This window comes from Propithecus coquereli, unplaced genomic scaffold, assembly GCF_000956105.1.
Source record: "Propithecus coquereli isolate 6110/MARCELLA unplaced genomic scaffold, Pcoq_1.0 Scaffold283, whole genome shotgun sequence".
Classification (NCBI taxonomy): Eukaryota; Metazoa; Chordata; class Mammalia; order Primates; family Indriidae; genus Propithecus; species Propithecus coquereli.
The window spans coordinates 2,447,538-2,519,626 of record NW_012148430.1 but is presented as its reverse complement, the minus strand read 5'-3'; the positions used below and the strand labels follow the sequence as shown (position 1 = coordinate 2,519,626).

General features: G+C 44.0%; 2 protein-coding genes across 2 annotated transcripts in view; one reads left to right on the top strand and one right to left on the bottom strand.

Moving 5' to 3' along the window:
• The window catches only part of PIEZO2 (piezo-type mechanosensitive ion channel component 2), a 251,072-nt gene extending 247,010 nt beyond the window's left edge, over positions 1-4,062 (top strand). Inside the window, exons 49-50 of the mRNA XM_012648377.1 lie at positions 1,374-1,557; positions 2,514-4,062. Of these exons, the coding sequence (XP_012503831.1) occupies positions 1,374-1,557; positions 2,514-2,766 (437 nt within the window). The 3' untranslated portion in view covers positions 2,767-4,062. The remainder of the gene's footprint in view (positions 1-1,373; positions 1,558-2,513) is intronic.
• A 19,603-nt stretch (positions 4,063-23,665) lies between these two features.
• Positions 23,666-44,867, bottom strand: NAPG (N-ethylmaleimide-sensitive factor attachment protein, gamma). Its single transcript, XM_012648386.1, has 12 exons — positions 44,681-44,867; positions 41,029-41,096; positions 38,994-39,078; positions 38,245-38,262; positions 37,537-37,567; positions 33,649-33,758; positions 33,455-33,521; positions 33,127-33,197; positions 27,688-27,766; positions 25,683-25,762; positions 24,970-25,099; positions 23,666-24,078 (listed from the first exon to the last, which is right to left on the bottom strand). The coding sequence occupies exons 1-12, from the start codon at positions 44,734-44,736 to the stop codon at positions 23,935-23,937; spliced, it is 939 nt and encodes a 312-aa protein (XP_012503840.1). The 5' UTR covers positions 44,737-44,867; the 3' UTR covers positions 23,666-23,934.
• Positions 44,868-72,089: the final 27,222 nt, after the last annotated feature.

The window sequence follows — 72,089 nt, the reverse complement described above, 5'->3', positions numbered from 1 at the left end:
CCCCATGAAATAATTCTGTCCCTCCACAAGCTCTTCCTTGACATTATTCGGTCCTCTGCAAGCTCTTGCCTGCTGCCAAGTTTCACAAGTCCCTTCCTCCCCTCTTCAGGCTCAAAGAAAGGTGTGTCCTCTCTCCTTTCCGAGGTCAGCCTCTCCCTGTGTGCTGCGTCCCACCCGTCCTACAGCGGCACTGAGTTCCTCCCTCTCTCCCTCTCCCCACGCCGGCTTCTCTGCCTGTCAGTGATGCAAGGTCAAGCCTGTGACGTCCCTCTTCCCCAGACTGTGCAGCCTTGCTCCTCTGAGATCCTGCCCAGAACAGCAGCTCATATGATGAGCCACTCTGAGTTGTCTCTAACCTTCACACAAGGTGTATTTAGCATAAGCTGATGGTTATCACCAGTTGACATGTGAGGAAACCGAGGCTCAGGGAAAGAATTACTCAGCTGAGGCCCTACAGCCAGTGGATCCAAACCTGAGCCTGTCTGGGCCCAGGCCCCAGTTTTTCTCCTTATAACTGTCTCTGGGCTTCAGAACCAACATTCTTCCTGTTCCTGAGTGTTCTGAGTGGTTCACACACTTCCTTGATAAGGACTTTGGCTTAACCAGTATCCTGCAATGTAACTCCAAGCTTATTTTCTTTTTTTTGCCCTATTTATTGCTGTTCTTTGGCATTCACTCCATGCTCCAACAAAGGCAATCATTGACCCTACATTATGGTTTCAGAACTTTTCTGAGCTTCATGCCATCAACCCTTCCTGAGATGATCTCCTCTCCCCACCCCATCTCCAAACTACTGAAGTTCTCACTCAGCAAAACTCAGCTCAAAAGTCATCTTCCCCCTGGAGCATGCGTGGATCCCTCCAAGCAGAAGTGGTCTCTCCAGGATGACAGACATTGCTAGTGCTGGTCTACAGGGGTTGCCGCATGCCCATACAGGGCTCTTGTGTACATGCTCTTTCCCATGGAAATAAGGAACAACGTTACATGCGCTTTTGAAACCCCTTAGCACTTAATTGAGTGCCTTTCTCCTAGGAGACATTCAAGAAATGCTGGTCAGATGAGTGAATCGGTCAATTCAATCAACAGTCGGTGATTTGGGTCTTACATATCTACTGGGTTGTTTGGAATTATCTGCACAGCTGCTCAGGTGGTGGATCCTCCACAATCTACCTTTGGCTCCATGTCCACAGCAACTGACCTCTTTGACTGAGAAAGAGAAATCACTCACACACAGGGCCCACTCTTCCATACGTGCTTTTCATCCCAGAGCCATACCCTGTAGATAGCAGCCAGTCTTGCCATCTGAGGACTGTTGGTGTACATGAAATCCTAAAATTGTCATGGTAATTTATTTCATTTTTCTCCCCTTTTAGAAAATAATTTCATGGATATCACCATCATTTTGTCCAGAGACAATACAACTAAATCTAACAGTGAGTGGTGGGTTCTCAACCTGACTGGAAATAGAATATACAATCAGCATTCTCAGGCCTTGGAACTGGTAGTCTTCAATGACAAAGTCAGCCCTCCCAGTCTGGGGTTCCTGGCTGGCTATGGGTAAGGACTCATTCAACCATTAACAGTTATGAGAGCCTACTTCTGTATCATATAAAGTGGAGGATGGTAAACCTTTTATCTTCTTAGAATTTTCCAATTTTATAGCTGCAGTATTAAAATTCACACATTCGTGACAACCTCATTTCAAAAAAATAAGGAACCAGAGTTCCAAAGAGATCAAAATGCCAGCTATGACTCATACAATCCAGGCATATGGCTTCTTTACTCTATGTCTTCCTGTTATGGCCTGGTTTCATGCAATTCAGCGTTGACATTTAGAAACTGGCGTAGAGTTATTACTTTTCTGCTTAGATTGTCTTTTGGACTATAGATCCACTATTCATCAGTTTGACTATTTCCAAACCATCCCATAATGTTCTGATGCTTAAATCCTAGAACATACAGATCTCCTGTAAGACACAAGTATAAACTATTAAATTTCTCAGAGTTAGCCTCATAAGAAACTACTTTTCCCTCAGAATTTTATTATAAAAATGAATCTCTGAGAAAGACAATATTCATACAGGCAAAAGAGCCTTCTGCAAAACAGTGTATATAGTATAATTACATTTCTACCAGATATATTATATAGTTTATACAGACAATATGTTATATGTTATATTATAGTTTATGCATTTAATATATGCAGTAAACAATCTAAAGTTCATACATGCAACTGTTACCACTGGTTACTTCTAGAATGTGAGATTTAAAAGGACTTTCATTTTTCAATAAAATAGTTCTTATGTGAATTTTTTTTACAAAGAACACGACTTACCTTCCTAATCAGAAAAAAAAGTGGGTTTTTTTCACCAAAGGAAAAAATGTAAGCTTTCATGAGCTTCTATCTTCTATAGAGTTTGAGGGAAAATTATATTATTTTTTTCTTTTAGACTTGCTTTTTATTAACCATATTTAACTGCAATATATAATTTCTACTTACTGGATTTTTTCAGTATCATGGGATTATATGCTTCAGTTGTCCTTGTGATTGGGAAATTTGTCCGTGAATTCTTCAGTGGGATTTCTCATTCCATCATGTTTGAAGAGCTTCCAAATGTGGATCGGATTTTGAAGTTGTGCACAGATATTTTTTTAGTTCGAGAGACAGGGGAGCTGGAACTAGAAGAAGATCTCTATGCCAAGTTAATATTCCTGTACCGTTCTCCAGAAACAATGATCAAATGGACTAGAGAAAAAACAAATTGAAGCCTAAGGACACAGACTGCAAATAAAGTTAACATTTGAATTTTTTTAAAAAGCACAATATTCTCCTAAGAGCTAAGCATTTCTAGTTCGATGGAAATGGTTTCTCTTCTGACAGGTGGCCAAAAGGAGCTGACTTCCTTTTGCAGTAAAAGCTACCTTGCAAGTTAGGGCGCTGTTGAAGACCTTATTTGTAATTCCAATTCTCCGAAATCAGGGCTACTTGCTTTATGTTTTAGTCAACAGTGTCTTGCATTCCGATTGACTATGTGAAGGAATCATTCTTGGGTCCCCCCCTCAGAGAAATAGAAGAGAAGAAGTCGGAAGGAGAGATGCCACATGTTTTTCTCTGTGGGGACGGCGCCCCTCCTAGGGAGACGCCCTAGCGCAATACACAGTCTCCTGCACGGCTGGGGCGGCCGCCGTGGTGAGGGCGGATGAGCCTTCAGCGCACTTAAAATACGCAACAGCAACAGGAGGCTGGCAGCTCCTACACGTGTCTCCCCGGGGGACAAGAGAGAAAGGGAACCAAGGACTCACGAAGACGCCAGTGGAAGGATAAGCCTCATTCTAAGCAAAAAGATAACATTAGTGATACTCTTACTGCCTTATCTTAATTGAAGACTAATAAGAAATCTTTCCATTAAACACCAGTGACTTCTCAGGAAAAAAAAAAGCAGCAAAACAAATCATGTGGACGCCTGCTTTGTTGAGGTCGGTCGTGACTGGCTTCAATGAGAGCGACCTTTTCGCTTCAGAGGGCTGCCGTCGTGAAAACGGACATGAAACAGAAAGATTTAAAAAAGAGGCCAACCCAGTCGGATTTGGAATACTTTGACTTTGTAACTCTTTAATAACTGAGGTCAGGATCAGTCTTCCGCCTTCCCGGCCCTTCAGCGTGCTCGCTCCCATTCCCATGACGTAAGGCAATGGTTTTTCCAGTATGTGACATTTTCCTTCCTGTTTTTCAGGTATATCAAAGAGTTTACATATTCCAATTCACATTTTTACATTTGAGACGGGTTTTTTTAAGTTCATAATTATGGAAGAAATATGTATATTGAGCTTGGGGAAATAAAAATGGCCTTTTCTTAAATTATTATCATTGGTAATACAACCTCTTCATTAAATAACAATGTAGCATGAAAAATTTGTGATTGAAATGTAGTTTTCATTCCATATTAAAATACAGTTTCTGAGACAAATCATTGAATGGACTAGAATATGTAAAAAAAAAAATTGTCCCTGTGTAGTTTGGGTTCAGGGCTGAGTTAAAATAAAGTACATCTTGCAAAGTCATTGTAAGAATACTCCTTATTCTGCGTTCTTGCACAAAACAGGAAAAGTGATTGTTTTCAGTACAGTCTGCTTCTTACTGGTTTTGTTTTATTTTCTCATGTGAGTGCTCATATGAAACAACTGGTAACAAAGTAGTTTCCGAAGAGGAAACCATTAATAATGAATATGGAGCTTAAAAAGAAACAGCAGAGTTCAAATGATGTTCAGTGTCTTCTAGAAAATTAATTAGTACGTCTTTGTTCTTACACCGTGAAAGCCGGCATGCTTCCGCCCTGCCGACATAAGCTGCTTCCATCACAGTGGCCGCTCTTCAGTTGGTCCCGGGGTCCCACGGAAGGACTGAGAAGCGCGTCTTCCGGGTCACAAGCGCTGCGCGCCCACGCCGAGTTCTCACGCCGTCGCATCTGTTGCTGCCGGAAGCCTTGTGCCCCAGGGAAGGAAACCCGCTCCCGCATCTGCCGCGACTGTCCAGGAAACCTCTCATGCCAGGCAGACCTACCTAGCCGTTTGGTCGCCCCAGCTCTTCAGCTAATTTCAACAGCATCTGCGGCTGTTCCTTTTCTGTCTTTTCCTATGTCAAGTGGATTGCAAAACTCTTTGTCAATGATAGGTAAGATTAAAAGTGTAAAAGCAATGAGAAAAGTCTTAAATTAATCCGTTTGATCCGCTAGATCAAAGCACAGCTCGCTAAGCCATGGAATTTGTAATGACAGTGAAACTGCCACAGGCCTCCTCGGTCTTCACGGGAAAGTCAGTGAGTGATGCATGAAGTGTTCCTTTGCATGCTTTTGGGGAGTCGGAATAGAGTGCAAGGTGAGTCGAAGTTTTCTTTCTCAAGTAATAATGAACCCATCAGCAACGCATCGGCACACAGAAAGCTTCCGGCCTCGCTTCCTGGCGCGCAGTCGGCAGTCACAGCGCCAGCACGCTGCGCACGCGCGTCGTGCAGCTCCCGTGAGCTGACCCTGGTGAAACGTCGCAGCGGCACCTGTGGGAAAGGCTCTCACGTACCATAAATCAATAAAAACTGCGCTGGGCGCCGTTCGCTGTGTTGTCGTCCGGACGTGGTAGATGGGTGTCGCTGCGTGAGATGCGCGTGCGCGTGCACAGTCAGCACGCACTGCGTGAGGGGCGCGCTCGCGGCAGCAGACACAACAAGGTCTGGAATGCATTGACCCTCTCCTTAACCTAAGGCCAAGATTTAAACCAAGACAAATAAAGCTGAATTTTCTCTTCACATACGATTTCTTTAAAGGGCGAAGTTTCTCCATTCACAGAACTTTTGATGCGCACATAGCGCGCTCGCGCCCCTGTGGGCAGCAGGCCGGACACCGCCTGAGGGAGGCGCCCGCAGCACTTCTGGTGCGCTTTGGCCGCCGCTCGCCTAAGGACGTCAGGGACTCTGCAGCTTTCCTCTGTTCTCCCGGGCCTGGGTGTCCGAGCTCCCTTTATTCAAGAGTTTGCTCTGTCGCGCAGGCGGTTATAACTTAGGAGGGGAGATGACAGAAGCACCTGGAAACAAGCACAGTCCAGACAGAAGTGACAGACAGGTGGGTCCCTGTCTCCTGGGATCTCTGTGTGCTCAGACCCCAGGAAATGGGGTGAAATGGACCAGCTCCCAGCAAGGCCACCGGGAGCGTGCAGGAGAGGGGCAGGAGGGGCTCCTGGGCCCGGAGGTGGGGTTGGGGGTGGCGGAGAACAGCGAGGGCTTTGAGCAGAGCGCGTGGGCAGTGTGAAGAGACACCGCGCACGCCAGTACCAGAGCCCTGACTCGGGGCCGCCTCAGGGACGGCCACATCCTCCCGGCCAGGAGGCAGGATTTTAGCACAGGGGCTGGTTCTGAAACAGCGCCGAATACACATTGGCCACGCCAAAGTGACCGTGATAAAAATAATGCTCTTCACAGTGACAGAGATGGTGACGATGATGAAGATTTGCGACAGGAAAGGTTGGGAGAACCAAACATGGGATGCAGAAATAGGATTGAGAGGAAACAGGAGGAAGCGGGCCTGGATCTGGGAGCTTCCTGCCGGGGCAACAGACAGACTGGGGGCTGGGGTTTTGGAAAAGACTCAGGACTGAAGACGAAGATTTTAGAAGTCACCAGCCCTAGGGTTGGAAACGAAAGCCACAGAAGGAACCCAGGTTACCAGAGGCACAGAGAGAAACTGAGCCCGAGGCCACAATCCCAAGGGGGCAGGCGACTCCGGCCCCTGGCATCGAGGTCCAGATCTCTGATGACTGTCACGTCGATGCCCGTCCTTCTAGCCCCAGCCCGCGCACCCGGTAGTGAGTCGTGACCCTCTCAGACCGCACTTCTGACCCACTCCCAGGCGCAGCTAGGGGGCCGGATGGCGGTGCGAGGTGTCCCTGTGCTCGTGACTAGCCAACGCCTCCGTGTAGGTGGACGCCAGCTGGGATCGGGGCTGCCGTAGGAGAAAATACCTGAAAGAAGGTGCTGCTCGGTGCCCCTCCAGGGCCACCCCCGGCCTGGATAACCCCTTCCTGGGAGGGCCGAGCAGGAGAACCTGGCACTCAGCTGCCTGTGTTCCGCCCCTGCCGCAGCCAGGTGGAAGAGGGACAGAGCTTCCCGGATAACATGGAGGCTTCCAGAGCCCAGGGGACCCTGGACCTGGCCTTGTGTGGCATGTCCTGAGCCCTGGGGCTGGCAGCTTTGCCGTAAAATAACCGCGAGTAGGTCAGGGGGAGAGCGAGTGCCGGACGACGGCCTCCTGTCTCTGGGGAGAGCAGAAAGGGGCGTCCGGGCAGGGAAGCCGGCCGTGACTGGTGGCAGTGGCTGCGAGCCGGCCCCAGGAGCGGGGCGAGAGCCGGGACTGCTCCCCGGAAGCCCAGGGCAAAGGGGAAGGTGAAACCCAGGGCAGGATCATCCTGCACCTTGGGAACGCCCAGTGGACGGAGGACTCGCCGAGGACCCGCCGGACACGTGCTGTGTGGGGCGGCGTATGTTGGGTTGAAGAAATCATCTTCCTAAAATCAGTCTCACCTGGTTCTCTTCTTTAAAAGTAAAAAGTCACTTTTTAAAATGTGAGTGCTAGAAAATTTTAAATTACACGTGACTCCCATTTATTAATATATTTTTATCAGACGGTGCTGCTGAGACTGTTTTCTTTATCAGATTGAACGGGCTTCCAAGGAAGAAATTCATCTCGTTCTGCAAAAGGGAGACGTAGCCGTGCTCCCCCCGGAAGCGAGGGCAGTAGCAGCCACAGGACACGCGTGTCGCTGCCCACTCGCCGGGCAAAGCCTGTTCTCACCTGGGCCTGGTGGGACCTCATGTCTGGAAGCGAGCGGCACAACATGGGCTGAAGATGGATTAGCCTTGGAAACCCCAGGCAGAGGTTGGATTTTTTCCCAAGTGCAAGGAGAGGCTGTCAAGGGAGGGCATGAGGTGATTGCAAAGCCCGGTTTTGCTGCCGGGTAGAAGATGGATTGGAGCAGGGAGCTGGGAGGCCATCGCTTTCACACGGGCAAAGGTGGGGGCGGTAGACGGTTGGCAACTGGCCCTTTGGAGGAACAAAAAAAGAAGAAAAGGATAAAGAAAAGTCCCTGATCTGTAGTCTTTGTCACCTCCGTGGTATAAATACCCTCAGCACAGTTGGTTTCAGGCGGAGTTGTCCGCGTAGAAAGGCGGATTGTGGATGTCAGAGTGGGGAGAGGTGTTCACGGTCTTCTCTCAGGAGCCGGAACCCGTGTCTCCTGGACCAGACTGGGGAGGGGGGACACGCAGGCGGCGGAGGGTGTGCTCTGAAGACGCAGTGGGCAGGACTCACCAAGGGACCGGGTCGGGGGAATGAGGGAAGGGAGGGGTTGAGGACAAGTCTTCAGCATGTGATGTGGGCAACTGGATTGGGGCGGCCATTAGCTGGGGTGGCAGCGGAGGGTGACACGTCAGGCTTGAGCCGTGGAAGCCGGAGGGATAGAGCAGCAAGGTGTGCGAGGCTGGAGCTGGAAGGAAGGTCTGGCCCAGAGACTGAAATTCGGGAACCACCAGGGAAATGATCCGCAGGAAGACGCGTGCCCACGAAGAGGAAAGAAAGAGAAGGGAGGAATCCCCAGCCCCATGGATAGGTCTGGAAGAGAAGGGGCGGTGGGAGGGGTGAGGAGGTGAGCCCAGCCCGACTGGGTGCTGTGTCTGCGCCGCCGCAGCCCTCGGGACAGCGCAGCTCCGTCGGAGCCCAGGGCCAGGCGACACAGGCGGGTCGTAGGACATTTCACCCCAGGGCACAGAGCTGGGCCCAGCAGGAGACGTGAAGGTTTCAGAGCGGGCACAGCTGGGCCTCGGATTTTCACTCTTGCCACTGTCATCTGGGGTAGACGCCAGCTGTTTCTCCATCGTCGGTTCCTTTGAGGGACCAGATGTTTTTCCTTGGAAATTCGGAATCTGAGATGTGAAACTGCAAGAGCAGTTTTAGCCTCTCTGTAAACCTGGTCCCTGCTTCCCGAACCTGCCAAACCACCACCCCAACTTCAGCCCTGCCAATTCGCTTGAAAATGTCAGGGTTTGGTTCACCTTCCACATCCTTCCCCCGCCAACTACTTCAACTCGCTGGAACGCGCCGGCATCATCCTAAGTGAGTTACGCGTTTCCTCATTCGGGTCTCCTGACAGCTCATGGTTGTGAGGACAGAAAGGAGCCCCACTGACTGGGGACGAAACAGAGGCCCAGAGAGGGAAAGCTAGTGGCCCAAGGCCACCCAGCCAGTGGTGCTGGGATGTGACCCTCAGCAGGACAACTCCAGAGTCCTCACTCAGAGCCACTGTGTACACTGCCTGTTGAGGGTGCATCAATCTCATTCCTTTTGGGCTTTTAAACTCCTTGAAGTATGGCCCGTGTCCTGCCCTCTTCCGTTCTAACACATCCTGACCACCATCCTAAGTAGGAATTAATCACCAATGAGTAAGCTGAAGCACAGAGAGGTTTATAACTTTTCCGAGATCACGCAGCTATGACAAATTTAGAATTTAAATCCTTGTCTATTTAATTCTGAATCTTGTGCTTTTAACCACAGTGGCAGAAATAGATTTTCACCCTGTAAATCTAGAGAGGAGAACTAGATCTCAGGGCAGAAGAGACCCGACAGCCAGTGCCATCCTGCAGAACAGGTTGTAGAGAAAAGCACCATGGACTTAGAAGCAAAAGATTTGGGTCTGAAGTTCTACTCCACCAACTCAGAGATCTAAGGCAAACTGCTTGATTTTTTTGGATCCCCTCTTTTCCCTAACTATGAAATGCATGAAAATGTCCTCCCTACCACTCAGGATTGTTAGACATTAAAAACAAATGAAACCCTTTGCAAATCGTCAAGTGCTGTATCGTTGCTGTTGCTGACGTGGTTGCCAGTGATGGCAACATGGCTTCCCTCACCAGGGCTGTGGGGGTTACGAAGTGGGTGTTTCTCACTGCGGTAAAAATTGCTTCTGTCAGCTGCTCTCAGGCAGGCCAGAGCCCAGAGTTGTTATCCAGGGACACGGGAACTCAGAAACATATCACATAATTGCCTCTGAGTTCTGGGGCGACGACCTGCGGATAACTTTGTGCGTGGTGGCGGTGTCTTCCTGGGACTTCATCTGCAGGGTGCGAAGAGATGTTTTATGAGAGGTCATTACACTAGGGAATTGCTGAGTTCTGCAAACGCAACTGTGATCTCATCTGTGGAACGTCTCAGAACCTTTAGTGTGCTGTAGTGTGTTGCGCAGTTCCAGGAATATTACATAGAGTTTCTTAAACACTTTCAGCTGGGTTTTTTTCGAATTGTTTTTTTAAGGAGCATCTTGTGAGAATAATGGTCTGTGACTCACCCTGGGACATGCCGCGTGCTGGCAAGAAGTAGAGTTGAGGTGAAAAGAGCATTGGGTGGGCCCTCTAGCCTTCGGCAGCCTCCTGTCCCCCCAGCGGGGCTTCTAGTGCAAACCTCTCTCTCTCTCTCTCTCTCTCTCTCTCTCTCTCTCTCCCCGCCCCCCAATTGTCCACGTGTCACGGCACTCGGAAGAGCAAAGCCTGTCTGGGCGGGAAGTGCTTTCGTGTAGATGTTCTGGAGCCAACTCGCACAGTATTTTACTGGGCAATGTCCACGTGTCCCACCCCCGCGCCCTCACTGCCGAGCACTTTCTGCGAGCTCAATCCGTCCTTGCTGTCTTCCCTGGCAGGGCAGGGCAGTTTCTATCAGAAAATGTTACGTGTCTCTGGGATGCGAAGCTGGAAAACCATCCTCTACTCCAGTAATCCAGTCTGGAGGAGAAGAAAGAAGGAGCCCAGGACTTGCATTTCGAACGCATTGTGAACTCTCACGAGGGCAAGAATAAATACAGTGAAGTCAGAGGGAAAAAATCACAGGTTTTGGGGGCCCAGACCATGTGCACCCGGGCCAGGCGCGCGTTACAGTCAAGGCTCAGGCCGAGGGAGCCGAACGGAAGGCGATCAGTGAGACTGGGCTGCAGAGCTCCGGCGACAACTCAGCCTGGGGACCCGTGCTCGTGCCTGCACGGGAGGCAGCTGTCCCGCCCGCAGCAGCTGCTGCATCAGCAGGTTGATTCGGTGGACGCTCGGCCCTGGATCCCCGCGTGCGGGAGTCTGTGGCTTGGGGCTGATCGGTGCTTAGATGCGCTTCAAAAGAGTGTTCTAGACCAGCATCATCCAGCAGAACTCCCTGCAGTGACAGAACTTCTCTCTGTGTGCGCTGTCCAGTGTGGTAGCCGGTAGCCACGTGGGGCGATTGAGCGTTTGAAGGGTGACTGGCGTGACCAAAGAAGTGAATTTTTATTTTTATTTCATTTTAATTTATGAAATTGTCATAGCTGGCTGGGCTACAGGGCAGCACAGGTCGAGAGCCACGCTGGCCTTGTTCTGACGCTGCGCGAGTCTAGGCGGCAGGGCGGAGGGGAGAAGGGGAGAAGGGGAGGGGTATCGTATTCTCCAATCAGTATGGAGGTAGACATTGTCCCCGGTAAGGGGACAATTCCTCAAACCCGAGAGAGGCACCTGTGTAAGTGTGAGGACATTTTTGAATTAGCACAGTTCCCGGGGGACACACGAGCATTTCCTGGGCAGGGAGAGAAAGATCTGCACAGAGAACCGCCCTTGAGAGGCACTGCCCAGGACAGAGCCCAAACCGTGGCCCGTACTGGTTCGTACCCACCACGTCATTTCATGTCGCGCTCGGGGCTGGGCGAGTGACAACAGGTAAACATAAGGAGGCATCTGCAACCGGAGTGCCCGTGTGTGCGCGCGTGACTCAGAGCGCGGCTCCGCGTTGTTAAGTATAGATCCCACGCACTCATGCTACAGTTTGTCCTCAGTCTCTGTCAACAGTGGGTTTGGGATCCGTCCGTCCGTGCAGAGTGGGGTCCGCCCGGGGTCGCAGCTCCGGTGTCCCCGCCGGGGCCCAAAGCTCGCTTTGCAGCGCCACCTGGTGGCGGGAGGCGTTCTGACCCTGAAGCCCACGACGCTCCCGGATAAACCTGAATTCTTGATTGCGCCTAAGCGGGGGGATGGAGGGGAACGAAGGGTAAGTAAAGGGGTTCGTTACGTTCCGAAGACGTTTCCTGGTGGAGAGCAGCGTGCGGTGGGGCTCGTGAGCTCCGCCGCTCCCAGGAGGCGCCCCAGCCCCGCCGCCGCTCAGGAAAGCCGGCGTCGAGACTGCGGGGCCGACGGGACGCGGGGCCAGCGGCTCCCCGCCCGGTGCGCTCTGGGCTCGGCTCTCCCGTGCGCAGGCCCGCGGCTGCCTCGGGCGCCCCGTGGGTCACCGCACCCAGCTTTGGGGCAGGGCAGGCTGCGGGGACATTTCAAGAGCGCAACCCAGAGAGCCCGAGGCGTCGCCCGCGAGCCGCAGGGGCCCCGCACGTCAGGAAGCGGAGGACGAAGCAGCAAACCTGGGGCGCGGGCGGCGCGCGCCACGGCTCTGCGCGGCCCCGGGGACCTCGTCTCAGCAGCCTGTCCCGTGCCCGCGCTGGGTCTGTGGGTTCGCTGCCGCCGGGCGACACGCTGGGTTTCCTCAGACCCTCCTCGCCCGTTCCGTGTTCTGCCCCCACCCCCAGCGGCGTCCTCAGCCTGGTAATCCAAGGCGGTCGGTGCCGGTGTGAGAAATGCTGCCCGCGTCTGCGGCTCCAGCGAAGGGCGGGGCGCGGGGACGGTGAGGACCGGAGCGGCCCGGAGCTGAGGCCCGCGCGGCGAGGGCAGGCTCCTCGGGGAGGGCCCGAAGGCCAGCGGCGGCAACAGCGACGCCCCGGTGCACGTCGGGACAGGGAAGCTGCACGCTGGGGGGCGGGGCTCACCGGAAGCTCCGGCCATCCGGGCCACCCGCCGGGGGCGGCTCCACAGGCGGCGGCCAGAGCAGCGGCACAAGGCCCGCTCTCAGGAGGGCCGGAACCTGGGGGTGTCTTAGATTTATTGCTTACTTTATGTGGAATTTGCGTTTTGAAAGCTAAGTCCCCTGGCACGGCGGAGGCTGTGTCCTCCTCTGGGTTCCAGCCGTTGCCTGGCCCAGCGAGGCCGCGGGCAGGAGCACGCCCTGTGCCAAGGCGCGAGGCCGGGTCAAAGCGCCCACAAGGTCTGCTCGGCACTGCCTAGCAAATGGAGAACTCCACGCAGATCGAGAGAGACCGCAGAGGGGAGGACACGCTTTCTTCCTGCGGTTCATTTTGCGCTGGGCCCTGCAAACCATGCAGCCAGGCTGGCTGGACAGGCCCCCGGACTCCGGGGTCACGCTGGCTGGAGCGGGGTGTGAGTCACCGGCACCAGGGAGGGATCGCCAGCAACTGCCTGGAAACCCCTGGCAGCCCCGACGTTCCAGGTCGTTTGGGGAACGGCGTCTCTGCACACCCCGGAGCACGGCGCTCCGCAGCCCAGAGACGTCAGGGAACTTCCTCCACGTGCCCAGGTCACTGACTTCCACTGGGTCCCGTTCGCACTTGAGTTCGTGGTGAGCATCGGAGCAATCTGTGCCCACGGACTTCCGGTCTCTTCTACAGCTGTCCACAGGGGCACGGATGAGGCCGGGATTGAGGGGATGGGGAGCAGGGCCACAGTCCGGTGGACACTGAGCCCTGTCAGGCCAGGGCCCACAGCTGGCCACTGTCTGTGTCCACATGGCAACGTGTTGGCACAGACTCACCGGACGAACGAGGACTGTGGTGTGAGGAGCCTCTGTGTCTCGGTGGTGGCCGTGCCTCGATGAATCACGACACCTCTGCCCTCTCCTGCCTTCTACACTCCTCTCCAGGAACACGGATGTACCATCCTGAGAATATTCAAGATTAGTTAGGATAACAGCATTATGTTATTTAAGACAATGTTCGGCTGTGAAAAGAAAAGTCTTGGTGTGGGGACTCTTAACAAATGGCCTTTCATCAGTAAGCCCAAAACTTAATAATTTCATCCTGCCATTCAGGCCAACAATAGAAAAGCCAAGCACTTAGACCTGGTGCAGGAAAACAGGCCAGGTGCTCGGAGAATTCCGGCCTTCCTCGTGCACGATGCTGCAGGACAGGCGGCCGGGCGGGGTGAGGCATCTGCCGTCCCATCCTGGAGGGGGGCGGCCAGACACATGGACAAGAGCGCTGTGTTGTTCCAAATAGCTTTGTTCTCAGTTATTTAATCTGTGACCAAAAATATTCTGAAGACTGATGAGATCATGATGCCAGGACGGAAGACTATTCTTCATTTAGGAGCCTGGAGTAACAGGAGCAGTTGTGGTTTCGTGGTTCTTCTTAATCTACAGTTAAGGACGCCTGGCTCAGTTACCGCGGAACAGAGCACAGATCCCTGTTTTATTTCCCTTATGTGCTAGAGACTGATGTCTTGAATTCAGATAGAATTCTGAACAATGAAGTTTGTAAAATAGTGCCCACTACGCAAAAGCGTCTCAATAGTTAACAATATTATACTTGATAATAATATAGTTACGCTACAACAATGACTTACATTGAAAAATATTATTCTTCGTCTAGTTTACCGCAGATAAGACCCTTTTGTGGCCAAAGTCTCTTTTCTGTGGCTGAATTAAAAGCCCAGTTATTATGAGGAATCTAAGCAATGCAGTGACACCACGTCCACCCTCCACCACCCTGGGACGCTTGCACGCGAAGGTCTCGTTGCAAATCTCCTCAAAGTTTGCGAGTGTCTTGTACCAAGGTGTCTGGGTGGCCCTGTGATGTGATTCTCTCTCCACATCCTCCTCTCCGCCTAAGGAGACACAGATCTCCTCAGAATGATGAACCAAATCTGTGGCAATGAGCGTTATACACCGACTTTCTTCAGACTTGATGGGATAATCAGCTTCCAGCTATTGCACTGAAAGAAACCTGAAGGGAACGTTAGACTTCGAATTGAACCTGAGTGACCTGACACACAGCATCTTTGAACTTTCCTCAGATTATCGCAAATGTACCTGACTTCATAAAGTTTTCTACAGCCAGAAATTAGAAAGACCACTCAATACCAATGTTAGGTACATGCTGTACAGGAACAGGTAAAACGAACCAATAATTTGTCTCTGACTTATTCTTAATTATGATAAAACGGGAATTACGGGCATGGGGCGACAAGAGAAGGATCCCGTTGCGGTTATGTGTTGTTCTTGATCTTGGTAAGCTCGTCCGAACTTGAACCTTGGTTCGGGGTTTTTGCCCGTTGGGGCGGGGTTTGGTTTTGAGTTTTTTTTAAAAAACCAGATGTAGGAGCTCGAAGAATGGATATAGAGCGATTGCAACACCAATCTAAACAGGGAGAGGCCATGAGTCTTTGACCATTCCCAAGCCCCAGAAACTGAGAGAACGCGGATGTCTCGGCTGAGGAGTCGCTCTGGAAACGGGTCTGCCGGGTGGCTGACTGGAAGGCGAGGCATACAGGTTGGCAAAACCCAAAAGATTTATTGCTTACCTTCAGCAGCAAAAGACATCAACTTAACCCTACCATATGACAGACTAGGCCTAATTAACATATCCTGGCTTAATTAGCACATCCCTCTTAAACATATTTGCAAGACACCAGGACCACTGGGCCGCCTTTGCTGCCGGCGGCGTGTGCTTCTGCCGGCAGGTACACACGTGCCCGTGAATATGACCTCTGGCTTTTAGAGAGAAGTGGGTGAAAGAGTTGAGAACATTAAAAAAAGAAAAAGAAAAACATTTTGAGACTGAGGAAGCTGTTAAAGAAGTTGGAAAAAGCAACTCAGCTATGAAGCCACATCCAAAATCTAAGAACGTATCAAAACATTTCTTGCTAATTCCATAATATTTGAAACATCACAGTCCAATTGTGAGTTCACTTAGTACGCTTGACTTTAGCCCTAAGGTTAAATATTTACCTTCATGGTTCTGTGAGGGTATAACTCTGCCCAGTGAACTTATAAGGCATCCTTAATTAAAATCATATTTGATCCAATTCTATTTAACATTTGCTAAAACCATAGGAACAGAAAAAGTCTATTAGCAGCAAGATTGAACCTAAATCGCCTGAAAAAGTGAAACACTAGTTCGATTTTGAACAAAATTCTTTCAAAGGGGGACCCTATAAACAATCTGTGCAATTAGCCATCGTGATGTTCATTGTCCACACTATCGAGGTCTTCAGTACAGATAATGTGAGCTGAGAATGTTCCTGAACTGTGAAGCCCAAATTCTACACAGGGCTACAGAAGTGCTTTGAGCGAAGAGCAAGTTCTCTGTGTACAAGCTCTAATGTTTGAACAGGGTGGTTCAAACCAATTTTGTTTCTGATTTCATTTTCTCTCCCAGTCACCACCCTTTCAATGTATCACTCTGGTGAAATCACAGCCAAATCTCAGCTTCAGGCAATAAAACGGTTTTATGGTTTGGCTCTGCGATTTGGAAAACTTGGAGCCCGAGAATCATGGCGGAGAGCCACCCTGGGCTGTGAGAGCAGGTAGCTGACGCATTTCCCAGAGCACGTCGTTCAGTCCTAACTGTGTGTTGGCCTCACGTCTAGCAGGGCGCGCAGGCTCTAGGCCTGGAGGGCTGGGGGAACAAGGAATCCCGTAAGTTAAATTATTCTTCATGAACGTTGCTTTTAAAAGCGGTGGATAAATGTTGGTTACCGGAGATTGAGAGTGGAAGAGCTTTACTAGAGACCTGCCAATTCCAATAAAAACGGACAGATACCGTTTGTTGACTGCTGTTCCCGTGTTTAGTAACAGTTCCTGAACGTCTACCGTGTGCCGAGCACCGCTCTGGAAAGAGGGGACCCGAAGCCCTCCCGTGGAGCACACGCCCTGCGGGGAGGCAGACGAGGAACACACGCACACGCAGAGTGGCTTCCATTGGGAAGTGCCATGAAGGGAAATGAATCAAGAGGACTAGAGAGAGAACTGGCAGTGGTAGGCAGCTGGCGGCGGGGCAGCCGGGGCACGTGGCAGGACGCGCAGCCCTGGTGCAGGAAACGGCTGCACACAGGCCCTGCGGGCAGCCTGCCTTGGCCTGTGGCAGAGCGGGGGCGGGCAGGGGGAGGGGGAGGAGGGTGCAAAGGAGCAGACGCCCCGGACCGGACCCGTGGGCCCTGGGCGGGCGCTGGGCTCTGGTTCCGAGCGGGAGGGGAAGCCGCCGGAGGGTCGGGGGCAGAGCGTCTGGTGTGTCTACGGGTCGTCGGGGCCAGTGCGGCGCGGACTGCAGGAGGTGCGAGGAACAGCAAGGAGGTGAGTGCAGAGGCCAGGCCAAAGGTGCTGCTGGGACATGCGGGTGGCGGGAAGCGCTGGGAGTCACCTTCCTGAAGGCGCAGTTGAGAGAATCTGCTCACAGTGGATCGGATCCGGCCCAGGGAAGAAGAGAGGAACTGAGGAGTTTCCTCAGTCTTCGCCCCAAGCAAGTGGGTGCGCGGCGCGGCTACTGCGCGGGAGGGCGGGAGGAATGGCTGAATCAGGAGTCAGGAGTCTGAGCGGGTCAGGGTCACAGCGGGGCACGGGGGTCCGAATGCAGGGCGAAGGCCACGGTAGGTGACCAGGGCAGGGCAGGGAGCTTCGGCCGGTGGCGGCGCCGCCCCCGTGCACGAGCTCCCGCCCGGCCGGCAGGGGGTGGCGAAGGCGCCGCGTGAGCGCCGGGCGGTCGCAGGCCGGTGCGGGAAGCGCAGGCGCAGCGTTGCCTTCCCGGCGGGCGCCGCGCCGGACGGTCTCGCGGTGCGGCCTCTTTCACACGGACCGTCTGAGAAAGTAAAACGCTGCGGGAGGACGAAAGAAATGCGAAGACGTCACGGGTCCCCCTTCTTCAGCTGACTGACAGCCCGGGAGCGGGCGGCCGGGATGGGGAAGGAGGGCAGAGACCGGGACACCGACCGTCCATTCCCTCGGCCTGAGGGGGTTCCGCGCAACAGGGCCAGAGGGGGAAAGCACGCAAGGCTCGGAAACGTTCCCCTAGCCCCGGGTGCTTTACAAAAACCCAGGACAGGCAGTGTGGGCGTTAGGGTGAAACTTGCCGGCGACCGGAGGGCTGGAGGGGATGGGAGAAATCCAGGCTCCCTGCAGCTTTCTCATTCCCTGCGGACAAGAGAGAAAACACCGAGTTTGCAGCTCCTCATCCGCAGCGTGTTCAGGCTGAGCTGGACGGGGCGGATCCCACACTCCCTGGAGGGGCCCAGGCAGAAGCCTACGTGGGCCCAAGCGACTGTGGCCCAGAGGGTGGGGACACACCGTTTAAGCACGACTGCTGGGGGCCCCCAGGGGCTGTCAACCCACTGCGCCCCGCAGGCCCAGAGCCCGGGCTGGTGGTCCAGAGGAAGGCAGACGGGAGCCTCCGAGGAGTGAGAGCAGGGGACCCAGACAAAAGTCTGCGAAGGGACCGCAGGCGGGGACCTAGACATGCTGCAGTCCCGGAGCAGCCCGGGTATCCAACTGGGCAGTGCCTTCCGGCACGGGGACAGGCCAGCTCCTAGCAGACTATCCTCAGCTGCCACCACGCCATGATGAAAATGAAGTGAAGTCTTAGACAGAATGACTTGAACTCTCATGTGTGACGTAGGTTCTCAAGACGCTTAACCGAAACTATTAACTGACCTCACCCGTTTTCCTTCACGAAGTTCACGGCCTCGGCCAGCTTCCTATCTAATAGTTACTGTCTACTATTTGCCAGTCACTCCTCGTAAGCTCTTTGCACCTGTGGCCTCTGCTGCTCACGGCCGCCCTGCAATGGGGACGCTTGCCAGACCCCAGCTGGGAAGCAAAGGCGGGCAGGTCCCCAGCACCCGGCAGCACCCGGCCACTGCCTTCAGAGATCTCACACAGTAGGGCCACACCTGCTTTTTTAAAGAGCAATCAGAATATTTTACAACAAAATGCCTTAATCCAGGTTTATATTCTTAAACATGGGGAAAATGAAAAATTTCTTAAGTAGTTAGTAATGGCCAAATTCTGTTCAAAGCCGGGACGTTCTTCACATGCTAATGTCACTGGAACCCATCTTCATTCCGCGATGCCCTCCTGCAAAGCCCCCACAGCCAGCCAAGCACCACATCCTGGCGTTTCAGACGATATGGTTTGTTATTACTTGGATGGGGATTAAGACAAAATGTTAAGATTTCACAGAAAACTTAAATACGAGACATGAAAAAGCAAAGGGAGGAAGGAATCTTAATGACGAAATAGACCCTGCTTTTTAATCTGCCTGCATGTTCCGGGCCCTCGGTGCAGGAGCACCCCAGCCCTCACAGACCACCGCAGGACGAACATCGCGAGCATCTGAGCTCGAGAATCAGCCGGTCCCAACCAAACTGCTTGTGGCTAACAACGTGATTGTTCATATTCCTATTTAAAAATTAAAAGCTCGAGCTCCACGTTGGCCTGATGAAGTTGTTTTTCAGTTCAAGTAAATAATAGAAAACCAAGAGGCCGGTTCAAGCAGTATCTTCTGTGGAAATCTTAACACTGAAAACACGCAGAGGAAATTAATGCCTCTGGGTTTGTTCACTCACCTGAAAATGGGGATAACACAACAGCTGTCAGGGCTAAGCGTGACGGTATGAGTGAAATCGCCCTGCATGCGTGTGACAGGGGAACAGTGGCTGCTTTAGGATCGAATACATTGTTCTCTAATAAAATCCTATCATGAGGGTTAGGAAAAGTTAACCAAGAGTAACTTCCAATTGACCGCAAATGCTTTCAGACACAGTAGGCCGTGCCGTCCTCAGCAAAGCTGCTTTTCCTCTTCCTCTGGGCCACAGGCAGCCGACCAAAGGCTCCATCCCCTTCCCCATTGCGTGAATTCAAGTCGGGTGGCTCATTTTTGCGCCCTTGTCCTGCCCGCAGAGCAGAGCACAAGGGGCAGAGCCTCAGCTGACCTGCAGTGGACATGTGGCATGAACAGAAAGGAACCTTTTGTCATTTTAAACCACTGAGATTTGAGGGTTGTTACTGTAGCATGACATGGTACTTCCTGACTGAGCAACTTTTACACGCCATGCCTTGCCTGTAGCCAGACCACGTTATCTGTGGTGGCAACTGTTCCAGTAAGTTTACCGATATAATGCCCGCTGAATTATGAGTTTATCACCATGACTACTGAATCATGACCTAAAATCCACGAAATATGAAAAGATGCAGAAATCAACTGAACAGTAAAGATACTTCAATCCAAATCAAGTAGAGGAAGATATTACCTTCAACCTACTCATAGGTGCAGAATTCTATTAAATATTTATCCAAATCCCATTACGAAATGTTGAAATAGGTTACCAAAACAAAACCCCTGTTTAAGATGAAGATTTTAAAATGCCATGGTCCACTGTGAAACTAAACTCCAAGCTGAAAGGCAGGAGCTTGGTATCCTCCAACGACACAGCACAGAAATTGCAGTAAAAAATGGCCATTTGCTCACCTGAGTATGTGCAGAATTATCCTGCAAGTACGTCGCACCTGGGGTGCACATCCTGGTCTCTGAATTCTAACCGTATGGCGGTCCTGATAGCATCTTGGCCCTCCCAAGATATATAAGTTTGTTCCCCTTCATTCGCTAAATTAAATGACTTACCCCAGGGCAGGTATAAAAATATTTCATATTGATAAACTCAGTCAACTTTAGTGATGATAGTAATAATCATGGTGATAAAACTTTCTAGTTAAGTTCAGGAATAAGCTTTACAATCATTGTGACAATCTGTGCACATTTATACTTAAGTTTCTTGAAACATTTAACAAAATCTGACATCAACCTTTTGATTTTCATTCTAAATGTGTGTGATTAATTTGAAGAATTTAAGTTCACAAACAGTACTTGAAAATTTGAAAGCTCAATTTACTATATGTGTAAGTTGGATTTATTTAGTTTTACAGGAGCTAGTTAAGCATTTACAAAGATTTTAAAAGTTAAGTTTTAGGACTGCCCAAATCAGGCCCCTTGAAAGATTTAGGAGAATCAGATACTAAAAAAAAAAAAAATCTCTGTAAAGGTAATGTAAAGTATTTAAGCCTTAAACTCTGTGGGGATTAACCAAGTTTGTTAAGTGGAGCTAATCTAATTATCTAAGGGACTTTTACTCAGTGTTCTTGAATATTAATTAAAAGCCACATAAATTCTTTCTATGCACGAAGGTTTCCTGCCGTAAAAACAAATGATCAAATGGAAGGTTCGCTCTCCTTTCTTAAAACGGATGCTTGCCTCAGTCCTTTTTTCTTTCAAGATATTTTTAATGTCCTTAAAATGTAACTCACCGGTATCCCAAGAATGAAAGGACAAGCACCATATGTACTCACCATCAAATTGGTATTAACTGATCAACACGTAAGTGCACATATAAGAATAACATCTATTGGATGTCGGGCAGGGGGGAGGGGGAAGGAGGGAGGAGGGGACGGGTATTTGTATACACAAAGAGTGCAATGCGCACCACCCGAAGAATGGACATATTTAAAACTCGGACTTGGGGGGGGAGGGGGGACAAGGGCAACATACGTAACCTAAACATCTGTACCCCCATAATATGCTGAAATAAAGAAAAAAATGTAACTCACCAAATTAAAGTCATTATTGAGCCTTTTATTGGCACTACCCTGATGAAAACCATGGGGCAGGTTATAGAGGGAGATGGATTTTGTTTATCTTCCCTCTTGCTACAAATACAACAGTGACCAGAGTACACTGGGAACACTCCAAAGTCCTGGAAGAAATACAAAATTACAAGAGCCACTCCTGGATTCCTTCTTACTCTGACTTCTCCTAAATCCAGGTGTCAAATTATATTATTGATCTCCATCCTATGAAAGACGGGCATAGTATTACATAGTAAGTATTCAATAAATGTCCGATTAATTGTAAGCCAATCTTCTAGTAATTAAGGTACTAATTACGTACAATTGCTAAACAATGCCATTTCACATCAGTTTTCTTAGCTTCCTAATCATATGGTTTTACGTCACTTAACTCAATGCAAGAATTACTCTCTTGGAAGAGATACTAGTCTTCCATCTCACCAGCTAGCAGATTTTACAGCAGTATTATAATAACTGAATCACAGATATTTTAAAAAGCTCAAATACTTTAAAGTAAATCCCAAAGGTACCTGATTCCCAAAGAGCAGAAATTTACAACTGAACATAATACACAAAATACTGTTCTTGAGCAATATAGCTGAAATCATATAAATTTAAGAGAATGTATCCTTGGAAAAAAGGAAGTTAACAAGCCAAACAAAATAAATAATAATCATATTTATATAGGTTCAGGTTTTATTTTCATAATTATCTTCCTATAGAAGCAATAATCTGCATTTCTATAACACATTTAATAGTCATTAAAGAGCAGGAAAAAACAGGAATAGCACAGATTCCATAAACAAATACCATACTCTGCATATGTACAGATAAATTCAATATATTAAATATATTTTGTAGACTGACTTCGCTTACAATAGAAAAGAACATTGAAAATCAGATTCTGGGCATATTCATGCAGACTTTCACTTTGGTAAAAGTGATGACACTACAATTCTGGAAAACAATTTTTCTTGCTGTAAACACCAAGTTTTCCACTTCTGTCTATACTTTCAGGATAAAAGGCTTACATAAGTGGAAAAATAAAATGTATAAATGTGAAACAAATGTCCTTTACTAGACACCACAAAGAATAACCCTAACATCAAAGAAATACCCCGACGTCCTGCATATTCGATCTCAAATGCAGGCAGGGTGTGGGGGAGGTTGCACGTGTACACAGCCTTTTATGTTGCTTAAAGCTCAGCTGCATTACGGTTACAGAATACACTGTACTCCTTTGCTTTAAGTTTTCAATACGTAAGAAGAATAAAATTAAAATTTTTCCCCCAAGGCTGTAATGGGTAATATGGTCTACAAACAGTCAAAATATCTTTACGGTGCTGCCAAATCTGTATTAATTAGCTCAAGTGAACATTAATGTAAGACTCAAGAAATTTCTGATGGGATCTAAGGGAGACAAACAGCAATTATGGGATTTCTGAAACATTAATATGTCTTTAAATGCAAATTCCTAAATATAGTTTTATTTAGATTGTTCATAGTTAATCTCAATACAATTATTGAGAATGAGCTGCTACCTGCAGAACTATGCAAGTAACTTAAGGAATCAAAACACTAAATTTCCTAGTGTTTTGTATCAGACCTACAATGAAGACTGTACACTAACATCCACCCCTCCAGGCACCTGCCAGAGGAGGAGGGTGCTCTGTTTAAGCTCTCCCACAGAACTGTGAATGAATCACTTCTGATACTCTACCTTAGTGTTTCCAGGAAGTCTAGCAAAACTAGGCATGCCATACTCAAATAAGGTCTGACCCTAAAAGAGACAGAGACAGGGCACGAACAAACAGGAAACTCCTTTGGGTAGCATGTGCCTGCGGACGCACGCTGCTGTGTTTGTAGGCTCTTTCCAATGATCAGATTATGAAATGGGTCTGAGCCACACAGGAGAAAAAAGAATGTTTCAAAACTAATATTTTAGGAAATAACTATAAAGGATTAATATACTGGCAGTACAGTGTTTTAAATATATGTCTTTCAAAACCAATTCTTCCCTTTCGGCTAAGTTTTTTATAGTATACAGCATTTCCCATGTAAAGTTTATGGTGTAGTTGTAACTCAAAATAAATCAGAAAATATTCTAGAGGAAAAAAAATGTGTATATAGTAGACTGACAGTAACATCACCTCTTTCTTTGAATGCATAAAAAAGGTCTTCATTAGCTTCCATCTGCTCAAGAACCAAGTAGGTTTGGATGTATTTTTTAGATGGAAGAAATACCCATACTTCAGAGAAGCCTGAAGACATTTACAGAACCACTTTAATATGCTACCTTCAAAATTTTGCAAACCTACATATAAAAGCTTAAGTCCATCTTTTATGGGGCTAAATAATATTTTGAGGCTCAAAATAGCTTCCTGTCCCAATCTCATCTCTGAAAAGATTTAATAATTTAAATGTATCTAATATTGCGAGGGATAAATTTCCTTTTCAAAACAGAAATTTTTAAAGTAATTTTTTTTACCAGTAAACCTTTTAGCAGCAATTATTAAATTAAATGAAAAACAAAATGTTCTAACAATAAATTACAAGAGCCCAAGAGAGAAGACTACCTGCCTGTTGCCCCTTTTGTTTAGAATGTAATTCATCTAGAATTTGGCTTGCAAATTTTAACATCAACTGTGTTAAAAGGTGACAGTACATTTTCTGTTAATTCTTACTGGTGTCTTAGAAAAGCTCTTATCATGGAAAGAAACAAAATGCTTCACAGGTGGTAGATACAATGAGTGATTTGGGGGAAAAGATAACTAAAAATTACTCTTTATTAGTATTTACAATCACGACTGCGACAAAGCGTGGATGCCCTTAAACAAGTCCCAAGTCCATGAGATTCTCCCTTTTTTCCTTTTCTGCAAGGAAAATACTAGCACAGTCCTCCTGAGTACTCATCTTCCTCTTCATCAGCAGCTGCAGTGGTGACGCCATCAGGCTTGGCCTGCGGTGTCGCAGGTGATTTCTTCTTGATTCCCCCTCCTGGAACCACCAAACTCAGGCCCAGCTTAGCATACTGTCAATGACAGAACATGTTCTCAGAAGCTGGGTAGCGAGAACCCTGACATGTTTCAGTTAGCGCTAAAGAGACAGAGCCCAGCTCTCTACCCTCATGAACACCAATTCCTTTCAGGTGGGAAAACAAAACGACAATGCTCTGTTAGAGCCTCATGACCATGACGTGACAGGTACACAACTAGTAAAAATATCAATTAGGTCTTAAACTGACCCGATACTATGATAAGACTCTAAAGTCCTAAGACCAAAAAAACAGGTGTTCACAAATCTACTGAAAAAGAAATGAGAAAAAAATAGAAACTTACACACAAGGTTCACTTTATGTGTAAGGCGTCGTGCGAGGCTGTTTCTCACACGCTCACTAAGGTATGCTTCACAGCAGTCAAGGAAGATGGGTACCAGAGCTCTATTTCTAAACATAAGTCAACTGAGGCTTAGAGACACTTCATAACCTGCATCACACAGCTAGCTGTCACAGAAGCAGGATCCCACAGGTCTACTGAATTACGAAGAACACTAGACGATGGGCCCCTTTCAGAGAGTGAGCTTGCAAGAACTTCTTAATAAAATGAGCAACCTACAGAGGACAACAGATGGAAGGGGAAGCCGAGAAATGAGGCTGATTTAAAAATATGCATGCGATCCACAGAGTTAGATGGCTGTAAACCCACATGACATCACCAGTAATTATCTAAATTACACCAGTAATTATCTAGTAATTATCTAAATCTATGGTGAAATTCAACGCAAGTGGTCAGTTTCTATAAGAGCAGTAGTTTGAGAAGAAAAAGAGGTAGAAAATCTCACAAATCCATGAGAGAAAACAATCTCACTAGAAGCTCTTCCTTTCAAGAAGAAAGAGGGAAGCTACCCAAACAGGCCCACTTACGTCATTGTCCATGTACTTGAAGAGCGGCGAGTTGCAGACCTCGGACACTTGATCTTGGTCTTGCTGGTCGTAACCTTCGAGCAGCTGTTCGAGTGCAGCACAGTCTTCACTGCCATTGAACCCTGGTATGCTACAGGAAGCACAAAGCACACTTCTTCACTTTTTCCTTAAAAGAATACTTCCCAGCCAGGGATGATTCTGCCCTTGGCAGACATCTGACAATGTCTGCAGACGTTCTGGTTGTTACGAGGGAGGAAGCACTACTGGCGTCCAGCGGGCAGGACTAGGGATGCTGCTAAAAACCCTGCGGGGCACGGGACAGCCCACACCAGAGAGCTGTTAGCCAGCCCAGCCCAACGTCCAAGTGGGAGACTGAGAGTGCTCGCTTCAATCACCCCTAACAAGATCCTCCTGCAACGTACAATCTGAGAACCATTATTGTTCCCTTTTTTTGTGTTGTCTCTTTCTTAGAAGGCAAAGAAAGGTGAATGACTCACTCCCATGAAGGTTCCCGGAGAAAAACACAGGAAAGAAAACAACCTGTAAAAATCCTACTGTAAAAGCTAAAATCATAGTTGAGCACTCCTATCACTAATGAAGACTTATTAGAAAAACCAGTTCCATGGCCAGGAACATCTGCCTAAGCAGCAATCTTGGCTGAAGAAACAGCAACGTCAACACTGCAAGTGAATACGGCCCAGACGATGCCTTACCTGTAGCTCTCCCGGACACACCTTTCCGCAGCCACGTAGTCGTTTCTGTGTAGATGAACTAAGACTTGAGCAATTGTTTTCTAAAACAAAAAAGGTGATCATGGTCAAATTTATTTCTATTTAATAAAGTCAATTTCCTAGCAATATCAAAAACACCTGGAATTTAACTTTCAGAATGTTGGTTTGTATAATATATAGATAGTAACTTCCACAGGACACCTGAGAGAAAATATCCTAAAACAGTACTTCTCAAACTCTCATGTCCTGGCATTTGGTTGACGTGAAGACTCTGGAGAGGAGAACCTGAGGAGGACCTTGGGTTCAGCCACTTCTAACAAGTTCTCTAGTGCTGCTGCTACGCTGGTCTGAGGACCACACTTTGAACACAAGCCTTAGAACACAACCACCATGTTTAAGGGAATTTCTTTCAAATATCCATATAGATTTTTATCTTGAAAAGGGATTAAAAAAAGGGGCGGGGACATGTAACTCTACAATTATAATTTTGAATTCTTAAGAAGATACTAGGAAAAAGATGTATGAATGAAAACGTCAGAAAACATAACTGATAGTATTTATAAATCAACATAAAAGCAGTAATAAAATCCAGGACATGACTAATAAAAACTTATCAGCTAAATAGCTCTTCATAAAGTATTTTTCAATCTTTTGAATTTCTATTCTTCGGATAACTTTTACTGATCTATCTTCAAGTTCACTAAGTCTTTCCTTTGTCACCTGATCATGAGATTCAGCTCATCCAGTATTTTATTTCGGATAATGTGTGTTTCAGTCCTAAAATTCCCATTTAGTTCATTTTTATAGTTTCTATAAAAATAAATTTTTTTTCTATCAGAACACAATAGGTCTCCTTTTCTCTTCATTTCGATTGGTATACCTTTGCCTCATGGAGCACTTATGATAGCTACTCCAAAATCTTCATGTGATAATTTCAACCACTGGGTCACTTCCAAGCTGGCAACAGTTGTCTTTTCCCCTGAAAACTGGTCACAGTTTCCTGGTTCTTCCATGTTGAGTAACTTTAAACTGTACTGTGAGTGTTCTGCTGCACAGCCTCTGCTGTGATCTCAGGAGGGTGTGGATGCTTCTAGCAGGCAATCAGCCCAGTTAGGTTCACACTGCATACTGTGTCTTGCTTTTGGTGGGCAGTGGTTCTAATGTTAGTTCAAATCCTTTGTTGTGCAGCTTTGGGTCAGTCCCTTCCAGGGGGCTGTGTGAGACTCAGACAGTAGTTTAAATCTTATTTCAGTTTTCAAAACTCTGCACTCCTACTTTGGGCCTGTCCCACACATGCACAGCTGGGAAGTAAACCCAGGGCTTGTATGGGCCATGCACACACTCAGGGGATTCCTTTTTCCAACTCTCTCCTTTCTGGGATTTTCTCCTCACTCTCTCAGCTCATCTTCCCAGGTCCTCTGGCCAAAGAGACTGGGGTTCTTTTGGAGTTTTCTCAGCCTGAGCCACCATCACAGCTGTAGCTCCATGACTAGGGTTCAACCATGGAGCAATGCCAAGGGAAGAAAAAGAGGAAAATAAGGGGACCTCTTTTCCCAGTTCCTCTGGTTAGAAAAATGGGGTTTCCTTTGGAGTTTTCATTGTACTAGGGCCTCTGCTACCCAGCTCCACAGCTGGGGGCTTCTCTCAGGGTAATGCCATAAGAGGAAATAGAAAAAAACGTGGGCAACTCACTCCCATGTTGGTTGTTTCTCCAAGGGCTTGTTCCCCCACTCTGTCTGCCTGCTTTTATTTACTTTGCAGAGTTTGAGGGTAGCTGTTCTTTGAATTTTATCTGGTAAATTAGCTATAATCGGCAAGAGAGACAGGCTATAGTGGCCTTACTCTGTCTTGGTCAGAAACAGAGACTCATAAATATTATTTTACAAAAACATAGAAATACCCATAGAATCCTATCTTAGGTATTTATTTATACCAATATGAAATATTATATAATGTAAAGCCACAAATGAACACTTTCAAAGAATACCTTATAACAAGTTGGATAATTCTCAATTTCCTTATAAATATTTTTTTCTTTCTGAATAGAGAGGGCCGCCTCATCAAACCTAAAAACAAAACAAAGAAATGTAAAACAAGGCAAATCTAATATGATCTGATCTATATAGCGACGTCACCTTTGTAATGATATTTGTAATATCTGATATTTCAGATTTTAGAGAAACAAAGAGGACAGGTGTTGCTAGCAACTGCTCCATGAGCCATGTTTCCATGTGCTCTGCTCACCTGGCTTGTCTTTTAAATGCCCGACTCTGCTTGTAGGCATCAAGGTGACAAAAGAACTTAAGGATGGGTGAGTTCAAACGTAGAGTTTTACGTTTGGTAAGGACTGTCCATTAATAAGTTATCTACGAAACAAACTGCTTTGTAAAATGCATTAGACCGACAAGTCTCAATTTCATCACCACAGCTTTCTTTCGGCTAAAAGAACATTCAGATGCCCCAAGAGCACCCCCACCTCTGTCTTGTGCTCACCATCACATACCCCTGCTGCCTCAGCGGGCCCCAGTAAGCTGCATGCTGCCTAAGAGGGCAGCGTGAAGGGGAAGCAAGTTCGAGGGCTAAATGAATCCTCCCTGCACCTCCTGTCTGCAACGTTCTTCTTTGTCTTTCCATCTCCTCTCGCACACTCCGCTTTTCTTCCATTCCACCCAATGGCAGATGAAGAGGAAGGAGAGGAAAGGGATCACCAAAATTCTCCCCAAAACCTTCCAGGCCCCTACCCCTTTCTCTCTCCCCCAGCCCTAAATTCATCAAATCCTGATCGGATCCTCCTCTCCCTGAAAAGCTGTAGTATACTCTGAATTCCAGAACTCCTTTAGCAGCACCTAACTAAGGGCTGGATGAATTATGCAGTCTTCACCCATTTCTCCCATCCCAATGAACAATCTGAGGTTACAGAAGTGACCACCAGTGGCCTGGCACTGGGAGTTCACACAGCCCAACAGCTGTACTGTTAGGGTACAAAGGGACAGATTTGTGATCCAAAATAAAAATGCAAAAATGTTCTACTATATGCTCTATTTTTCTGTATGTTAGTTATCTTTTAAAAAAATAGTTGCATACACACACACACACACACACACACACACACACAGTAGCTTGGTTTATGGTTCTACTATATGCTCTATTTTTCTGTATGTTAGTTATCTTTTAAAAAAATAGTTGCATACACACACACACACACACACACACACACACACACACAGTAGCTTGGTTTATGGTAACAAACCAATACTTACATCATGAGTTAAATTAAATTTTTGTGGGCTACACTCTGGCAACTTAGTGCCTCACAAAATAACATTCACTGGAGAAATGCACTCTGAATTTCCAAAGATCAACGTGATAAATTTTTGGAACAAAGCTTATAGGCTGGTTACAGCAGCAGAATTCTAAAATCGCCCCCAAGATTCTCATCCTTCATATACACTGCCCGTATAATCTCCCTTTGAGTGCAGGCGGGACCTCTGAATATGATGGGACGTCGCTCCTGTGTTTAGGATACTTATCAGTTGACTTTGAGTGAATCACCATCTGTATGAGCCTGACACCAGGTGAGCCCGACACCAGGTGAGCCCTTAGAGGGCCTGGGCTCTTGCTGAAGTTAGAGACTGTTGGTCAGAGATGTGCTCCCGATGCCTTTCATCAGCAGCAAACTACCATGCTGTGAACCACCTATGGGCCCGTGTCCAGAACTCAAGGTGCACTCTGGAGCTGACAGTGGGCCCCGGCCGACAGGCAACAAGAAAATAGGGATCTCTGTCACACAGCTGCAAGGAAAAGAATTCTGCCAACACCCAGGGAGCTTGGAAAAGGACCCAAGCCTCAGGTGAAATCACAGCTCCATCAGACCCCTTGATTTCAGCCTGGTGAGATCGTGAGCAGAGGAAGTAGCTACACTGTGTCCAGACTTCTAACCTATAGAAAAGGTGAGGGGATCAGTCAGTGTTGTTTAAAACTGCTGGTTGTGGTAATTTATTATGCAGAAATAGAAAATTAATGCAAGGGAGACTAAATGTATCCATATCATTTGTTAATTGTGACCATGAGCTTATCACAGATCCTGTTTTATAAAATAAATTACATAAGAATATTCTGTGACTGTAATGTCCAGATTTTATCATTCTAGTAGGAATCTCAGTATTTTAAGTTTTCCATATATTTAACTATAAAGACTACATTCTTCACACATGAATTATTTATTTCCTTGGCACAAAAATAGCATTTCCATGTGCTAATATCTACCTAACAAAAGAGCCAAGAGAAAACAGTCTGCATTTATATGGATCTGTAGTCAAAAACATTGATCAACTTTCCTAAAAGTCCATGAAACTGGCATGCAAAGCCATCTGTTTTCAAAATGTATCCAGGAAAGTATCCATTACTTATTATAATCAATCACAGATGACTTCAACTTTCCTATCAAGTAGTTCTTAATATTCCTACCAAAATAAAATGTATCTGGTTTTGCTGAAGACAGGATACACTGTTTTCATCTTCTTATAATTAAAAAAAAGAGACCCAAATAAAATTAAAAATGTAAACTTCACAGAAATTATGTACATGTGGCAGGAAACTGTCATAGAACGTCATTCATCAGATGTCATTCAACAGACACCTTCCTCGCCATGACTCAAACTCTTGCTCTGGCCCCAACTATTAATATTTCCTGAACTCCAAAATATATATTTTAAACTATCTACAAAAATTTTTAGCCTATTTGTTATATTCCCAACTACGCTTATAATCATGAGTGATAAGTTTGCTTCTATACTCCTCACCTCAGTTATTAATGGCATCATGGTCATGACAGTTACCCAAGACAGAAACCCAGTGACTCTCTTAACCGTACACACCCCCGAACACATACACACCCAGCCCTCCCTGCGTTCAAGATCTAGTGACTGTCTCGGATGACGGGTGCACTTTTCTTTGCTAATTGAGTGGGATTTGCTTCACTGAGGAAAAACACACTGTGTGCTGGTCTGCTTCCTGCTCTGGAACCTCTCTGGAAGGCCAAGGGATGTAAGCCCTAAGCCATGATCAACCTGCTGGAAAGGCCTTTCTAGGAGGCAATGAGGGCTCTGGTCTTGGACTGACTCTGAGGCCAACCCAGATGCTACCCAAATGAAATTCTGAATCACGACTGAATTATGGCTCTCCAGAACTGAAGGAAAAGCAAGAGACTAATATATTAAATACATTAACTTTGCTATGCTAAATATAAAGTATTGTTACATTAGGACTAAATCTTACAGTCTCACGTTAATGTAAAAACATAAGCGTATTAACTAAATATAACAAGCATAATTGTAAATTTTATGCCACACACTCTATTAGCAGATATTACTTGTGTAAAGTATAAAATTGCCACTTGTGCTAGTTCTGTTAGGAAATTAATGCAATCAGATTGTAATTTAAGTACATACTGAAGTTACTCAAATAACACTTACATTTTCACAATTATCTTTCCATTAGTATAAACTCTCCATGTTTTTTCCTACCCCGCACTACTTAAGTTCCTGATTAGAAGTACCACGGCAGCAGATTTTTAATTCTTTCATACAGCAGTCACCCAAGAACATTTTTTGAAATATCATATTCCCGAATAAATTTAAATCAATTTTTACATTGTTACACAATTCAAAAATATATTTCCATAAAATTTTTGTTCAAACACTGCAGAAAATATTTTAAAATGCATTTTTACTAAAAAGAGACAAAATAATAAAACAAAATCATGAAGTAAATAAAAGACCCAATTGGTTGCCCGAGATTTATACATTTCCACAGTCCACCTTTGAAGCATATCCACACACCAGTCTCACTTCTGCTGCTAATTCAATTCACACCTTCCCCCTCCACTGCAGCTGTGAAGAAAACTCAGTACTTGTTTTAGAACAATGGTTTTCACTACCCCTGTCACAACCAATTGGCAATGTTTTCAGAATGATGACGGCTACTAGCCCTAAGGGAGCTCCCTAGAGGAACACACACAGGTAGCTGGAGGCGGGACTCAGCCTACCTCCAGGGGGGATCCTGGCCCCTCTCCCCTCCTTTGCTATTCCCCCTAAACCACAGTTTTAGATAATCTATGTTTGGGAAACAAAAGGGCAAAAGATGACATGAAAAGGAGAAACACTTTAGGGTAGCTGAAGCAGAGTGGACCCCACACAGCGCTGTCCTCACCTTCTGGAACTTCACATCTTCCACCTTCCCCGGGGTCCTACAGGAAGGGGCCTAGTGCTCTATCAAGGCACTAGGAGCCTTAGGGGAGGACTGTTAGGAGGTGGAATGGATGGGAAAAGGACATAAAGATATGCCAGGACTTGACTACTGTCTGCTCTGTAATGGGAACAGTCAAGGACACTCTTCTCTGTTTCTACCATGCGGGGCCCTGCTCACAAGAGTCAGAATCCGGGTAATACCTTCCAGTTCAGCTGTTCGGCAACGGCCTGGGAGCCACCACCAGGAACAGCTTAGTCTCTGTCCCCAACACTTTCAGGGACTAAAATGAACCATTTATAAGTTGGGAATTGTACATCTAAATGAGAAGGTTTAATAGTTACTTCTAGATTAAGGTATTCTCATGTTCCTCTAAACCTATTTGAATAATATTTTAGAATCTGCAGTCTTCATGATGAAAAAATTTAACTGAGTCTCAGAAAGGAAGAGATAGATTCATTAGTCATAATGTATCTTGGGTCTTTTCTGTCACTGCAAAGCTATGGAAAAATTTCAACTAAGATACCTATGTCCAGATTTACAATCCCCTAAAAGTGTTGACCTTAAATATTATTGAGAATTTGGCAAACAGAATTTTATTAATCATATAAATTGTTTACTAACTGTAAATTGAGGTAAAGTAAAAAACAAAAGGAAAATCCAATAGGATTCTAGCTTTCTGGGGTTCAACTATTTGTGCCTTAATTTATATGCTTAAAGGATAAAAAATGGATAAAAAAAGGATAAAAAAATTTAATGACACTACTTGGCTGTCAAGAACTGTCAACTTCATACGTAAACATTTAGGGCATCTTTGTCATTTATCCCAATATTCTTACTTTTCCTCAAGAGAGACATACTACAGCTGATCTTAGGCAAAAGGCCAAGACGGTATGTGGAAGACATTATGATCTAACCAAATAACAGATGAAGAAAACCATTCTCTCTGATGCTGCTAAGCCATGCACGAACACAAACTCAATGCGTGATAAACTTTGGCATTACACTTTAGAAAAACAGATCTTTTAACACTTAATTCTATGTGTCTACCGTCTAGTAGATGTCAATTTTTCCACTGAGTGGCCAGACGTTGTCTATAGCTGACACCATATTACTCACCAGTCAAATGTGGATTCAAAGTACACATGGACACACAAGGATACAGTTTTGAAAGACATACCTGCGTCCTCGTACTAGCAGTCTGGAAGCTTTTCCTAGTAATTCAACTGCCTGTCGTAAGCGTTCCTCATTCTGAAGGAATCAAAGAAAAAGAAATATTGGCTGCATTAATGCAGAAATCTTTTTCTCTCCCAATATTTATTTTATAAAGAAGTAATGGCACTGCATCAAGGGGGAACACCAAAGCTGCTAACCCACTTCACTATTCTCTAATAGAAAAAAAGAAACACAGTTCAGTTGTGAGCATGGAAAAAACATTTCTGTTTTCCTATATATTATGAATGTAAACATTCTAAGTAATTAAAGAAAAAATTAAAATTCAAACTTACTTCAAACACATTAGCTGTCTGCTGATACAACTGCACAGCCTTTTCTGGATCTACATTTTCTATAAGCCTGAATTAGACAAGAAAATTTGACTTATATGAAAACCAGAAAACTTTTTCAAAGGACATCATAAAACAAAAAGACAATGACTTCTATGCAGAGATGGGTGCTTCTAACAGCAGTTCCACACACTCACTTTCCGGCTCGCTCCAACGCCATGGCCGCGGTGTCAGGGGTGCCGTTTTCTAGATACATCATGCTGGCCTTCTCAATGAGCTGCACAGCCTCTGATAGTTTCTGCATCTCCTTTGGGCAAAGGATACAGCACAGATCAGAAAATGCTTCAATTTAAGAAATACAGAGTTAACCTGAAATGCAATTATTTTATCCCTAATTTATGAAAGTACATGACTCAAAAATGTTACACCACAAGTATATTTAAAACGAAATGCCTTCACATGGTTACTCTCCCAATCAAGCTTCATTTAACCAAACCAAAAATGTACCAGATAATTTCTACACCGAGTTCATCATCACTTGACAGACTTTTAGGAAAACTATATAAATAGTAGAAACCAAAAAACTTGCTCTTTACTGTTTTCTAAGCATTTACAATTCTTTAAACATTTACTGAGCACTACTATATACAAGGCCTTTGCCAAAAATCACAAACTGGTAGCCCAAGGGCTGTATCTCATTTCCAAGTGCATTCTGCTCGAACCATGCAGTATTTTTAAATCAGATACTTTTCACAGGAATTCTGTTTTATGGCTTCCTTTAAAAAGATATCAGAATCTATGGCAATGGTGGGCATGCATTCCCACATGACAATCAACAATGAGCTGGGGCTGGGCTGTGGCCGTCCCTGTTAGATGAGGCCTGCTGCCTCCTGGAACTGGCTGCAATTCTTCCCGTTCCCCATTCCCGACTGCCCCACACAGCCAGGGCCGCCTTGTTCACCTCAGCTGTCCCCTATGCCCTGAGTTCATCTGAGTTTGCAACCTCTTCCATGCTGATATCATCGCAGAATAAATTCTCTATCTTACTATTAATCTATTAAGTTTCAGGATCTTATAGTCCAAATATCTAATATCCCTAAATCAAAAAATTTTTTAAAACACTTAAAAAAAATCATTTAAAACAAGTCATAAAGTTTTACAAGAATTACTTACTTAGGGTGATTTCTGTATTTTAACGGAGGCTCCACACTGACATCTTATGGATGGTTTTAAAATCTGCCTATTCAGTCCCTTGCTAAGTGACAAATTCATCATGATATCCCCATCAAAACTGCTGGTCTCATTCTCACCAACTCCAAAACATAACTTTTGATTATTTAGTTATGGAAATTAACAATAAAACAGACTGAAAGATACAATAGGAAATAAAGTTGCTGTCATTCACCCAAGTGGAATTTGTTAATATATATCCAAACTTCAGTGAACAAGTAAAAACAAAACTTTTTTGTTACAGAACCAAAGGTCAATGAAAAAATCTAAGTCTGTGGTATATGTTTCAGGCTATTTGAGTAAACAGTGGAGGTAAACCTAACAGTATCACCCACTTGAGCCGTGAGGGACATTTTGGCTTTACAGAATAGGGGTGACCCTTGAAAGGCATGGGTTTGATCTGTGTGGGTCCAATTATTCACAGATTTCTTCTGCCTCTGCCACTCCTAACCAGCTCCTCCTCAGCCTACTCAGGGTGAAGAGGGTGACAAAGCTGATGACCTTCATGATGATCCACTTCCACTTAATTAACGGTAAATCTATTTTTTCTTCTTAACATTTTCCTTTCTCTAGCTTACTTTATTATAAAAATACAGTGTATATAATACACATTACATATAACACACAACATATGTATTAATCGACTGTTAATGTTATAGGCAAGGTATCCGGTCAACAGTAGGCCATGGCAGTTAAGTTTTTGAGGAGTAAAAAGTTAGACGTGGATTTGACTGTGCAGGGGGGGGTCAGTACCCCTAAACCTCCCTTTGTTCAAAGGCTAACTGGGTATTTCTTCTCCTAATTCATCTATTCATAATTAAAACATACTGAGCATCTACAACATAAAAGCATCTGGGGGAATAAAAGAAATAACACAGGGACTATCCTTCATGAGTTTTACCTAGTAGGTGAGACGTACAGAGCCGTAACTACGGTATGCAGTCAGTACTATCTAAGGCCAATGTTTAAAATTACCAACTACATCTCCCTGCTTTTGCATCAAACCAAGTGAGCCTGTGGATAACAGAGGTCCAACCACCATACTGACACTTCTCCACAAAACAACGGGCTGCCTACTTAAAAGTTACACCATTCACCGTAAATATGCCCATTTTCAATGGCTTGTGTGCCCATGGAGCAAACAGGATATGAAATCACAACAATCATAAAATGACAGAACCAAAGGTTGATCCAACAAGTCCCTGTGGCTTTCCTTGTGCCTGTATCTAATGCCACTCCCTAAGCCTTGCAGGAGGATAAATGTGAAGGACTGTATGACGAATTGTGGACATTTTAGCCCACAGAATTAACTGTGGACCATGTAGCTCAGGACTCCTAATATTGCTCAGGATTGTTCAAAGGCATTTAATTTACATACAAGACCATGCCAGAAGGCATTTTCCTTCATGTGTTTCCCTATCAGTTAAGTTTATTTTCCTTCATACAAAGTAGTGCCTTTCCAACCTTCTAATTAAATAGATATTTGGGCAACGTTTCCATTGTTCAAATTGATGCCTTAAATAATTGCTCACTGATACCTAAGTAATAACTACTTATGAAGACTCAAGTCTTAGCACAGCTGTTGGAATATAACTGAAGCTCTGAGAATTATTAGTGTCCTAGCATTGCTATGCTAAGATGATATACCCTAATAATAGCCATCTGGGAGCTTCCTAGTTCTCATGGGAAACTAAGACAGGAGAGGGCGAGAGCAGATCCCTGGCTTCTTAGGCTGTAAGAAAAATTCTAGTTGCCAAGGAATTGCATCACCTAATATCAATTTAGTTGCATGTGTGGCCAGAAAAGCTTTCCCTCAATGGGTTTATCATAAGAAAGCATCATAATTTATTTAAACATTTTCCTATTAAAAATTTAGATAATTGCCATTTTTTCAATAAATACCCTTACGTATAAATCTTTGCTATCTCTATTACTTTAAGATAGATTCACAGAATTGGAATTTCTAGGTCAAAGGCTATAAAAACTTTTAAATTAAGCATGTTAACAGCTATTGGTAGCATTCTTTAATCTTTCCAATGTTTCTAAATGTTCTACAATGAGTATACAGTCACTGAAAAAAATCAGTTAGGTTCATAATATAAAAGTCACAGAAATTAAAAAGCTTTACTAAAGTATAAGTTCTTAAAGCAAAGCTTTATAATAATTCAAAACAGCTTTTACCATTAGAAAACACAAAAACGGAAAGAAAGATATTTTATTTCAATTGCCACCTGGCATACTTTGAGAGTGTCATAAGTAATATGTTCTGTCCCACTACAACAGGATATTAACTCCCAACCTGCTTTTAAGCAGAAATATAAAAAGTGGCATAGGTATATTAGTCAGAATATGCCACTTAAAAAGAGTCAGTTAAAGTAGCAAAAACTTAAGTCAGTGGTTCTTTTCGCCGCCAACTTATATTTATAAAACAAGCAAAAATCTCTCCTTTTTATAACCCATGAATAATAAAAAAAAACTTGTAAATTTTTACTATATTAAGGTGTCCTTAAGTTCTGAAAAGTAGGGAAATCTCCCATATAGGTTTTTTTATTTGTTTGTTTGGTTTTTTAAGCAATACACATCTGTCCTGGATACAGAGCTCAGAACCTGGCTGCAGTTTCCAGTTTCCTCCAAGACATTTTCTCTTAAATTTCACTTTTAATACTCCCTATCTTAAGACACACAGGACATCCCCTATGGGCCCAATTAGTGTTACTCTGGACAGGAAGTCTTAAGTTAGCATCTCTTGTCTTACAGTAAGGAAGCTTTTCAACCTCAACATAAATTCTACTTTAACACCTTGTAATTAATTCATTTTACCTACACGACAGCTGTGACACAACACCATCACTGACCTTCAACATCATGCCAGCTTGCTCATACGCTCTGCAAAGAGAACATAATTTCTCTGATGAGATCTTAATGAAATAAGGGAGAGGACAAACTTTCTGGTGAGGAACTACAGGTGAGGGAAGTGACTTCATTAAAACTGGCTCATGCACAACATATCACTTTAGGCTTGTATAACCACACAACGAAATTTTTTCTTCATCTTATTTTCATGGACAATAATGCCTTAGGAACATCAGACATCTGAGTTGAAGAGATTGTGCAGATGCAAAATTAAGTAAGGCTCAGAAAGGTTAAATTACTTTCCATTTGCCAAACTTAAATCTAAGTTTTAAAACAAATAAATACTCTCCACAAAAGCAGGAGAAGAAAGCTTCCTGCTTCTCTTCCACGGGCACTATTAACTATAAAGAAACAGGGGAAAAAAAGAGATTCTAACTTACATGTTTTTTATAGGCTACTGAACAAAATAGTCCTGAAAATATTATGCCAAATTTAATTTAAACACTGTATATCTGACAGGAGTGACTTAGTTTTTAAGGTTCAGGTAAAGACGGAAGCAAATGGAAATGACTATTTTATTTAAATCAATACAAAATTAATTCGCTATTTACAAATTTATAATTTGAGAAAAATTTTCTGATCTACAGAAAAACAGTAACATTTAAAACACAATCTGCAAATACATGAAATCACAGAGAATATTTACTTACTTGGCAGCATGAAAAAGACTGAATGGATGTAATGAAGTCAAAATTAAGGAAAAAAAGGAAATCAATAGTTTTTAAAGACCTGCTATTTAAAAGACAGTTTACTAAATCACTGACCAAGTTGGTTTCAAAGGACAAATCCTACAAACAGGTAAAGAAGAAATAATTCGGTGGGTGTTCATATCTCTTAAAACACCGTAATTCACAAAAACAATGACAAAACACCATATAGATTTTAAACTATATTATGTCTTAATCTGAAGAGTTTTACTAAATTTCAAAGTTATTTGATTATAATTTGCAAGTAAGATAAACATTTTTTTAATCACTAAGCTTTAAAATACCTTAAGACAATTTATTGTTTCTAACTACTTATAAATCTTATTTCAAATCCCTAAGGAAGACTGTATTTAAAAAAATTGATACAGCAGTTCATGCATTTTCAATACCTGTGCTACTTCTACATTCTTCAGCGAGTCTACAGATTTCCCTCATTTCATCCCAAGTAAGACCATCACAAGGAAAACCAGAAACAATGGAAAATGAATTCTCAAATGCAGCTCTGCGAATCAGTGTTGATCTTATCATATGTCACTATAAATGCTCCTTCAGAGTTTAAAATGCAAAATTTTTCTAATCATTTTCTATTTTAAAAACACTTTATTTCACAGGTAGCAAATGTATAACAAGAGAAAACAGTTTATCAAAATCATCTAATTGTTTAATTTCTTTTTAATGGCTGAAAAAGATACGCCCTATTATTTTCATGGGCAACAGCTTCCCTCAGGCAGGCATCTTTTGCTTGCTCAAACTGTTTGGCATTTTTAAAAGCAACAGCTGAAATAAAAAAGAATAGACTTTCTATTTCCGTCATTTAAAACCCTTAAATGAATCATTACTGAAATCTGTGTTTTGATTGAAAGACTGAAATACTTATTTCAATCAAATACTTACGAAGTTTCATAAAACTATAAAATACTATCTTTTTATGAAGCAATTTCTTTACAACTTTTCTGATTATCAATAATTTAGAATTTTCAAGTTGTTCTTTTTTTAATTATTGATCATTGGCAACAAATCAGTGCTACATTCACTCAAAATCAAAAAGTCTTTCTAACACCGACACTTCCAAACAGTCCCAAATAACAGATAGGTACTTCAGTCACAAAACACAGCATCTTACTTCACCAGTATTACATTTAATAACAAAAAGAGTGCTTTAGTTATAGCTCATTAAATTATTTAGAAACTGAAGACCAATCAATAAACACATTATTCTATAATAAATCTTCCTTTTGGCACAATTTTTAAATAAATGTCTGACAATGCATTTTTTAAAAGAAAGCAAAGTTTTTATACTGTTTAGCCATCTATGAAAATGACATCTCACTGTTCGAAGAGCTAAAGTACATTGCTAGCTGTTTTAAATGTATAATCCTCAAAGCAAAACAATTAGGAGTGGCTGTAAAATATGATCTTACAAATTTTGGAAAACTTACCGAAGGTTGCTTACAAAGAAGTAAAAAGCATAGTGCTACTGGAAAAGTGTTAAGTGTTATTTGTTAAAAACACTTAAAATTCTCTTTAATAAAATGTTGAAAACAAAAAAAAAAACTTTTCTCCCCGCTTTTCCATCTTAGTTTTTTAAAACATTAATTCTACTGATTAAATGTATTTTGCATAAACCCTTAAAGAAAACAAACCAAGGATGCTTTAATAGCAAAATCTGACCTAGAATATTTATTTTTGAATGTAGCTCATGGTCTCAGAAGCATATAAAACAAATACATGTTAAATTTCCTTCATAGAGGAGATTTGTGAAAAGTTGTACACTCTTGTTACAAAAGCATTCTCATATAAGGGGTCTATAAAATCTACATAAAGTTTGAACTTTTAGTAATTTTTAAAATGACATGTAAATAATTTACATAATGCCAGAGACAGAATTCACTCAGATTTAAAGTGCTAAAGACTCATGTGTCATCATTTCTTTTATCTAGAAAATAAACCCTACTTTATGCTGATTAGTTTCAATTGACCTTATTTCTCTTTTCTTTGGTGATATACTAAAACTAAAGTCTGTGCAAAAACACTTGCCTTAGGTGATCTCTAAGCTAGGCTAACAAATGTGATCACGACTATTGCTGAAAATGTGTGGAAAGTACTTCAAAATTGTGTTATACTTTATTTATACCCAAAATGATCACAAATATTCTGAGAGCTATCATTCGTAACTATTAACAAAAATGCTAAATTTTTAGTAAATTCCTTTCCTGTTACATATTTACAATTGTTTACATTTTACATACAGATAAATTTATTAAATTATGTACATAGCTTAACGTTTCATGAACATTTAACATGTATCTCAAACACATAATGTGCCAAACATACATGGTTTGCAGATAGGCTTAGGATGAGGCTAAGTCAAAAAAAAATTTAAAAGAAAACTCTTTATTCACTAACAGGAAGTATAATAGAGGAATATGGCAAAACTTATGGATGCAGTAAACAAATGACTGACACAGAAGAATACACGAACAATGCTAAAAACCTGCAGCTGTGTACCACCAACTCTACCCATCTCCACTGTTACGGAAGACAGGTACCAGGATCTACAACTCAGACCTCAACACATTCAAAAACAATTGAAAAAAAACACAAGGGCTTGTGCTGTTGTTTTGTTTTGTTTGTTTGTTTGGAAACATAAAAGTATCGTGCTGAGATGAAGTTGTCACATCACTTTAAGATTATACGTGGGAGCAACAAGACTATGGTCACAAATACCTGCTTTTCCATATTCAGAAGCAGCACTGTCATAATCTGGCTTCCATTTTAAAAAACCAGTTTTCAGGCTAGAATGAAAGGAAGACAAATTTAACAGAGTTACCAACCACATTTATACAACAGATCTCTGAAGCCATCAGGCACAAACTCCCCATTTTACCCACCTACATACACCCAAACGTATTAGTAACAAATACAACCTCACCTCTTTCCCTACCCGTCGCAGATGGGGTTTCCTCCCAGAGGTTCTCAATGCATGGTCCCCAGACCAGCAGCATCAGCATTACCTAGGAACTTGCTAGAAATGTAAATTGTTCACCCCACTCCAGACCTACAGATTCTCTGAGGTTTAACAAGCACAGAGATGCATTGAAGTGTGAGAACCTCTGAAGCACACTATTTTTAGCAGCTGGATTCATGAGATTTACGCTCAGAAGAGAGGCTAAAGACATAAATGGAGGACTCACCAGTGCATGCCACACCAAGAACATAGATAAGATCCCCTAGGGAGATTGGAGACAGGAGAGAAAGGCTAAGGAATACAATCATTCCGTGGGACAACAGAGGAAGTAGGCAATACAGAGTGAGAATTGGCCACCAATGAGCAGGAAGGGAACCAGAAGAGACTTGTATTATGAAAACCAAGAGAAACTGCTTTCTAGGATCACTACTGCCTTCTCAGATGCCCAATCAAAGAACAATCAAATTTGAGTCCTTATCAGACTTGCCTTTTCTGCAATAATTTATTTTCTTATTTTAAAGTAATTTCAGATTTAGTTTAAACTCATTCAGTGACTGTCAAACTTGGGTTTGCATAAGAATTGCTGAATATCATCTTAAATTTACATAAAACACTGTTTGCTTCAAATGAATCAGGGGAGCAACGTAACTGACAGACAGGGAATCCCCAAGACCCCTCAGAAGCGTGCCCTTCATTCTGTGACAACTGGGGGAGCTGCCCAGGAGCCCTAACTATTAAGTAACATTTTTTGCCAATTAAATTTAACGTGTCTAACATCTAAAATTTGTTTATATATACACTGTTACAAGATTCAAATTTGTAAGCAATTTTTCAAGCTTACAAAGAACTGCATTGCTCAGAAAAATTAAATCCTTAAATTGTAGTGTCTATTCTAATCCACAAAATTGAGGAAATATGCAATAAAGCGAAATTCTAACCCTCCAATCCCTACCCCAAAACACTCGTTACATTCTGTATATTAATGTAATTTTTTAAATCCCACAAAAAACAAGATACATTCAAACATGGAAAGACCCAGATATTTTAAAATACAGCAAATCATCCCCCATCAACTGAACACCACTAATTAGGAAGAAAGAAGTCAGTACAGTTAATTTAGGTTTAATGGCTATACCTGTTTGTGTTTTTGACTTTTTGTCCAGAGAGTCAATAAGGAAACTGATCAATTTCCATGGGGGGGTGGGGACACAAAACAAAACCAAACAACAAAACTCCATCTATGTTGGGGGATTAATTACAAATCTACCTGGCAATGTTGAGCTATATTAGAAAATTGAGAAAAATCAACTCTTTTCTCCTAAGCTCCTGGCCCATTTTTCAACTGCCACCTACTAAGCACTCTGTCTAGAGGATTTCAAACTAACACTTCAAGCTTGAATCCAACAGCCCTCTGCCCCAGCCCCACCCACCAACCATGTCCATTCATTTATATCCCCTATCTTGGCTGAAGGCCTCTCCTACTCCATTTCCCAAGTTAGAAACCTGGCAGTCAAGCCTTTACCTCTAAATCCAGGCAGGTCATTAAAGCATGTCAACCCTATTTGATAAATGTCACCCAATCTGCCCCCTCACTGTTACCTGAATTCAGTCCATCAACAGCTCTCCCACGCGGTCAACACCTACTAACCTGCCTCACAGCACCTTCAAGGGAGGGTCACATTTCCTGCTTTACCCTTCCCTTTCATTCCCCCGGGCCTGAGGATATTAACTTTCCACGCCCACTGAATACTTCTACCACTGAACACCTTCTTTTACTCATGTGTTCTCATCTGCCCTCCTGTGAGGAAGGGACCACTTTTGGTCACTCCAGGATCCCCGGTGGCTGATACAGGTACACAGCAACAACTTCGTAAATCTTTGCTTACTGAAAATGCCAAAGTTCTCCCTGCTCCCCTCCCCACAGTCCATTCTCCATATTACTGCCACGTTTATTTCACCAAAAGCAAATCTAATCAGGTCTACTGGTTATTCGATGCCTAAAAAAGCCAAAGTTCAGGGCCATGTAAAGGGCTACCCCTTCAGTTTGACCCCAACTTTTCTGGGCTCTAGCTCATCCCCCGACACTGCAACCGCACTACTTTCAGTGTTTTCCTGAGCACGTTTTGCAGGTCTGTGAACATACTACATCCTTTGCATAGAATCTCTCTCACAGGATTTTCCCTCTGTCTAAAAATTACTTATTTTTCAGGCCCTGCTCTGAATTCACCTCTATGAAACCTTCCTAGATTTCCTTAGGACGAATGAACTTCTTCCTCTGTGTTACCAATGCGCAGTTAATATATTAATAGGTATATTTACTGCACACACTATTCTAATTGTACTTTTGTGTCTGCTCCCACTAGAAAGTGAGATTGTTTTGGCAATCTCCTGCACCAAAAGGGCCCCAGTACCTTACACACTGCCTGGAAGAAACACGGTGTAACAGAAAAACCTCGAGTTTCTCCTGTTTGAAAACTGGCTTTGACATCTTTCAACTGTGCAGCCTTGAGTAAGTCATTATGAAGCTCCCCTAAACCTCATTTCCTCTTATGTAAAGTAAGAATCTGTATTTGGAAAGTTGTGAAGATCTCGGATGATGAAATTACGTATGTGAAGAACCTACCACAGGGCACGATACAGATGTTTCCTTACCCGTAAATGCCAGACAAAAATTCGTTGCAGTAATGAAATTGGGGGAAGGAGAGGGTCGAAAGGCAAAATTAAGGAGAATCAGTTCCGCTTCACAAATATCTGCTGGCGCCTACTGTGCCAGAAGGTGGCAAGCACACACACGTAAAAAGGAGTTGGGAAGGCACACGGCTCCTGCCTACAGGAACAGCACGACGGCAGATAAGGGTTCACCGAGGAATGTTCAGAGTAAATCTATAGACCCCTCAAACACAAGGAACTCTTTTAGAGCAGTGGCTCTCAACAGGACGAACTTTTTCTCTCAGGAAACACTGTGGCTGTCATACATGGGAGGGAGGCGGGGGGCGCGACTGGCATCTAGCAGGCAGAGACCAGGGATGCTGCTAAAGATCCTGCAGTGCACGGACAGGGCAGCCCCCACCACGAGGAGCCACCTGGTCCAGAGCCTAGGTGGACAAACCCTTTGCGGAGGAAAATCCACCGAACACTGCGCCGGAACGCCCTCCCCACCGACACCAGATCTGGCAGAGACTTCCGGCGGGGCGCACGAACCTCGCTTCCGACGTGCAGCCGCAGCGACCCCGGCCCCTGGGAGTCCGCCGCCGGGGACGCCGGGGTCCCGCAGTTCGCGGGCGTCAGTGCGCCGCGGCCCCCTCCCTCCGGGCGCCCTCTGCGACCCGCCAGGGTGCTGACTAAGACCGGGCCAGGCGGGGCACGGACCCAGCGTCCGCACACAGGCCCACGGTAGGCTCTCTTACTCACTATTTCTCTGCTTTGGCGATATGCTCCAGCCCCTCGTTTATCTTCTGAGCCGCCATGTCCACAGCCCGGACCCTGACGTGCGGAGAGAGCGAGGGCGCTGCCGTTCGCCAGGAAAGAACCCGGCCGAGTAGGCGTGGGAACGCCGAAAGGGAAGCCGGGACGGCGCAGCGGCCGAACGGCTACGGAGGGGCGGAGGGCACAAACCTGCTGCGGCGAAGCGGGCCCGGAGTCTGCAGGATCATCTCGCCGGGAGACATCGCGCAGGCGCAGAACGCCAAGGCTGGCCAGACGTGGGGCTCTTAGCGCAGGCGTGGTGGGACACTGAAGGGGAGGATGTTCATTCATTCAACGGATATTTATTGAGCACCTAATATGTGACAGGCACTGTTCCAGGCCCTGGAAAATAAGCAAGGAATATAACAGACAAAACCTCTCTCCTTCATAGAGCCTGGTTTTCTCATGCATGTGAAAACGCTGTGGGTCTTCTTTGTAGTTAGTTGGCCTTAAAATTTATTATATTGTTTCGCTGTACCGCAGCTAGAATAGTATTTATTCATTCATCCATTCTGCCTTCTGAGCGCCAACTGTATATCAGTCAATAAGCAAAACAGACTATAAGCCTGATAACTGTCAAATAATCACTTGACTATTTCAAGCTGTGATAAGTGCTCTGAATGCCAAGTTCAGGGAGTTAGAGTCTCGTGCCACGGTCTGGTAGAATAGTAGCCAGCAATACAATCGGCTCCGTTCGTAATTTACGGTGATTTTGATACCTACATGGATGGCTCCTGCAATGCCTATACAGCCTCTCAGTTTCCAACCTCCAGTGATCTTTTCTTACACCCAGCTCAGCCTCCTATTCCCAGCATCCCATCTTTGACCTTACTAGTAACTGCATGCCCTCTACAGTGTCAGTTCAAGCAGCCCACTTTACTTGCTTCTGCCATCCGGCTCATACCTCCCAGGGCCAGTAAGGCTTTGCCTTCAACAGATTCCTCGCCTTTTCCCTCTCCCTCTGCTCTTACTCACGCTGCCCTCTTTTCCCAGCATAAATTCCACATTCCAGTATTTTAACCATTCTTTTTCATATCCTTTCAATGTCCTTGGCTGTCCCGCCCTCCTTTCTCCTAGCCTGGAAAAACCCCAACTCTCCGCCTACTCTGGAACTTCTTGGGCAAGTGAATTTCGCTGGAGAAAAACAAAGCAGCATGCAGACGTGACTCATTTTAATGATCATAAACATCAAGCAGACCTTTAGCACTGCTGAGCAACTGTACTCCATTCTCCTCCTCAGATCACTCACCCACTCACTCTGATGGCTATTCACACCTTCCTTCTCAAACTCCACCAGTCTCTCTGCCAGCCTGCCAACTCTCTCTTCTCATTTAAAAGAATATAGCAATTAGAAGAGTTCTTCCATCTGGCCTCACCACCCAATCTACCATATACCTGCATCTATTTGCCAATATTCTGCCTTTTATCCCGCAACAGTGAGTGAACTGGCCTTGGATTTTCCTGTCTATCCTCACCTCCTTATTTAGTCTCATGGGTGTGAGTGCCACCCACGAACAAGGTCCCTCATCATTTGCTTGGGCTTCCTTATGTAAAGGCAGCAGCATCTCAAGAGGGTGAAAGTGGAACTTATAGGCTTCACAAGGCCTAGGCTCCAGCTGAACATCACTTCTGCCACATTCCATTGACCGAAGCAGGTCAGAAGGCAAGTTCAGATTCAAAAAGTGGGAAAATAGAGAAGTTGCAAAATATTGTGGCCATGACTTCCATTTCACCACAACTCTGGGATGATAATTCAGTGTAAGAGGACTGATGCTAGTGGAAAGCCTTGTATTTTAAAGTGAAATTAGAGCTAATAACCACCCAGTGCCATCACCCTCTAAAATCATCGAAAGTCCTCAGAAGTTTTTCTAAGAGATCTGCACCAAAAGCCTACAGCCTCCTCCTCATTCTCCCTCTTCACTCATTCATTATTGAATTATTCTCACTGAGCACCTGCTCTGCACAAGACATTGGGCCTACGTGTCCAGGACACAATGTTGAGCAAGAGACGTAATGCCTGCCTTCGTGGAATTTGTGATCTATGAGGGGACACAATATTTAACCTAATTTTATTTTATTTTATTTCAAATTTTATAAACCTTTGTTTATTTGCGTCAACAAAGAAAGAATGAGAAAGAAAACGAAAACCATGACAGCCCCCTGGCATTTGAGGGCTCTATGATCTGAAAGACCTTTGGCCAGGGAAGCTGCGTTAGTATGTGCTAGTTTGCACCCTCAGTAAAGGGGACAAGAGGAGGGACATTGGGGACAGTACAGGACGCAAATGCCCGCACTTCCTTCCTTTCCCCTTCTCTTCATACAATAAGATTGAGGTAGGAAGTAAGCGAGGGGAATTTAAACTGAGAAGCCAGCTTGGATGGGCTGAGAATGGAAAGCCTGGACCCGGTGACAACAGACTGAGATGTTAGTTTCCCAAGCTAGACCTGACAGCATAATTCAGACAATGGTGACCCATAAAACTAATTCTTGCTGTCACAGCAGCTACCACTAGAACCTGAGCAACAGTTGTCTCTGTGACTTCTGCTCATCTCTTACTTCCTCTCCCGGGCCTCTTCAGACACTTAATGTGCCCTCCACCTACCCACCCACCTAAGCTGGCTGGTGATCCCATCTGAGCCAACCTTTTCTTTCAGTTCTGAAAATTCCTTTTCTTTGTCCTGTCTCAATAAAAATGTACATTCCCAAGATACTCTATTTGTTTTGGGTGTGACTAAAATGATTCACATCAAAGTACGAATAACACTTAAAACAGAGCTCGTTCTCTAATGGTGGGCCTAAGTTCTTTGAGCCTGGGTCTCTGGGTTCCTTGTCTACACAAACCCGCTTCCCTCCCCTAGCCTAGTCTGCTGCCAGGAAACAGAATTCTTGGACCCACCTCCCTCGGCTGAATATTCAGTGGAATAAAGGGTCTTTGTCATTGCTTGGAGAGGGGGTTTGGTTGGTCAAATGAGTTCTGACTATTTCAACCTGCAAAGCATAAATGGGGAAGCATAAGAGCCCCCATATCATTATGTCGTGTTTGTTTGTTTAATTGCTAGTACCTTAACAGTGTTATTTTATCCTATTCTTTTTCCCCAAATGTACTGCTGCTTTATACATTAGATACACTTCTGTGACCTGGCCCAAAAGTTTAGCCACGAGTCTTAAAATCATTTCTCTGGGAACATATATTCTGAGTTATAAATAGCAAATTTACAAATAAACTTTTGGAACAAATTCTGTTATCATTTGATGGGTTCGTCTCATTGGAACAGGGTTTTAGAACATTAGTCTTGGCTTTTGTTTGGAGAAAACCAGTAGAAGCCATTATGATTGGTATCTTTTTTTTTTTTTTTTTGGTGAAGTATTAACAAATACATTGGTTTAAAAAATCGCCCCTCAATCTCTCTGAGATTGCTATGGAGAATTCTTTCTCCAGATTCCTGTGCCAGTGCCCGCCCAGCAGCCCCGCGGGGACATCTGAGATGGCAGGCATGACCTGCCCGAGTCTGCTCTCCCTTCAGTCCCACCACGTTGGTTCGTGGCAACTTCATTCTCCTCACCGCCCAGACACGTGGAGCCATCCCTGACTGCTCTCTTCCTCTCACACCACAACCGATCTGTAGGAAATTCTGTTGCCTCCACCTCCAAAAGGTGCCCAGAACCAAACTCGTCTCCCCCTCCACGGCCACTGCGTGGCAGGAGTCCCCAAGGCCTGTTACCGCACCAGCCTTCTGGTGAAGAGGCCCTTGCTGCCCTGCCCATGGCTGTCCTCCTGTGCGAATCCTGACCCAGCAGCTAGAGGACCCTGTTCAAACAGATCATGTCCTGTCCCTCTCCGCTCAGAACGCTCCAGGGACTGGCGCCGGCGTCCCAGACCAGAGCTGACCTCAGCCCCTCCCGCACACCCACCGCCTCTCCTGCACTCCCGCCACGCGGCTCCCACACTTCTCGTCACACCAGGTACCTGGGCTTTCCCCGCCTTTCCCTCCGTCTCTCCTGCTCTAACCTTTCACAGTATCTTTATTTTTAATTTTAATTTCTTCTTCTTTTCAAATGAATTTCAAAAACAGTAAAAGAGCAAATGTGCGACAGGGGAGAGAGACCACAGGAGCCAGTCCTCTCGCCTCACTGTGGACAGCGCAGACTGGTGTCACCCGACCACAGCTGTCCCCGCTTCAGTGGGGAGGAGCTGGGAGTGGAACCCGCACCTCGGAGCCTGCCTTAACTTCCGGGCGCCTGATGGAGGCCGGCAGCTGAGACCCCACTACACTCTGGGAACCCTGGGAACCATTTTCCAGAAACTCTACTGAGTGCTTCAGAACAACTATTATTATCCCATTTCATATATGAGCAGACTGAGGCTCGGAGAAGCTAAGCACCTTGCCTAAGGTCACACGGCCGGTCCATGGGAAGGTAGGGACTTGAACCCAGAGCCACCTGACTACAAAATCTATACTTGGCCCACTGTACTGGACTGAAAAACGGTCTCTGTTTTGTAGTAGTTTAGTAACAGCTCACACAACACCTCTGCTTAGTTGCATGGACCAATTATAGATTTTCAAGTGTTATTAAAGAAAACAAAACACAGTGTGTTTGCTACATTCCTGGTACTTTGCTGCTTACCTAGTTTGAAACTTCAGTAACGATTGAAAGATTAGAGTTGGGAGTTTATTAGGTTCGACTGAAGTAAGTTACCAAATGAAAAACGGGAAAGAGGCATGCCTAAACGATCTAACGGGCTTGTTCTGCTGGGAAGACCTGCTTGCGGACAAGATGTCTCTCTGTCCTCGCTGGGAGTCTGTGGTTCTCCCCGTCAAACACACGGTGGCACCACGTGCACGCGCCTTTACAAGCCACGGGGCGGCCAAGCAGAAGCGGTTACTGCTGCTTGGGATTTCCGAGCCAGATTCTGGCAACACTGCACATTCGTAACTGAACTTTCCACGTAAAAGTGATCTCTCCCGCTGTTTTGTACACAAAGTTAAGCAGCGTTGCCCGAGTACAGTAAAGCTGGGAAGGGCTGATGTGTTCAAAGTGCTTAACCAAAGATCTCTGTTACATCCACGTTAATGAACACAATTGTTTTGATGAGTATTATTTTTAAAGAGAAAGAGATAGAACTTCCTTTACTAGTTATCTTTGAGTAAAAGATAAAACCAATTTACTGAATTGGCTTAGTGGCCTCCTACTGTTATGTTTCATTAGACTACTAGCAGACAGCCTAGTTCCAACCTATAAATGGTCTCTTTTTAAAAATATATACCCTAGGTATACCTGTGAGGAGGACCTTAGCCTTAAATGTAATCATTTTGTTTCAAGGAGAATATATTCATGTAGTCACGTTTTGTACACGTAAATTATACAAATTTGAAATAGCACAACATAAAATATTACTTATGCCTAACTTCATTAATGAAAATTTTTAAATAACATGTATCTTCCAAATCAAAAATTCCTCAAGAATTGCACACTTTGGAGCTGTCAGGAATAACGAGCTGTGGGCTGGGTTTGTGCTGTTGGTTCCTCAGGCAGTCATTCAACAAACATGGGAGCAGCGGCCTTCTGTGCCGGGCACTGCTCCCAGCCCCGGGAGACAGCTGTGAGCACAGCAGACAGGCCCCCACCGGGGCCCATGCAGCTTTCATTCCAGTGAGGAAGGGCGTGGGTTGGGGGAGCGACGAGCCAGAAGCCGGCTAGGCAGAGTAGACAGAGTGTGACAGGAGATCAGAGCTCTGGGGAAATAGAGGAGGAAGTGAGGATGAGATGGTGCACGTGTCAGGTTAGGGAGAGTTTCTTCAAGGGCAGGTGACAACTGAACAGAGACCTGAAGGAAGTGGTGGCCTGAGTTCCGGGCTATCTGGACAGAGAGGTTGCTGACAAAGGGCAGCAGCATGCTTGGGGAGCGGCGTGGGTGTGCCCGGCCCATTCCAGAGGACACCGGGAGGCAGCGAGGCCGCCGGCGAGTGCGGGAGAGGAGAGCGACCTCGCTAGCAAACCAGCGTGGGACTCCCTTTGTCAAGATCGGTCTAAAATTATGCGACGCTTGAATTATGTTTGACAATCTTCAGGAACACATCTCTTGCAACTTCCCTCTACTTGCGAAACCAGACATGGATACATGTTGATAAAGCAGCCGAAAAAGCACGAACGGTCTGGGACATGCAGTTCTCGAAGCCCACGGAGCGTACTAGGATCGCAAAAGCAGCTACAGGACGCCTTTCCGTAAGATTCCTGTGTAGCAGAGGAGACAGAATCACAACGCTGTCGTGGGCAAATGCTAGAGAAGATACAACAGAGCCTGGAGCCCGGGGCTGGTAGGTGCACGGCGGGACCACGGCCACATCGTTCATAGGGCCCCTGGATTGCTCGTCAGCGGCCGAGAAGCTTGACCTCCCTCATCTTGTCTTTCCCTGTCCCCCACTGTGGGGAGCTCTTGGCCCGCAGTTATGGCCACAGGCGGGTGTGGGTCCAAGAAATGCAGCTGTGGATAAGGAAAGATTTCGTACTGCCCACGGATGAAAAGGGACCTTCCAGATTTGGAGAAAAGGAAAAAAGCAACAAAACAAAACAAAACGAAAACCCTCTTTTCTCCAGCCCCCAAGAAAATCAGAGATGAAAGGAGGACAGTTTTAGCCTGGCAAATAAGAAAATAAACAAGTGCTTGAAATGGATAAGTTTTTCCTTTTAAATTTGTTTTTACAAAGAGTTTTTCTGCCCTGAAAAACAAAATACTGAAATAGCAAGTTGTGTTTTCATTTATAAATCCTTCTCAAGAGGAAATCTAATAATAACAAGGGGTTCCCATTGGATTCCAGCTTATTTCATAATGTAAATATATTTCTATCCTCTGGGGAAAGAAACCAACCCTGAGCCAGGTACTTCTCATTTAAATTTGTGATTTTATTCATTTGTGTTTTTTTCCTCTTCTTTTACCTTGAACAACCTCTCAGACTGCAGAGAAGTTTTAGAGTCCATGGCTGTGGATTAGACAGGGCCTCTAGAGTCAGTTAGTTATACAAAGTATAAAAAGAAGGTGGCTTTTTTTCTTTTTTTGCTATGATTTGTTCTGAATCTTGTCAGAAGAGTGGTTTGTCCCTCAACAGGTCTTATCTTATTAGACCACTTGTCCATATTTTGAGAGAGCAGGGCTGTATACTGGAAAGAGAAAAGGATTAGAGTTAGTCGCACTTTCAAGCCTCAGTTGTTTTTCTTTTAAGACATGAATTATTTGGCTTCTTTCCACTTTAGTTTCTTCTTCTATAAAATAGGAATAATAATAATGTGGTAGATTAAAGGTGGCAGCCAAATCCCCGATCCTCCTCCCACGGAGAGGTGGAGTCTCTGTCCCCTCCTCTGGAATCGGGTGGGTTTTGTGACTGCTTTGACCAATCTCAGGGCACAGGCAGTTCCCACTTCTGGAAATACGAAACCTATGCTCTGGTATCCCTTAACAGTACGACTCCCCTGAGGCCGCCATGGTGTGAGGAAGCCTAAGCTACCCGGCTGGGGGTCTGTGTGTGGAGAGAGGGAGACGCCCAGCTCCCGTCTGTCCCTCTTCCAGCCCCTGCCCTGAGAGCCAGCAGAGGTCTCAGACATCACCAAGCCCAGTGGAGCTCCTCCGACAGTGCCTGTCTGAATTCCTCATCCACACTATCACGAGATACAATAACAAATCGTTGTTTTAATCCACTGAGCTTTGGGATAGTTTGTTAAGCAGCAACAGATAAACATACTAAATGCCTGCCTTGCAGAGCTATTGTCAGTTTTGCAAATAATACCCACAAGACACCCAGCCCAGAGCTGACACACAGGGAACTGTCAGTAAGTAGGAGCTATCGCCATTCCTGTTGTTTTTATTATCTTCCCTTAAGACCGTTTGCTGGAAACGTGAGCAGAGAACCCTCTCTGAGCTCACAGAGGACACTGAAACCCCGGCAGCTGACTTGCGCGGAGCCCACTGGCTTCAGGATTGCAAATCCTCCCTCGCCTGAGCGAGTCAGGTGCAGGAGAGCCGCTAAGCCCGGCCAGTGCTGGCCCCGCCACGCACACACCTGCTCCGGCAAACGGACGTGCTGCCCCTGCATTCCGGGGACCTCGCAGCTCCAAGTCGTCTTTGTTTGTTTGTTTGTTTGTTTGCCTGTAAGTCTCCCTGACTACGTGAATGCAGCAGGCAGCTAAACACAATTGGGTTCAAAGAAGGCACGGTGGCCTCAGAGAGCCTCTTGAAATGCAGCTGTTGATGCCCGGGCCACTCACAGGCCCCAGGGCCCCAAGTGACCTTATCTTTTGGGCACAGGTATTTAGGGGACATGTCCCATGATGACAGTAGACTTGCTGGGACGTTGAGACACTGGTAATATTAGGAAATGAAGTACTCTCAATGCAGTGCACTTGCAGAATCCGGAATCCCAAGACCCCTCTATCTCCCCGCGCAGGTCCGCTGCGCTCTGTCCTTGCCCGGCCGGCGCCTTCTCTCACCCGGCCTGTTGGTCGACCCGTCAACCCACTCTGAGTGATTAATCATCCTGCCATGGTCTGGCCTCCGTTCAAGCCATCAGCCTCTCTGCAGCACAACCTTTGAAAGCATAGATGTCACTGTGTGGTCACACCTCTCCTTGTTCTGGCCGTTCGCCTCCGATGGAAGAAAACGTGCCGTGCGGACTCCGACGGTGCGGCCCCAGGCCCTGTGTGCTGGCCCTGCCGTGCTGGCTGGTGGGGTTGCGGGAGGAAGACCAGGCTGGGCGGGGAGCTTTCGCCTTAAAGACTTACTCTATTTCTCACCACGTGCCTCTGGGTCTAACCTGGGAATCTCAACATCAGTCAAGTTGCCACGTCCCGGACAAATACTTTCGAATGAGGTGCCTTCCCTACAGGCCCTTTGGAACTACTTGGGAAAAGGGAGGAATGGCCAAAAGCAAAACGTAAGAAAGCAAAACAAGGGAGGGGACAGACTTCCAGTCGGCACTCACATGTTCCCAGGCAAAGCTGGGCCCAGGCGGTTCGGTTCTTGTGCTGGAGCTTCCAAGCCAGCTCTGTTCCCTAAGGAGGACAGCTTAGGGCGCCCATGGAGCCATCGCGACCTTCCCGAGTCCCATTTAGAAACCAAGCCCCGATTTCCCTGCTCTGCGCCCCATTGTCGTTTTCCTGTTTCCAGATGTCAGGTTTCTCCTGCCTCACTCCTCCAGCTCGCCCTGCTTCGCATCCGTAGCCCACACCTCCGACATTCCCGCACCTCCGACATTCCCACTGGAACCTTCTGCTGACCCGCCTGCAGGCCCCAGCGCACCGCTGTCCTCCCCACTGGCCTCTTTCCCTTTAGAAGCACTCTCTGCGCGGCTTCTAGTTGCCCCGGTTGGCTTTCTGCCACACACCAACTACTGTTCTCAGGACAGAATGACACATGGGCTGGCAATTTCCAGCCAGTGGGCTACGTGCAAGATGCCAAGTGCCACACAGACACATGGAACCGCCATGAGGATGTAGTGTTAGCAGACAGTCCAGGGAGAGTTTCCACCTTAACGATGACTTGCTTTAACTTCCTCCATTTCTGGGGTTCAGTGTGATCCCATAGACAGATAACAGTCCCCTCCAGGGCGCCAGGTGAGGAGACAGTAGCAGTGTAGCTGAGTAATCTGCCTCCTCCAACCCATCCTTAGGCTTTGCTTCCGGAATCATTCTTTAAGTCGTGGCGTTTGCCATTGCAGAACTTGAATTTTATGGTTTAGATTTTTAAGTCCAAGACTGGACCTATAATTTGGGTATGGACTGAACAGCAGACGACTTCTAGTTTTGGCTACAGGGCATATCTTTGATATTCAAAATAGGTTCTCCCATCAATCCTCTTGCTGAATTATCATTTTCTACCTCTTATTTATTAAAAATACAAATTTATGAAAATGGCAAGACTTAGCGACTTTAACCTCTTTATCAATTTACCAAGACTCTTCCGTTGTCATCAGAAGCCATTATGGTTAGTGTGGCCTTCTGCCCTGGACTGGCTTCCACATCAGGGGGGCCAAGCTGGCATCCTCAGCTCCCAGAGACCAGTTCTGGGCACTGGCCAGTCTGAGCGAAGCTCCAGGAAGGGGTCTATCTGTCTTTCGATGTTCATAGTACCAAGAGCTTTGGCTGCCTTGCCGTTTAGGCATTGAACGGAGAAGACACAGATCTTCCCGCGCGTGGCTGGGGCTATCTGTACGTGATTTTCCCAGACAGGATTCTTTTTGTTGTATCCTGAGTAGAGCCTGTCCTTTCTGATTCCTAAGCAAGCATTCGATGTTTTTTGCACAGAGGAGCCTTTACGATTTAACTTTTCTCTGGACAATAGTTTTAAATAGAGAATTAGAGTAACATTCATATTAGGGGAAAAAGTCTATTTGTTTTTTTACAAAACTGAATATTTCGAATTGAATCACAAGAGTTTTGAAGCTAAAGTTCTGCAAAGTTTATTGCCAGAGCTATGATGAAATCTGTTTACTCTCTGTTCAAATTTTGTAATAATCCGTAACTTTGAATTCTGTCTAGAGCAGTTTTCAATGAAGCTGGGCTTTAAGCTTGGGAGGGGAACCAGATGGCACATCCAATGTGCACTTACTCATCAGAACGTATTTTGCCAAAAGCGTTCCGTGTGCAAGGTACTGAGATCTGCCAAGGGCACCAGCAGGGGACAAGTTGGGCAAGCAGCTCACTTTCGAGCAAAAGAGATAAATAATAAATCACATTTTTAAAAGTTACAAATATCAAATATGGAAAAGTGATATTTGGGGGGATCCAAGAGGAGGGAACCCGCCACGGGGCAAGCATGGGGTGTGTTCGGGACGGCTGGGCATGAGCAGGATCCCAAATGGCTCAGGGAAAAGTTGGGTAGATGACATTCTAAGGACAGATGCACAGGCAGAGAATGAGCTGTCAAGAGCCTGGGCCCCGGGTGCCGAGAGCACCACCCGCACTGGTGGATGCGAGTCTGCCCGCAGCCAGCACAGCGCTTTCCACGACGGCACTCAGGACTGTGCGTGCCAAGGAGCAGGTATCCTCACCAGCATGTCACAGGGACCAGCTCCAAGCCTGAGCAGTTGGCAAAAAAAGGTTAAGGATTAATCATATAAGAATTAGGAGGAAAAATCTATTCAGGTAACTTTGGTATGTTTCACATGTGGAGGTTGTTCTTTAGAATGATCCATTTTTATGTGTGGCTATTGTAATTACACCAATATGAACTGAGGAGACGCTTTTATTGGGAGAAGAAAATTAAGAAAGCAACATGATTAGAAATTCTAAAAAAGAATATTTGGGGTTGATTCTTGCAATTCCAGGGAAGGGTTAAACGCTTCTTGAAAACTACAATGAAAAGAAGAGAAAAGGAAGAGGGCTCATCTTCTTGTGCCATGTTGTGGCACTATTACTTCTAGTGGTGAAATCAGCCTCAGCTTTGCCGGCGCAGGAGCTGAAGAGGTCGTGGAGGATGCTTTTGTGAACTCATTTATAAAGCCACGGCCCATCTCCTGTTGGGAGCAGGCTGTGACTGAGCAGAGAAGGAGCCTGCCCCAAAGCCCCAGGTGCTAGTTTGTAAGACAAAGGCTAAGACCCAGAGGAAGCCCCCGCCCACCACACACACACACACACACACACACACACACACACACACACACAGGACACACATGGACATATACACACTCACACACACCCCACATACAGAGACACACATGCACGCCTCTTAAGGAGAGCAGGGACGTATTTCCCAGAGATGCTGGCCTGGATTTAGGACTTTAAAAAATCCCTCTGCAAAAAGAAAAGTTAGGAGAGGGCAGCGTGTGAGGGGCTCCCGTCTGAAGGCCTCTCACTTGCTGGGCAGCACAAGGGAATGGTCTATGGTCAAGCAAAGTAGGAATCCGCATCCTTTGTGTTTCTAATGCTGAGATCTGCCTGACTCCAGCCGCTCCATTGTGGTCTGCTGTCAGTGATCAGGGGTACACTGGCTAGAGAGGGGGACCCTGGAATAAGTGACTCTCCACTCCCAATAATTTGTGAGAGCTGACACGAAGGTGGGAGACGCTGCCATGATTAACTTCAATGGAGAGAGAGGCGCAAGGCTGGCCACACCAAGACCCTCCAGGGGTGAGGGCAGTAAAGTAAGCTCCCTCGTGGCCACCCACCCCTCCTCCTCCACAACAGTCTATCCGAGAACATCCTTGGATATGTATTTTAAAAGTCAAGGACCCTTCCACCTGGAGGTTACACAATAAATGGTATTGCTATAAAGAAGTAGAGCAGTTTAGAGTTTTAAACTTGGATAGGCTTAACAAAAATCATCACATCAGATATTCAGCAAAGCATACTCTTTGCACACGCACCGCGTCCTTTGAGCGTTTATTGACACCTAATAATAGTGTGCCACAATTGCCTGAAAGCTCTGGGGACAGACAATTAAGACCCTTTGATGGGAAGGAGCCTGGGAGTTTATGACTTGTGTAACTAGGAGACTTGCTCCATCAATCTGCCTTTCATTAGCACATAATAACATCTCATTTTTATGGGAAGTTCCTTCAGTTAATTTGCTTAATTAAATTTAACTGAAGGATGAAAGTCAAATTTTGCGACACCAAGCCCTGGGCAGGAAGATCACTGCGTTTAACAGTAATTCAACATAAAAGCCACATACATCAAAGGTACATGCAAATAAGAGAATTGTTTTCTAAAGATCCCTGGAGTAGGGAAGGCTCATTTCAGATGGGTCCAGGGTTGTAAATTTAACTGAAAACGTCCACGCTAGGACTGAATGTGTGGCAGACGTGGGTACGTGGCACCAGTTTCCTTCTAAAAGATGCACCGAATGGCCTCCGGGTCTGTAGGGGCCCGTGTGGACTGTCTAGTGCCGCGTCCCTGGCTGCAAGGGGTGAACTGCACTGAGGAACAAACAGCAGATTCCTCTTTATTGAATACGTTTCCCTAGGAGAAATCTCTCTCTGCTGCCAGAAACCGTTGTTCATTTTCCTAAGCAATTAACTTGTTCAAGTCATGTGAAATTTTAAGCCATGTTACCACTTTAGCGTCTGAAAGTCCTGACGTCCAATTAAATACTGCTCCCGTCTAGCTAGGGTTCAAGACTTGACAGCACATCTTCAGTGCACCAAGACCACAGCTGGGCTGCTCTTATCTGCACAGCCCTGCCTTCTGGCTGTCCAGATGCACTCGGCTATTTTTATATTCTATTTGGCCTTGTTGAATTGTAGGTATTTCCGTAAGCTGTCTTGAATCATTTCTGGAACAAAGTGGAATATAAATAAGTAAATAAAGAAATGCTGATTGCAACTTAAAGAACTCAAACAATGTAACCATAAAATATAAACTAATGCAACAAGATCAAAGTCAAGAATACAGGTCAACCATTCAAAGGCACAAACAATAAAGCACCAAGATAACGAAAACATAAGTTTATAGCCCACTCCTTTGCTCTAAATACTCCCACTTGCTATCAGACTAAGGTGATGTTCCCCACCTTATCCTCCCTGGAAAAAAATGTACAACTCTTGAAGCTTCTTGGTCATTCCTGGAAATAAAACCCAGTGGTCCTGGCTCCAGCAGTCCTCCTGACCTGTCCTAACATCTTGCCCTGTAGACTCATCTGGTTCTTCCATTGCAAGTAAGTATCTTCTGTGAGCTTTGATAAAGGCTGGATCAAAGGGAAAATATTTTAAAATATTTAAGTATCTTCATGCAGTATCTGTTATTTTGTAAATTATATATGGTGCTACCCTAGATACCAGACCAGTGGGAGGGAAAGCTGATGTTGTACTGGTAGCTTCCAGATAGACACAAGTATATACATAAATTATTTGTGAAAAACTTTGAATCTTCTCAAGTTCTTATACCAATGGTTCATTGAATCTTTGCATTTCTACATCATGTAACATAAAAGAGACAACCTTGATGTCTAAATCTTTAAGGGTACCAATTCCAAAAATGAATGTAAGTCTTATTTTAAAAACTATAACTCATTTATTCTACCAGAATAGGTCCAGGATAAGGGAGAAATAGTAGTACTGATACTATTTTCATTGATTCACAAACATCTATGATATTTTATTCAGTATTTTCAGAGAAACATTAATTTATCAAACTGGAGCTTTACCAGAAGAGCAAAACTGGAACAGTGACTTGGAGCACCGGTGTCCAAGTGGTCCTAGGAGAGTGTGAAGCATTTGGAAAGCTTAACCTTCAAAACAGCAGGGAGAACAGTTCTTTGGAAGCTCGCCAAGTGAAGGAAGACTCTAATTTATTCTGATAGAACTAGGACCATGGATGAAAGTAGACTGATTTCAGTCCAATATGAGGAAGACCTTCTTAAGAATTATGAGTCTTTGAAATGGAATGAGATGCTCTGGAGGTTGGAGAGATGTCCCTGGGAGTCTTCACGCTGACACTGGACATCTTCTATCAGTCACAGCATTAAGAGGATCACTGCATTGAGTGTGGGGTAGGACTAGATTCAAAGGTTTCTTTGAGCGTAAAACCCTCTGTTTGTTGCAACATATTTGCTGGTCTTAAATAGTGGAAGGGATTAGCCTCATTGGTTGGTTTACTTAATGTTAGTCATGTAAAAATTGGTGAATAACTACCAAAATAGATATTTGAACTCCAGAACAATTGATTTAGGTCATGCCATCGAGGATTAGCTAACCTGCTCTTGCCACTGCATCTTAGCATGACTCCTAGTAAAAAGCAGTTAGGCCATGAAATTAGCATGAAAAACAATGCTGAGACTTCACAGACCTTACGAGAACAGGTTGAATAACTGTGTTTGCATTTGTTTGTTAGCCGATGTTGGTGCGTGCAGCAGAATTTTGCATGAGAGTGCTTTTATTTTACCATAGTGCCTGCTAATAAGGTTGCAGAATCACAGGTTATGGGCCAAGGTTGTGAAATCACAGGTCTTCCAAATGTGCCAAAAATAACCTGACAATTACAAAGAGCTTCCCATTCCCAACAGTTGTTCTTGAGTCTTTTCAGAGAGATGGAACCTGGTAAAACAGTATTAGCCTCCAGTTCGCTGTTTGTAAACATATTATTTTAAAGAAACATTGCAAGTTCTTCACATGGCTTCCAGTTACTATCTAGTGTCCTTTCATTCCGGCCTTTCATTTAATTTCCATTGCAACAGTAAAGGTTGTTCTTTACTACATAGGTATATATAAAATCTAGTATTGTATTTTTTTATTTGTAATGTCTCTTTTTTCCTATGTAATTTAAAACATAAATGCATAAAACAATGATTATAAATCTGTATTCATAGGCACACAATGCGTAAAGATGTAACTTTTGACAATAACAGCATAAAGGGGGCAAGTGAAGCAACATAGAAGCAGACTTTTTGTATACTATTGAAGATAAGTTGAATATTAATTCAAACTATATTGTTACAATTTTAAGATGTTAATTGTAAACCTCAGGGTAACTGCTAAGAAAACAAATAACAAATAGAAAGGAGAATGAGAAGAAAATTAAAATGGTTCACTATAAAAAATCAATTAAACACAAAAGAAGGCAGTAATGGAGGAATTGAGGAACAAAAAAAAAGACATAAAAAATTTTAAAATAGGAAAAGAAAGTCCTTTCTTATTAGTAATCACTTTAAATGTAAATGGAACAAACTTTCTAAGCAAAAGTCAGAGACTGACATTATGGCTAAAGAAACAAGCTTCAACTATGTGCTGTCTATAACAGACTCACTTTAGATACAAAGATACAAAAAGGTTGAAAGTGAAAGGATAGAAAAAGATATTCCAAGAAAATCCTAACCAAAAGAGAGCTGGAGTATCTATTCTATACTAATATAAGACAAATAGACTTTAAATAAAAGTTACAAGAGACAAAGAACATTATCTAATGATAAAGGGTCGATCATAATCATGATCGAGGAGATATCATAATTATAAACATATACACATTTAACAGAGCTCTAAAATATCTGATGAAAACATTCATAGAATTGAAGAAAGAATCAGACAGTTGTACAATAATAGTTGGAGATTTCAATATCCCACTTTCAATAATGGGTAGAACAACTAGACAGAAGATCACAATAAAGAGATAGAGAACCTGAACAACATTACAAACCAACTAGATCTAACAGACGTACACAGAACACTCTACACAAAAACAACAGAATAATATTCATCTCAAGTACACATGGAGCATTGTTCAGGATAGCCATATGTTAGGCCACAAGCACATCTCAATAAATTTAAAAAGATTAGGCTGAGCGTGGTGGCTCACACCTATAATCTCAGCACTCTGGGAGACCAAGGCAGGAGGATTGCTTGAGGCCAGGTGACACAAAAAAGTCAGCTATATTTCTGTACACTAGCAATGAATGACCTGAAAAGGAAATTAAGAAAACAATTCTATTTACAATAGTATCAAAAAGAATGAAACAATTCAGAATAGACTTAACAAAGAAGGTGCAAGATTTGTACACTGAAAACTGTAAAAAATTGTTGAAAGAAATTAAAGACCTAAATAAATGGAATGCATCTTATGTTCATGGATTAGAACACTTAATATTGTTGAGATGGTAATGTTCCCCAAGTTGATCTACAGATCCAATGCAATCCCTATCAAAAATCCCAGTAGCCTTCTTTTTCTTAGAAATATAAAAGCCAATCAGGAAGTTCATATGAAATTACAGGGAACCTCATGTAGCCAAAACAATATTTAATAAGAAGAACAAAGTTGGAGGACACATGCTTTCCAATTTCAAAACTTACTACAAAGCTACAGCAATGAAAGCAATGTGGTACTAGCATAAAGATATACCATATATGAAAGTATAGATGAGATCATATGCATATAGATCATGGAATATAATTAAGACTTCAGAAATAAACCCATATATCTATTGTCACTTGATTTTCACAAGCGTACACAGATCATTCAATGGGAAAAGAATAGTTTTTCAACAAATAATGCTGAGATGATTGTATATCCACATTCAAAAGAAAGATGTTGGACCTTTATTTCATATCATATATAGAAATTAACTTAAAAGACATCAAAGATCCAAATATAAGAACTAAAAGTATAAAACTCTTAGAAGAAAAGATAGGGGAAAATCTTCATGACCCTGAATTGGCAATAGTTTCTTACATATAATAACAAACATACAATGTACAAAAGAAAAACAGATAAATTGAACTTAAAAATTTTATGCTAAAGGACACAATCAAGAAAGGGAAAAGACAACCCACAGAATAGGAGAAAATATTTCCAAATCATGTATCTGATAAGGGTCTAGGATACAGAATATACTCAACGACTAAAAGACAAACAACCCAATTCAAAAATGAGTAAAGGACTTGAATAGACATTTCTCCAAAGAAAATATACAAATGGCCAATAAGCACATAAAAAGATGCTTAATAGCACTAGTCATTAGGGAAATGCAAATCAAAACCACAATGAGATATTACTTCACACCCACGAGAATGGCTATAATTAAAAAGACGGAGACTAACGTGTTGATAAGGATGTAGAGCGATTGAAACCCTCATACACTGCTGGTGAGAATGTAAAATGGTGGAGCTGTGGTGGAAATGGTCTGGCAGTTCCTCAGCAAGTTAAACATGAACCTAGAAAACATTATGCGAAGTGAAAAAAACAGAAGAAAAAAAGCAACACAATGCATGATTCTATTCAAATGAAATTTCCAATAGAGGCAAATCTACAGAGACAGAAGCAGATTAGCACTTGCCTAACGCTGGGTGAGGAGTGACTACTTAAAGCGTACAGGGTTCCTTTTGGGGTACTGATAGTGGTACTGATTACATGAAGTTGTAAATGCACTAAATGCCACTGAATTGTACACTTAACATGGTAAAAATGGTGCGTTTTATGTGACATGATTTTCACACAATAAAATCATTATTATTCAAATGGTTATTTATAAACATTATTTTTGTCTACACCCGATTGTATGTCAGACTTTTCTGAAAGTGAATAACTATCAAAATGCACCCGTAACACATTGGCTTAAGTGATTATTATTTCTGTTATCATCAATATTCAATTGTAACCTCTCTGAAGTATATTAATCTTTTTGCATTTCTCACAGAACCTCTTTCAAGGTCATACATATAATAGCTTCAAAAGTAAAATGCCTCATGGGGAAGAGGGAGGAGTCAAAGCCACAGGATAGACAATGACAAGCAGCATAATGTCACCCTCTCGTAACAGCAGAGTGGACACCTAGTCTGTACCATGCACACTCATCTTTTCTAATCTTTATAACAAGCCTGCGTGTAGGGCCACCAGCATGCCACAGGGAATAATAGTTGGTCTGTTAACACAAAGAGTAAAATAAAGTGAAAAAGTCACGAACAATGATCCAAATATATCTCGAATATTTAATTTGATTCAAGACATATAAACATACATTTATTCATCAATCTTTTCATAGTGGACCGGGGACTATTTTTTCCCATAGCTACACCAATTTCTTGCATACACCCCACTTGTCACATATGGCCTACAATTTCCAGTTTGGGTTTCTTTAATGAGAAGGAAGAATTTAAAGACACTTGTGAAATCATTAGCGTTCAGATTCCTTCTATATTTTTACGTCCCTCCACCCCAACCAGTAACTTACAATTGTCTTATTTATACGCAATAGTGATATTTTTAAGTCACTTTTTCTGTTGTCTTTCCAACACATTCAACTTGGGGTTTTGTGGAGACCATAGCTCTCTTTTTAAAAATTTCTAATAATTATTTTGTTTGTTAATGTTCGTGTCTCATTTAAAAAAAATAAACTTTAAAATTATCATATAATTACAACAAAAAGAACAGCAAGCACAAATAAGTTTGGGAATTAAAACAGCTTATTATGAGCAGGAATTCAAATGTGGGTGTGTTTGGCTCCAAAGCCCACTCTCTGCCCACGGCATGTCTAAGGAAGCCCAAAGCAGAGAACGTGGAAGGGCCAAGTCACCCATGGAAAACTGGAGGGCGTATCCCGCAACTCTGCCCAACCTGCTCAGAGCAAACAGCAAAAGGAGAAAGCAGATTCCAGGACAATTATCTGTGACTTTGTGGCCTTCTTTCAAAGTATTACAAGGGTCAGCTAAAGGTGAGAGACTTCGCATCATCTTCTTAAATTTACACATTGTCACAAGAACTTTGGGCTTCCAGAGTTCCTATCCGTTTCTAATTATTTTTATCACCACCATTCTCACTAACATCCTGGTGTTTTTCAACAGAATTGGAAATGAAAAGTTAACTTATTAGCTCTCTTTTGTCTGGAAAAATGACCAGAAACAAAGCACAAGTGAAAAACTGGGCACAGTGCAGCGGTATTGGTGCCTACATCGTTGCCTAGGAGGAAGGTTGCTCCAGAAATAGAAGGTATTGTTATTTTTTTAAACCAAGCTGATCATATGAATTCATATTCAATGCTTTATTATACTGAAAATTGCACATGAGTTCTTTGGATCTTTGGCTCAATAATCACTTTGATGTTTTATTTATTGATGCAAAAAGTACTTGCCTTTCAAGTTTGTTATCTCTCATTTCAATGGAATTTTTCAAAGTATTAAGAAACTAACTGCACAGTTGTGTCTACTCAGTTTGAAATTGGCACGAGATTCTGAAGTGTTACTGGTGCCCCTGGGTGTTTCCTGCCATTTAGTTTCAGGCTAATAAGGAAATGCAGAGGTTGGCTAGAATCTGCTATGAATACTTTAGATAGACATTTGTGCTGGAACACACTCAAAGAAGGTTCTGGAGAGAATGAGTATTATCGTACCAGGGACTTTGATTTTTTGGCTATTGAAATGATTTGTATTTGGAAATCAGAACTACTTCTCATCTTTGACCAAACCTTTCATGAAGTCTGAACTTCCATGTTTATGAAATCCAGCTGTGACATCATTAAGTGGTTTCCACTGTAAAAAAGTAGTAGTCAAAGAAGAAACAGTATAAAATGTAACATATCTTGGGGAGAAATGGCTATTCAAGTCTCTTGCCCATTCTTTTCCATAGAGTTATTTGATATTTTGGGGGGGGAGAATGTTTGTTTTTTGGGGTGTTTTCCCTATTGAGTTGGAGAGGTTCCTATATATTCTGGATGTTAACCCCTTATCAGCTATATGGTTTGCAAATATTTTCTTCCATTCTGTAGGTTGTCTCTTCACTCTGTTCATTTTTCTCTTTGCTGTGCAGAAGCTTTTTAGTTTGATATAGTCCCACTTGTTTATTTTTGCTTTTGTTACCTGTGCTTTTAATGTCACATCCATGAAACGATTGCCAAGACCAATGCCATGTAGCTTTCCCCTGTGTTTTCTCATATGACTTCTATAGTTTCAGGTCGTACATTCAAGTCTTTCATTTTTGTATATGCAGTGAGATATCCACATTTTTTTGCATGTGGATATCCAGTTTTCCCAAAACTCTTTGTTGCAGAGATTATCCTTTCCCCATGTGTATTCTTGGTAGCCCTGTAGAATGAGTGGTTGACTCAGATGTGTGGGTTTATTTCTGGGCTCTCTATTCTGTTGCATTGGTCTACATGTCTGTCTTTATGCCAGTACCACAGAGTTTTGATTACTGCAGCTTTGTTACATTATTTTGAAATCAGAAAAAGAGATACCTTCAGCTTTGTTCCTTTTCAAGATTGTTTCATCTGAATTTTAGGTTTGTTTTTTCAATTTCTGTGAAAAATGAAATTGCGATTTTGATAGAGATTGCATGGAACCTGTAGATCACCTTGGGTAGCATGGATATTTTAACAGTACTAAGCCTTTCTTTCCATAAATAAGTAACGTCTTTCTATTTCGTTGTGTCTTAATTTCTTTCATTAATGTTTTGTAGTTTTCAGTGTGCAAGTCTTTCACCTCCTAAGTGAAATTTATTGCTAGAATGAAAAACCAACCTACAGAAGGGGAGAAAATATTTGCAAACCGAATATCTGATACAGGGTTAATATTCAAAATATTCAAGGAACTCCTACAACTCAATAGTAAAAAAAAAATCAAATAACTTAATTTTAAAAATGGGTAAAGGACTTGAATAAACATTTCTCCAATGAAGACATGCAAATGGCCAACAGGAATAGAAAGGATGCTCAACATCACTAATCATCAGGGAAATGCAAATCAAAACCACGGTAGGGTATCACCTCACACCTGTTAGGACGGCCTTTATCAAAAACAAACCAAAATAAGAGATAAGTGCTGGAGAGTCTGTGAAGAAATTGAGACCCTTGTGCATCGCTAGTAAAAATGTAAAATCGTGCAGCCACTATAAAAAAAATGGACGTCCCTCAAAAAACTAACATAGAATTACCATATGATCTACCAATCCTCACTGCTGGGTATATACCCAAAAGAAAGGAAATCAGTGTATCAAACAGATATCTGCACTCTCATGTTTATGGCAGCACAATTCACAATAGCCGAGCTATGGAATCAACCTAAGTGTCCATCAGTGGATGAATAAATAAAGAAAATGTGATATACAAGGAATATCATTCATTCTTACAAAAGAAGGAAACCCTGCGATATGTGACAACATGGATGAACCTGGAAGACATCATGTTAAGTGAAATAAGCCAGGCACAGAAGAATAAATACAGTATTATTCCACTTACATGAGCTATCTAAAATAGCCAAACTCATAAAAACAGGGAGTAAAATGCTGGTTCGAGAGGCTGAGGGAGAGGAAGGGGGAGGTGCCGTCCAGTGGGTATAACCTTTCAGTTGCACAAGATGAGTAACTTCCGGAGATCTGCTGTACAACATCGTGCACTGATCAGAGGCGACCTAGAAGCACTAAGGTGCTGTTTGAGAAAATGATTTTCAGATGTTCCCTCTAATAAAATCAGACATTCTACAAAGAGAAAAAATCAAACTCAAAATCTTATCATCTAAAAGGGGAAATAAAAATTATTTCCAAAAGTATGTACCAAAAATTTAGGGAAATCAAGAAGGGCTAGTGCAGTTTTCCAGGGCGAGCAGCAGCGGGGAGCCCTTATCCCAGGCCTGCACATCCGCAATGACCAGACTACGGCCGGGCCGATACCACCACCTCACAGAGGGAAGCCATGGCTGGACATGTGACTTGGGTGCAAACATTGGAAAAAGTATGGAGAGTCCAAGTGAGTGACTGACTGGGTGATGGTTACTTTACTAACCACACACAAATGTGGCTTTGCCCGGAAGGTGGAACCGGGCAGTGCCAACACGAGAGCGGTGTACTAGAACAATTCACTAAAGTGTACTGGTAGCCTGAAGACACTAAAGCGTACACACTTCCGCTCCGAGGATTCCTCAATTCCACAACACTTTTCTTCGAAGGAGTTTCAAAGGCATTAGATATCTCTCCAGCTTGACCCAAAATGTTCACATACTTGTCACTTGAAATTGAAATAGCAAGTGTGTGCTTGCGTGTGCAGGAACCCACCCAGAAGGGACCTCGCTCACTAGCCTGGAGACCTTGGACCAGGAAAGATCTGGAAGGAGTCATTCTTGGACTGGCCAAGGAACTGAGGGTCACTCAAGCCTGAGGATGTTTGGAAGTTGAAATTACCCACTTGCTGTAAAGAGGGCACCCATTGTTCTGTCTGGATGATTTCTGGAAGGAAAGACAATTCTAAGGCTTTCCTAAGCCTGAGTTGGTGAGTCCCACTCTCAAACTTAAAAGCAGAGACTGATGCCCCACTAATTACTACTTTCTCTCTCCCCCAGTCAGGACCTAGGCCACATGCTTTGTGAGCTTCCCTGTGTCCACGTATTCTACAAGGGTCAGTGACAAAGGCCTTAAAAATAAAAAAGTGGCTGGGCACAGTGGCTCACACCTGTAATCCCAGCACTTTGGGAGGCCGAGGCTGGAGGATTGCTTGAGGCCAGGAGTTCAAGATCAGCCTGGATTACATAGACAGACCCTGTCTCTACAAAAAAATTTAAAAAATTAGCCAGGTGTGGTGGTGTATGCCTGTAGTCCCAGCTACTCAGGAGGCTGAGGCAGGAGGATTGCTTGAGTCCAGGAGTTGGAGATTACAGTGAGTTATGATCATGCCACTGTACTCTAGCCTGGGCTACAGAGTGAGATCCTATTTCTTAAAAAAATAAACAAATAAAAAGGTGTGTGTTTGTAGGGAGTTAGGGCAAACATGCTGAAAATCATAACTAGATTTTTTAGTAATAATTCAAAACTGTAAAGTACCATACTAAGTGTTGTGAAAATTAAACAAGATAATTTATGTAAAGAACGAGTAGAATGTCATATATTCAGTGTCATTCAAGAAGTGATGGTTGTGGCTGTTGTAGAGAAAGCCAGGCTAAAATTCTGGGACAAAGAAAGGAGAAGAGCTAGAAAGAAACTCTGGCTCCCTAACCCTCAGCCTTGGGGAGCTCCAGGTTTACCATCTATAGTATGGGATTAATAATACCTCCTCAGCTTACTCTAGAGTTGGTTGAAGTTTCTAAGGAATTCCATGCCCTATTCACTTGCCTTATTTTAACAAACATTTTTAACAGCTGGTCAAATTTCTTGGGTAATGTAATCTGGAATGTGTAGTGTAGAAGACTTGTTTTAAACATTGATAAATACATATTCAACTGAAAAACAAAAAGATCTTTGCACTGAAATAAATGTCTAAACTGGTGGTCAGATACTAGTTGCTTCTCTTCCTATGTAAATGGCAGAGAACTCTATAAAGAATATTATAGCTTTTTAGTAGGTCTTTGTATTTGTGGAGACCTTCATGCTCTCCGTATGTTAGGAAGAGAATACATTCTAAAATCTGTGCAAAAGCCATGCAAAGGCCTCTTAGGACGAACCAGCCCTGTGTTTCACTAAGGTGCCTTTTGCACTAGGCATAGCAAGGTGGCAATGTTGGTGGAGAGCTATCTTCTTGTTCCAATCCTTTTTCATAAACTGCCTACCCTGTTTTACCCTGCCAAGCTGCCAGCTTCTAATACAATGCAATATACTCTCATATGCTTTACAACTCAGACATACTGTAGGCTCTTTTAAGGGACTTTTTAAGGTATTCTACTTATGAGCTGTGAGTTAAGGATACTATGAATCTATTTTCTTTTATACAAGTGATGCTGGGACCTAGATCTAACACAGCTTCATGTCCCAAGTAAGATGAGGCATAAAACTTCAACATGCAACAGATACCTCAATTTTTCAATGTATGTAAACTGATCCCAGGGCAGATGTGTTACCCTGGTCCTAGCCTGTGAGAACCTGGACAGTTTTAGTTAGAGGGACAGGAAGACATTCTGTATATGAGTTCTCTTAGTAGATAGTGGCCCTCAGTTGTTTACTGTAACCTTGATTTTCTGAAGGTCAAAGTTATAATATTCTTTTAGAGTTCTCTGCCATTTACGTAAGAAGAGAAGTAACTAGTATCTGACCACCAGTTTAGACCTTTATGTATTTTCAGGGCAAAGATCTTTTTGTTTTTCAGTTGTATATATATTTATCAACGTACAAGTCGTTTGTTTTGTACATTCCAGAATACGTTGCCTGAGAAATTTGACCAGCTGTTAAAAATGTTTGTTAAAATAAGGCAAGTGAATAGGGCAGGGAATTCCTTAGAAACTTCAACCAATTCTAGAGTAAGCTGAAGGTCGAAGCTTCTCAACCATCTTGCATATGTCAGCTCATCAGCTGCAGAAAGAAGACGAGGCCTCAAATGCCTAAAGTCCTTGCAGAATACAATTTCCAACCTCCTGGAGGATCCTCCTCTGCCTTTAATTTCGCTAGAAAGGAAGCGAATTAATGAAAAATGAAAAGGCTGGAGAATTCCTCAGAGGCTGACGAAAGTGCCAATTGCTCCTCCAGTCAGGAAGACAAGAGCCAGTGTGATCGTCAATAGAGCTTTGAGGCCAAGGCTGCGAATTGCGCAGCTCTCTGTGCCCGCACACCGTCTCATGCTTCTGAGTTCCAAAGTCACAGTTACACGGGATTCATTAAATGAAGAGGGGGTGGAATTGTTCAGGGGGGTTCAGAGGGGTATGGAGGTGGTTATACAACAGATGTCAGAAACAGACCAAACCGAACCCATGGAAGCCGCAGCCTTGTTCTTGGAATGGGAGGCCGGGAGTCAGATACTGCAACCGTCTTTCAAGGGGAGCTAAGTAAAGGAGACACGTGTGCATCCAGCCCCACGCTTCCGGTGGCAAACCATGCGACCCCAGGTCTCCTCTGACTGGGGAGTATTAAGCGTTTTAAGTGTAATGTGTCGATTTGATCACATCTCAGCCAACGGAGAAGTTGGAGGCCACATTTGTCTGATTTTTTCAAGGTAGTGTTACCTCTGCCTATTGAAACACCAGGGAAATGGGATCGTGATAAAAATGGAGCCTAATTTTATATTCAGAGACAGATGACCCTGCAAGCCAGAAACACTCTTGGATCATTATAAGGAATTGAAGAATTCAACTTGTTTTTTCAGGACATGTAATAATGATTCTCTTACTGGTAAGAAAAGAATGCTTATGCATTTTCTCACAAATCTAGAAAATCAGTGGGAAACATTTATCCAAACTGTCTTTATTTCTTGTTGATGCAGATGTATCCATATGAAAAATGTTTGGAATCGTGAAACGCTGCTGTCTCCGGGCCAGAGGGGTCTGTGTGGGCAGGGAAGCCGTGTGAGTGGACCACTCTCCGTATCCACCACCCCCGAAGCACCTCGCCCCGGGCTCTGGGGCACTTTCCTGAGGACAGTGTCCCGCAGGGCCTAACTAGGTGCCACCTGCTGGCTTCTGTACCCCGCTGCCACAATCCTAGTGTGTCTTATAGGGATTGGGGAGACCATTTTCAAACAAAACGTTGCAATGTTTGTGTGCACTGTGTGGACGTCATCTCTGTTTTCAGGATATATTTAAAGAGTTGGCAGAGTAGAGACTGGCTCTTCCATTGTCACTGAAGCTTTTCCTTCACCCAGAAACCACAGAGCCTTACAATGCGGTTGCTCTCACAGGTTCCCGCGAGGCCCTGCAGGGACGTGCTGGGCTGCCAGCCTCCCCAACAGGCCCCGGGTCCCGGGCACGGCTCGGTCACCCTCAGGCGCTGCCACAGGATCAGACACCAGCTGGGGACCTTTAAGATGCCACCGCCTGGAGGTCACAGGCCCGGCTACTGCTGTCGCACATGGTAGTGGACTTGTCATGTCTGAGCAAACTGACCTTTTGTTGTGTACCAAGTAGAGCTGGAGTCCAGGAATTTCCCTTTTGAGCCCAGGATCAACTTGGATTTTATAGAGCGTGAAGTTTGATTATACCCAAATTTTGCTGTTGTCCAAAGGACAACTCTCTGAGCCTGACCCTCCTTGCCTGCCACCCCGTGGGAGAGGGGGCCCAGTCCCAGCATGGCCTGGGGTCCAAGAGGGTCCTCTTTTGTCACTCGCCACCGTGCCCACGCCTGGCATTTCCAAGTGGACCCACCTGCCTCTAACTTAGGGGGAGACTTGCCAGCCCTGGGCTGCATATGATGGAGTATTTTAAGCTTGTCACGGAATATTCTAGGGTCAATCATACCTTCCTCAGAGACAGCGTCTCGGTCTTGAGTTAAAATTTCTGACTTTCAAACCAGCATGACTCTTAGAGATCGACGGATGTTTCTTCAAGGTGATGGGGAGTCACGTAAGGTGAAGATCATCCTGGGACTCGGGGGACGTTAGTGTCAGAGATCCTTATACGTGTTGACAGAGCCAGGATAAGACGTAATGTACGTGAGTGATACTATGACAGGCATAAATCTAAGTGTGTCACGACTTGTGAATAAATTATATTGGTCCTTCTCTGTAATGATTCATCTTGTATCAGAAAGTGATACAGACACATGAATTTCACATCATCTCTAGCACATATGTACATACATGTACATTGTTACATGTTAGTACCTATACATTTGGGTACATGCATGTGCGTGTAACAGTAACACACTTTTAAAAACTACGCACAGTTGTCTTGGCTAGTGGCTGGTAACTGAGTTACGGCAAATCACTGAGGGATTCTCTAGCAGCGAACATGGTTCTTCACATGATTTTATTACATCCCTTAAAGGTAATGTCAGTGTTAATTAAATAGACCCGTAGATAAAATGTCTTTTGTGAGAGCATTTTTGACACCTGTTTATTAAACTTGGCAGACATTAAGTTGGTGTTTTCATTTTGAATGCACCTCCCCAGTAAGCACCACAACTTAAAATACAATCTGAATACAAAGCGCTTTGGTGCTCCATGCCATCCTTGTAACCTAACACCGCGCCGACTGCTACAGCACTTCAGAAAGTTAATTCCCGAATACCAGGATGACTCTTCACCTCCATCACCGTTTGCATGTTT

Bases quoted from the DNA above. Each gene is read 5' to 3' on its own strand.
- NAPG (XM_012648386.1), bottom strand. From the start codon at position 44,736: ATGGCGGCTCAGAAGATAAACGAGGGGCTGGAGCATATCGCCAAAGCA. The intron at 33,198-33,454 runs GTAAGTTTGAAT...TGATTCCTTCAG, and splicing joins AGACAGCTAATGTGTTTGAA to AATGAGGAACGCTTACGACA. The intron at 24,079-24,969 runs GTAAGTGGGCCT...TGTCATTGACAG, and splicing joins TCAAGTACATGGACAATGAC to TATGCTAAGCTGGGCCTGAG.